The following is a 60346-nucleotide window of genomic DNA, read 5'->3' on the forward strand; positions in this document are numbered from 1 at the left end:
AAGTAAACCCCCATAACCACACTCGAAAAGCATCTCATATATCATGTGCTCTGTTCCATTAGAATATCTGACACATTTGGGCTTCCTGTAGAGCAAACCCTTCACTAAAGCTGCTCTCTGTGTGGTAGTAAATAAGTGGAATAGTCAGATCGAAAAAAATTACTGACTCACTTAAAGATCTCATAAAAAGTAGGATGAAACCAGAAATAACAAGTCACAATCAGTGAACATGTATTTTGTGACCAACTTTTCATTTCATTTGCATTTCATTATTTATGTTATTTGTATTCTTTTCACCAGGTTAGTCTCGTTGAGATGAAAAAACTATTTTCCAAGAGAGACCTGGCCAAAAGAGAAGCACACACACACACACTTTATTGTCCACCATAGATTTGACCCTATTGACCCTAATTTAATGTCCTTTTGTATCTTGTTCCAAGTGGAAGGGCAAGAAAACTGGAATGCTTTTTAAAATGTTTATACCAAACTCTGTACGGGCACAGTCAACAAGATACAGTCCTGTGAGCGTAGCCAATTGTTGTCATTTGTCTGCTGGACAATGTAGGTACACAGGTAAAAAGGGAGCTGTCTCAGTATGGCCTGATCAATGAAGACGTAACCAATGACTATGTCTCCGAAGAGCTAAGGAAGGCCAGCCCACTCTCATATAGAGGGTACAGTGATGAGTGAGGGCTTTGGAATTCATAACAAACCTCCTTTTCCCATGGTACTCCTGAGTTCATAACAAACCTTCGCTCCCCCCTGGTACACCTGAATTCACAACAAACCTCCACTCCCCATGGTACACCTGAATTCAAAACAAACCTCAGCTCCCCATGGTACACCTGAGTTCATAACAAACCTCCTTCCACATAGTACACCTGAATTCACAACAAACCTTCACTCCCCATGATACACCTGAATTCACAACAAACCTCAGCTCCCCATGGTACACCTGAATTCACAACAAACCTCCACTCCCCATGGTACACCTGAATTCACAACAAACCTCCACTCCCCATGGTACACCTGAATTCACAACAAACCTCCGCTCCCCATGGTACACCTGAATTCACAACAAACCTCAGCTCCCCATGGTACACCTGAATTCACAACAAACCTCCACTCCCCATGGTACACCTGAATTCACAACAAACCTCAGCTCCCCATGGTACACCTGAGTTCATAACAAACCTCCTTCCCCATGGTACACCTGAATTCACAACAAACCTTCACTCCCTATGGTACACCTGAATTCACAACAAACCTTCGATCCCCATGGTATACCTGCATTCACAACAAACCTCCGCTCCCCATGGTACACCTGAATTCACAACAAACCTCCTCTCCCCATGGTACACCTGAATTTACAACAAACCTCCGCTCCCCATGGTACACCTGAATTCGTCAAACATTTTCTGTACACAGGTTGAAAAAAGGTATCAGCTAGGACTATAAAAGCAAATAACAAATTATCTTATGTCATGGAATGACAAAACAGCCTAAATGAAAACAAATATAAATACAAGGAAAATGTATATATGTCTATATACAGTAATATTAACCTTATGAGGCATCATGCCAAACAAATTCTCAATAAAAAAATTGGGGAAATCAACAAACATGTGTGAAGTTGGACAAATACAATTTATGGTACCAAAAGGAAATCTTAGCTCGTGCAAAGCAGTAGATCAAAGTAAACAAAGCAACCGAGCAAACAGTCAATGACTCTGTACATCAAATGGACAGTTGAGGGACTTGTCATGGATTTCTGCCTTCACTCAATGCATTACAACAATTATTTTGTGGTTTGTAAAAGTAATGTAGCACTGAGCACATTTTATTTGTAGACAAATGTGTGGTCATATGCACAACCTTAAAAAAAACATAGGTCCCGGGCTGATAAATAATACTAGTAAAGAACAAGATGGCCCGCACAACATTAAAGCTCCCAAATCACCTCTTTATTCACTATGTTTCAATCCGAAACGGATCTTCGAACGGAGCTTAAAGAGTGTGCTCTACATTTTATTTTTCTCTTTATCTCCTTTCTGGCAGAGTGCTGTACTCAGATCTGTCCATGCGCCTTTTATTCAGGGGCTGTGAGAGAAAGAAAGAAAGAAAGAAAGAAAGAAAGAAAGAAAGAAAGAAAGAAAGAAAGAATTGAAAGAAAGAAAGAAAGAAAGAAAGAAAGAAAGAAAGAAAGGTCAGACAGACACAAATGGATTAACCCATCGCCATAACTTAATGAGTTTGACTCGTTATTTTGTTCATGTCAAGATCGTGGCTCAAAGAAGCCAGGAAACACCTACCTGATAGTTGCCAGTGGGGTCTTCGTTTGCACTCGCCTCATTGTTGATGAGCCCCATTTTGCTAGATGCTAGGGGTGAAAGACAGAAATGAAATATTGCATTACATTATTGATTATGGTCTTCATGTGTATTATTTTTTTATGTTTACTGTAAAACATTTCATTTTTAAGAATATCTCAATCAGAAGTGTTCACTTCAAAGTAAGGGCTCGTCAGGTATCATTCAAATTTCAAGTTCACATATCCTATGTTTTTCCCCTTTGTGTGGTCACTGACTTTTCTTTCCGGTGATCAGTGTTGCTTTGGGCTGTGAGGCGATGCTGTAGACAGCTACTCCAATCAGGACAGTGGCCACCAGGTCTCCCACAACCATCCCTACAGCCGCAGTTGTATCCAGCTCGACGCAGTTATCACAGGCTGGGAACACACACACACACACACAAGCACGCCACACATACACGTACGTTATAATGATGTGTGTTAAAATGGCATACACACAAAACAAAACATTGACTTATATTATTGTGAGGAAATGGCAGTACTGTACTTACTCCGAAATTTCACATAGATTTTGACCTTGTCTTCTTCTGAGGCAGGATCTTTCTCGCATACATACTCATTTGTGTTCTCGTCCTTGTATTCCAGTGTTAGAGTAGTCTCATTAGGATATTGAAAATGGAAACCATCAGGACATGATAATTTGATCTTGTCCGAGGAGGATTCTTCCACTTTTATTTTAAGTTCTAAAGAAATAAACACATCAGCATTAGATAAGATAGATTGATAAGCCCTTTCGGGATATTCGTGTTTCTCTCCATCTACTTTTTCCTCATGCTCTGTTTCTGTTATTTAAGCAAATGCATATTAGGTAGACATACAGTCAGGTCTATAATTATTGGCACCCTTGATAAAGATAAACAAAAAAGACTGTATGAAATAAATAAGCTATACTGTATGCTCAAATATTTATGATTATTTAATACTAATACAATTAATACAACTAATACAATTGCTCAGAGAAAGAGATTTTGTTTAACAAGTAATACAAAAGAATATTAAAAAGATAGATTGCGAGGATAATTACACAGCCTTTTTGTAAAATGTTTTATGAGATTGGAAAACACGTTGGCAGATCAGAGACCTAGCGGTGTGGTGCCAGGACAACAATCTCCCTTAACATCAGCAAGAAAAAAGGAGCTGATTCTGAACTATAGGAAACGGAGGGCCAAGCAAGCCCCCATCCAAATAGATGGGGGTACAGTGGAGCAGGTCGAGAGCTTCAAATTCCTTGGTGTCCACATCACTAAGGAATTATCATGGTCCACACACACCAACAGAGTCGTGAAGAGGGCACCACAACGCCTCTTCCCCCTCTGAAAAGATTTGGCATGGGCCCTCTGATCCTAAAAAAAGTTTGATCATTGAGAGCATCTTGACTGGCTGCATCACGGCTTGGTATGGCAACTGCTTGCATCTGACCGCAAAGCGCTACAGAGGGTAGTGTGTACACCCCAGTACATCACTGGGGCCGAGCTCCCTGCCATCCGGGACCTCTGTACCAGGCGGTGTCAGAGAAAGACCCTAAAAATTCTCAAAGACTCCAGTCACCCTAGTCATAGACTATTCTCTCTGCCACCGCACAGCAAGTGGTACATATGGACCAAGTCTGGAACCAACAGGACCCTGAACAGCTTTTACCCCCAAGCCATAAGACAGCTAAAAACACTGAACAAAAATATAAACGCAACATTGAAAGTGTTGGTCCCATGTTTAATGTGCTGTAATAAAAGATCCCAGAAATGTTCCATACGCACAAGCTTATTTATCTCAAATGTTGTGCACATCCCTGTTAGTGAGCATTTCTCCTTTGCCAAGATAATCCATCCACCTGACAGGTTTGGCATATCAAGAAGCCGATTCAACAGCATCATATTTACACAGGTGCACCTTTTGTTGGGGACAATAAAAGGCCACTCTAAAATGTGAAGTTTTGTCACACAACACAATGCCACAGATGTCTCAAGTTTTGAGGGAGCGAGCAATTGGCATGCTGACCACCAGAGCTGTTGCCAGAGAATTTAAATGTTTATTTCTCTACCATAAGCCACCTCCAACAACGTTTTAGAGAATTTGTCAGTATGTTGAACCAGACTCACAACCGCAGACCACGTCTATGGTGTCGTGTGGGTGAGCAGTTTGCTGATGTCAACATTGTGAACAGAGTGCCCCATGGTGGCGGTGGGGTTATGGTATGGGCAGACATAAGCTTCGGACAACGAACACGATTGCATTTTATCAATGACAATTTGAATGTACAGAGATTCCATGACTAGATCCTGAGGCCCATTGTCTTGGCATTCATCTGCCGCAATCACCTCATGTTTCAGCATGATAATGCACGGCCCCATGTCGCAAGGATCTTCAACAATTCCTGGAAGCTGAAAACGTCCCAGTTCTTCCATGGCCTGCATATTCACCAGACATGTCACCCATTGAAGATATTTGGGATGCTGTGGATCGACGTGTACGACACGTCGATCCACACTTTTGACTCATCACATGCACTGCTGTTACTGTTTATTATCTTTCCTGTTGCCTAGTCACTTTATCCCTACCTATATGTACTTATCTTCCTCAATTACCTCGTACCCTGCACATCGACTCGGTACTGGTACCTCGTATATATAGCCAAGTTATCATTGACCTAGTACTGGTGCCCCGTATATATAGCCAAGTTATCATTGACCTAGTACTGGTGCCCCGTATATATAGCCAAGTTATCATTGACCTAGTACTGGTGCCCCGTATATATAGCCAAGTTATCATTGACCTAGTACTGGTGCCCCGTATATATAGCCAAGTTATCATTGACCTAGTACTGGTGCCCCGTATATATAGCCAAGTTATTGTGTATTTATTCCTTGTGTTATTATTTCTCTTTCTTTCTCTCTGCACCGTTGGGAAGGGCTCGTAAGTAAGCATTTCACTGTTAGTCTACACCTGTTGTTTACGAAGCATTAGATAAATACCATTTGATTTGATCCTAGACCATTCCTCCACACAGAATCTTTCCAGATCCTTGATATCCTTCGTCTGCTCTTATGGACGGCCCTTTTCAATTCAAACTACAGGTTTAAAATGGAGTTCAAGTCCAGAGCCTAAGAGGGCCATTGCAAAATGCTGATTCTGCGGTCAATTAACCATTTCTTTGTGGATTTTGATAAGTGCTCGTTTTTATGGTCTTGCTAGAAGATCCTGGCAGAAGCAACCAGGTTTTTGTCTACAATGTCCTGTTACTTACCAGTATAAACAAAATAGCCCCCATAACATCAAAAGATCCACCACCATATTTTACAGTAGGTATGAGATACATTTCTGCATATGCTTCTGTTTTTCAACACCAAACCCACCACTGATGTCCGTGGCCGAAGAGCTCAATTTTCATGCAATCTGACCATAGCACCGGTTCCAATCTAAATGCCAACGTCATGTATCAAACTCCAGGTGGTGCTACGGTCAGATGACAAAATAAAATAAAAATTTCTGAGCAATTGCATTAGTATAAATTAATATAACTTGCCCATATTTTTTTCTGCATATAATATAGCTCAGTTTTTGTATTATTTATTTTATACAGTATTTTCTGCTCATCTCTATCAAGGATGCCAATACTTATGGTGGGTTTTAGTCAGTTCGGTTAGATAGTTTTGAATATTAAATTAAACGAGGAGAAAACCTGATCTATGCCCAGATAATGCCCTAAAATTCATAGTTAGATTGAAAACAGGACCTGGATTATATCTGGTCACTTACTTGAGACTGAATCTTCAGCTACTGTAAAAAGAATGGGGGAAGCATCAGTTAGGGTCACAGTAAAAAGATCCGAAAGCATTTGTGACCTTGACATCAGTGATCTTGTACTTTTTTTTAAATGTCATCCATCTGATTAAATCTAGTCAGGAATAATAATAAAAAGTGATCAGAAAAAAACTGGTGTGTTGAATCATTTGACATTTTTTTTATGCAGTCTGTCAATGTATTTTTTTTTCTTCATAGATATTCTCCCAAAACGTACCAGTCATGGTCCAAATCACCAACAGATGAGCCAAGAGTATGGTCCACTTCATTCTACTTACTCTTCTCTCGATTCTCCTGGGGAAATTAAACTGGTGTATCATTTCATACAAATCAAATCAAATTTATTTATATAGCCCTTCGTACATCAGCTGATATCTCAAAGTGCTGTACAGAAACCCAGCCTAAAACCCCAAACAGCAAGCAATGCAGGTGTAGAAGCACGGAAGCATACACAGCCATTGTAGGAGACACCATTTCTGTCCCTAGTCAGCCATTTTAATTTTACTCAAACTTCTATTTTGTATCATAATAGAAAGACAAATACATCTTTATTTACTGAATTGAGACATATCGCAAAAAAACACCTTTACACAATTATATTGATTTATTGTTGTTTTGTGTCATTTTACACATCCTTAGGCTCCAACAAACCTTTTAAATTGTAAACCTTTCTAATGCCAGTGATGCCAACTCTTTAAGCGTCTCTATCAACTCTTCAGAATAGGAGTTCAAAAATAAAAACATACCTGAATATGGAATCCTTTCCCCTGTATGTTTCCAAAATGTCTTCAAAATGTCACTTTCTCAGTAGGTCTGTCTGTATCTATGTCTATGAGGAGGAAGTGTGTATGATTGGTTTATCTTCCGTTACACCGGGGGCTGTCTCTATCTGGTACCTCTGTAATTTCTCTGGGTTGAGTTATGAGTGAGGTCACAGCTCAAAATATCTTCAACATGCTGCTTTAGCAAGTATTGTCATTTTGATACAACTATGTCCCAATGTGTAATACCATATTATAAAGGGTAAGAAGAATTACATATGGGCCTAAGGTAAATTGCAAAAAATCATTTGAGAGAGTCTAATGGTTTTAGTATGGAATATGATTTTACGAAGTAGTAAAACATCATTATGATCATACTCACATTTCTTTAAGAAAGTTATGTCCCAATGATTCTGTAGAACCTACAATCCCTACTGCTCTGCAAAAGGAGCCGTGTGAGGAAGACAGAGAGATGATCCCACAAAGCAGCTTCCTGCTTGGCTACGGTAGACCACAACACCCTGTAACCTACAACTGGCACCTGGAACACAGTCACACTCTCACCCAGTCACTAAGACACAATGCCTCAAACACTACCCACCCCTACATCAAAAACAACAACAATGCACTAATCAAAGGTAAGACAAAAAACACTTTTCGTGGAAGAATTGCAGTAGACAAAATGTTGATTTTGGGGGTCATAACATCGTCTTTCTGTTCAAATCTACACACAATCACATCTAGCCAGTCAGCAGTGTCAGAACCATAAAATATAGGACAGTATCACTTCCCTCTCAGCAGTGTACAATGAACACAATCTGGGATATATAATTGTCATATGTAAATGTCATTACAATTTCCATCAGAGTAAAGGCTGCATTTCCTCCCACTGGCTCAGCACACTGAAATGGGCCAACACAAGTCTCTGGGCTCCATTACAGCAGAACCAGCCCTTCACTGTCCCCTGATGATGCCCTGACCTGCAAAGCCCCGATGACCTCTGGTGACAACATTAATATGACAAGCCAGACAGACCATCATATGTAAATCAATAGACAGTTGGATCCGTCAGTCTCCATCTTAACTACGGTAAAGATTAGCGCCCCCTGCTGGTTGAATAAAAACAAAAAGCAGAATTCACCGTCCATAGTCAAATCCATAGTCATATTCATCTTTATTAGATTTATTTTATACACATATACATATGAATACAAATATACATATACACATATTTTATACTTGTAGATGAATATCTATTGTTTATGTATATAGCCATAGAAATATGTCAGTTCACATACATTGTCTTGGACATTATGATATACAAAGAACATGAAGCATTCCTTAATCCAACAGGAGTTCATGGTTATGGTACATGATCAACAGACTGTAGTATATGGAGGAGTGGTAGGTGTCAGTCAGTGTAAACCATCTAAAACACGGGTACAGTATACTTTCCACACTGAGTATCGGTTTAGGTGTTCGAGCCATCTAAATTTATTCACTTGATATCACAACTGCACCCTTCTGGTCCCAGATCTGTTTGTGACATCAAGTCACACCAAACAGACAGACAGCACAAACAGATATAGGACCAGGCTACAGACTTATACCTGACAGCTTGAAATACACTAACCAATCAACATAAGACCTGATATTCTGAGTTTCTGATTTTCACGGCATCAAGTTGGAATGTGATTACCTGCTGTAATAGGTTCATCTGGACAACCCCAGAGTGAGATCGCTAACTACAGTATCTTCCTAACAGGTTCCCCTTGCTGGTCTGCGCCTGTAATCATCTCAGCATCTCTATTGGTCCTTGTTGAAGATGGTATCGGCTGATTGGTTGACTGGCAGTCGTTCCACAGGTTCCTTTTGGCCCATTGTACTGTGGTTTGACCACCCAGTGGTGGAACTGCGGCATAGTAGTCAGAGCCAGATCTCATCACTGCTCTTGCTGTTCACCTTATAGATGTAGCCCACCATGGGGTACAGGGCGAAGCCTGGAGGGGGTGTCAACAACAACCTTTAGAACAATGTACGGACATATGTGGTGCACAGTATATACACACAAACGAGAATTATAGGCTCACACACATCCAATGGTATATATAAACACATCCACACGCTCTGTAACACGCCTGAAACTATGTTACACATTATATTAGTGTGGAAAGTGTAGACTGGGCCCACTCATTTCCATTCAACAGGCAAGCTAACCTTAAACATCTGAACCCTGTCTTACCCCTGGCAGCGTAGGCAGCAGACAGATCCTCCTCTTCCTCTCTCATCTTGTCCCCAAGGTGGTGTTTGGCGGTCTCGAGTGCTACAGAGAGACAGCATGGGTGATGAGGAAGTAGAGTAACAGATGGGACAGAGTCATAGAGAAGACCACAGGGACAGATGCCAGTGCCCAGGGCACCAAAATGGCCACTGTTTCCTGTTCTGTAATTGCTTTGCACCATTGATGAGACTTCTGCCTCAGTTCTAATGAGGCATCGGTCTCTCAGCAGTAGTGTCTTACCTTTATGCAGGGTGCTGAGGTCGTTGAGTTGCATGTTGGAAGGTAGAGACATGTTCTCTCTGGGTAGGGATATCTTGTCTACCTTCACACTAGATGATTCCATACTGAAACAAGAGTCATGGCGTGTATTTATTAGTGCACACCGTAGCAAAACGTTTCTTATTGGATAAGTTCAGGTATGCCCATCCCCGTTTTGGCCTGTTTGCGTCTGTTTGTTTCCTAGTGAATACACCCATGTGAAGTATATTATTATACAGACACTTGCCTTGTGTACTGTACTGTAAATACTGTAAATACTTAAAGAGGAGCATGAATACAATACATAGGAAACAGTGGCAACCCGTAATTCTGGGCAGGTGGGGCAGAGGGGCATGCCTGTTTTGCATGTTATTTTGGCATTAATACAGGTCAGATATCAGTTTTCAAACAATGTGAGTTATTTTTTATTTTTTTTGCTTTCTTGAGGAAGGCAGCTCCAAAATGCAAGTGTTTTAGCCCAGCTCAGTGCTTTCTGTGGTGGTGGGGCTAGCCAGCGGAACATACAGAGCGTTGCTCAGTGTTCTGTCACTCATGGGGACACTACGTCACTGCCAAGTGTAAGAGGAGACCTTGAAAATTCTAGCACTTTGGGTGCTGCCATAGTCACATTATAAAAGTGTCCATCCAAGAAGGCTCAAGGTCATTGGCCACAGATAAAATGACGTCAAATCACGTTACATGTACAGTAGCTTTGACTGGACTGATCACGTCAACGCCATACTTTCCCAGTCTGAGCTAGCAGTCATCATCGTGAATCAAGTCGACAATCTACTGGCAAAACCTTTTTAATCCTTGTCATATGAAGAGAAATAATGAAGAGAAATTATGGGTAAAACGTATCGGTGCTCATCGGCCATTGGACATAAATATTACACAACAACAAGTTGGAAATCACAAATTTAACAGGTGGTTTGGAAGGAATCAGTGACCGTGGCTGTGTGGTCCCAAATATGGCATTAAGGGGCTCTTTTCCCGAGTTTAAAATGATAAACATTCAACATTGGCCATGCTGTCAATGAAGCATGATTTGGGTCATGCTCAAAACAACAACTCGGAACTGCGAAAACTTGACTTTAGTGAGTTCAAGACAACCGGGCGGTCGGGAATAAACGAGCTCCGACTGGGAAAATACGTTTTGAAAGGTCATCCAACTTGTTTTGAAAGCACCATAAATCCAGAGAATGCCAGAATTTGATGACAAAATTCCACCTTCCTGTTCAAGTGAGCACAGCACAACAAGGTGAGTCCAAAAATGTATTGTATGCTGCTGCATAAATGATGTAATATGCCAGGGAGATATGTTACTGTACCTAAGAAAGTAATATTAAGTGTATGTTGTGTAGTAAGATTTTAGTAGGCCATATGCCTCACCCTAATCATTTGGCCTATTTACCCTTCTTAATTTTGCCTACTGTTCTGACTGCTCTACTGTAGCCTATAACCTGTTTAAGTGAAATGTATTCATTGTCTGCTTATATGCCCCCTTATTTGTCCTACAGTTCTGACTTGGTGTACAGGGAGAACACTGTAAGAACGGCCCATATTCTGAATTCTGTTGCTGTACATTTCAAAAGTGCTAAACAAATCATTATATTGACTAACGGTTATGTCCGTCCTAGCTCGCTCAATAATGTCTTAATCGAAGTTAAGGATTTCCTTTCATCCGCTTTTCGTCCCCTTATGTCATAGTTTCTCCATCTCAATTGTTAGTAGAAACCACATTTGTTTAAGCAAGTCAGCCATATCAGCTATGTTTATTTAAAAGGTAGTAAATGAGGCTGAATGAACTGTTTCGCTGCCAGACAAGGCTCCACTGATAGCCAGGTGTAGCAGTGGTAAGATGTTGGGACTGCTGTTCGGACAGCTTTACGTAGGCCCTAACAGTTTGTGGGCACCGTATGTCACCATTACAGTGCAATTAATGTATTGTTTAGTGTTGTGCTGTGTAGTGGCTTTGCTGGCATGCATCACACTTTTCTTTCTTTCTTTCCCCACCAAGACTTAGCACATGCTAATATCGCCACTGATAGGTATTACGTTTTAGCAGACACTCTTTTCCCGAGCGACTTACCGTAGAAAGGCACATTTAGACACATACCTATGCTGACAACTGACACAAACAACAGACCGACTAACTAAATAAATGTACGTTACCATTTTTTCGCCATTATAATCTCGACTGGCTCATCTGAAAAAGAGCAGACATTCTTCAGAGACTTAAAGCACTTCATTCACTGTACCATCAAAATACAACAGTTCCTCCCACCCTCCTTGCTCCCCTGTCTCACCGATGATGGCCTTGCCCTTGTTCTTGTGCAGAAGGCAGAGCACCAGAAGGCTGAGGATGAGGAAGGTAACGAAGCCCACAGCGCCCCCTGTCAGGATGCCCAGCACCGGCACCTCCACCCTGGACTGGAGGAACTCTGGAGAATACAGAAACAGGGCCTATGATCTGGGCTGTAGTGGAAAAAAGGGCTATTCACACTACTGAACCGAGCCGAGCTGGGACAAATCAAGCTATGCTCAGCTGGCCTGGTTACGCATCCACCCTTCGCTGAAAAGAAAATATACAAGACAGTTTGTTCGTGTCGGCGGCATGATAGTAAGAAAAGGGTCAAAGTGATATTGACCTGTCAGACCTGCCAGAGCTAGGTTGCTCTGAGCTGCACCGACACTGTTGCTGGCGTTTACGGAGACGTTCCCTGATAGGCTGCTCGGGGCGACCTGCAGCGTGTGATTGGTCAGCCAGGGGTAGCTCCGCGAGTCCAGGATGAGGAAGTCCGAAGTGTTGGCCACCAGCTGACCGGACTGGTCCATCCAGGTGATGTGGGCAGGGGGGTTTGACCGTACCAAGGCAAAGAGGACCAAGGAGAGGCCAGGGTCTGAGGTTTCAGTGTAGTGAGCGTTCACACGCAGAATCTCTGGCTGGACTGTGATAGAAAAGGGGAACAGAATAAAGAGGAAACTGAGCATCACATCAGTTCAATGTACTACTGGGTTTAAATAACCTACAGTGGTGGGATCATATTGGATATTGATATTAGCACTGCGGCCAATGATAATATCTGAGTAAGCAGAAGGACTGGGGTTAATACTGCCTTTGGATATGTAACCTTAATTCAACAAGTAAGTAGACAAGTAAGTGAAACCTTAACAGCCACAACAGATAATCATATTAACACATTCCCCACACAACATCAGCAGATCATTCAACAAGCCTCCTCACACTGCACATTGAGGGTGACGGTGGCGTTGTAGCTCTCTCCACTGTGAGGGCTGGAGGCGGCACATACTAGCTCTCTATCCCACTTCCTGGCTCTCAGAGAGAAGGTGCTGTTGTGCTTGGAGTCCGGTGTCAGCAGCCCAGACTCCTCCCGTGATGTCACCACCAGGCGCCTGGGTGTCCGCTTGTCCGACGGCGGTCTCTGCCGCTCCCCGTTGAGGTACCACGTCAGCAGGGGCGGGGCATGAGGATTCCAACCCTCTGATTGGCAGTTGAACTTGTGGGTGACATTCTCTTTCAGTGTTAGTGCAGCTCGATGCCGTCCATCAATTTTGGGCGCATGTTCGATGGCACCTGGACAGAGAAGTTGATGTAAAAAAATAAAAAGATGTGCCCTTGAAACTCAGTGTCTATTTCAATGTACTTTTCATTGGTATCTCATCAGAATCTTTATCAATATACTGTAACTCATAAAGAACTGAGTAGTATACTCTGTGAGGTGGTATATTTTCCATCTCTTAGTTTTTGTGATCCAGTCTTGTTACTGACCTGTCCATGCCCAGGCCAAGGTGTTTAGCAGCAGGACAGTGGTGCCCGGCACCTGCCTCAGACACACACACTCCATGCTCATCCACAGGACCACCAACACACACCTGCTATCTGCCATGATGTGCACTCGCAAGCACACACACACAGGGATAGAGAGACTGGCAGTAAGTGATTGCTCTCCAGTGACTGAATAGAGGGTTTACACAGATAAGAGAATGAAAAGCAAAACAGAGGTGGACAAAGAAACAGACAGAAACAAGACAGGGAAATAGAAGTGTGTCAGATATGGAGAGAAAGAGAGAGAGAACATGGACATAAGAATAGCATTAGCTCTAGAAAAAAAAAAAAACACTGACAGAAAGAAAGAGACTGGGACAAAGACCGTAAAAACACACAGGAATAAAGAGGATAGATCCCTAAGAGAGACAAAGAGAATGCGGTGAACACAGATAAACAACTAGTGTGAACAGACAACATCAACAGAAGAGCAGTAGCTTCCTGGACAATCCATGAAAAGACGCAGGAGTAGCCAATCAGAAAGGATACAACAGTACGAAAGACAAAGAAATAGCCAAACTGCGACGGGATATAGAGACACAACGAACAGTGATGACGAGAGGTAGAGTAAGAGTTGATTATGCTCTTCACAAATAGACCCTGACTCCACAGAGTATTGAATCAATTGCTGGCTGTCTAACTTTGATTTGTAAGGAGCTGCAGTGCAATACGCTGATATAGACGCCATCTGAGTAAATCTCTAGCAGTAGATTAAAAACACAGGCCTGTTTTAAAGGAGAAGTCCGTGATTTCACACCACATACGTGCAAATCAAATGTGTGAAAAAGCACCAGAAATGACCAACGCCTGATACTATCAATCCCGGATTATCATGGTCACATGATCAATGTGTCAGCGCCTTCCAGTAAAGCGGGCATGCAAGCACGACATCAACACATTAAGGTGACAGCATGAGAATAGCATTCCATAGTACTCCCCAAATAAACAATGGCGCAATCAGTCCAGTAAAGAGAGGGCTGGAAGCTTGTTATCATAACAAGCACAGGCACGATGGATGGAAGAGAGTAATGGGAAAGAGGAGTGAGAGCTAGAGGGATAGACTCTGCGCAACACACTAAATCTGCTGTGCAGGGATGCATGCAGTGTCCTCAAAACGCACACATACCCAAATATACACAGCATTGTCTTTCAAACTCAGATAAACCAACACACACACATAACAGTCCTAACCTTTTTTCCCCCATTCTTTATTTTTCTCTCTCACACACACACAAATCCATGTTAGTGTGTTACCTTGGCACAGTCTGCAGATGGTGGTGGGATGATTCAGCCTGTCGGTCCTCCATACATGCTGGGTAGGGTAGCAGAGGAGAAGAGAGGCAGCACCCCCTGGCTCACTCACTCTGACTGCAGCAAGCAGCATTTAGTGGCTGACGCAGGCAGTCATGCTGTCGCCACACAGACAACGAGAAGGGGAGAGAGGAAAGAGGAGAGGGGGAGCGAGAGGAAAACGGGACAAGCTACGCAATGCATCCGTCATTCAGTGAGCCAGTAGCCACGTATTACAAGGTGTGAGAGAGAGAAAAATTAGGGGATGGCTGGAAGGAGAGTGATGGGGGAGAGGGGGGTCATTCTACTAAGACACAGGGGACTAGCTCTTATCCACTTATCTTGCACATCTTCCAATCGCAGGCCCACAGCATCCCTGCCTGCCCCTCCTCCATTAAATCCTATAAGGCTCCTTAGATCTGTGCTCAGCTACCGTTGCCTGAAAAGCCACTGCAGTGCAGCTATAGACAGACAGACCAAAGAAGCTGATCACCGAGCACTGCAGCCCTGAGGTAGAAGGATGTAGATCAATAGCTTACCCAATGATCCCCATTCATCCCGACAGTGCTCCTGTGTCAGGGACCAGGAGGTCCTTTCCTTAACTCTCACAAATACAACTAGAGGATCAACTACCCAGGAGGATTTCAGGTTTGTGCCTTATCTATCACAGCCTGTGAAATCTGGAGTATATGGCAGGGTTGATCACTTTTTAAATTCAGTCAACTGAGGAAGGACACTGAAAATCCAATTCTAGTGGGAATTTCAGTTTCCTTCCTGAATGGACTAAATTGGAATGGAACACAACCCTGCTGTAGTGCATGAAGATGTTCGTACATGTTTGACAACCATTAACTCTGCTCCTCAACGACAAGCAACTGCTCGTAAGTTGAGGACAATCAGTGTGACATTCAGACTGACAAAAAACAAGCAGTGTGACATTCAGACTGACAAAAAACAAGCAGTGTGACATTCAGACTGACAAAAAAACAAGCAGTGTGACATTCAGACTGACAAAAAACAAGCAGTGTGACATTCAGACTGACAAAAAAACAAGCAGTGTGACATTCAGACTGACAAAAAACAAGCAGTATGGCATTCAGACTGACAAAAAGCAAGCAGTGTGACATTCAGACTGACAAAAAACAAGCAGTATGGCATTCAGACTGACAAAAAACAAGCAGTGTGACATTCAGACTGACAAAAAAAACAAGCAGTGTGACATTCAGACTGACAAAAAACAAGCAGTATGGCATTCAGACTGACAAAAAGCAAGCAGTGTGACATTCAGACTGACAAAAAACAAGCAGTGTGACATTCAGACTGACAAAAAACAAGCAGTGTGACATTCAGACTGACAAAAAACAAGCAGTATGGCATTCAGACTGACAAAAAGCAAGCAGTGTGACATTCAGACTGACAAAAAACAAGCAGTGTGACATTCGGACTGACAAAAAACAAGCAGTGTGACATTCAGACTGACAAAAAACAAGCAGTGTGACATTCAGACTGACAAAAAACAAGCAGTGTGACATTCAGACTGACAAAAAACAAGCAGTGTGACATTCAGACTGACAAAAAACAAGCAGTGTGACATTCAGACTGACAAAAAACAAGCATAAATTCCCAGGTGGTATACAGATTCCTTAAATCTATTGATCACCCAAACACATTGTCTTTTTAAATTATTTATTTATATATATTTATTTAATTCATCTCAGTTTGGTTGGTAATTCTATTTAATCATCGTTGTTGCACTTTAGTATTTTTGTACTCCCAAAAACAAAATAAACAATAGAAAGAAAAAACATAGGATACAGGTGCCGAGCAAAGAGCTGGTTTACAGATGATGAGAGGGAAGTCAGACAGAAACAGACAAGGAAGAAGACAACGAGGTGCTCACTCATCAGCAACACACTCACAGTCCCTTGCTGGACCATGATGCACTAGGAGTCCTGCGGACAAGGTGGGGATAGGGAGGCGGATCATTCTCCCACCCCCTCTGCTCACTATCTGAACTGTACATACTGCGCTGGGGTCAAACTGAAGCAACCGGTCTTTCTCTGGTCAGTTCCTCATTTCTCTCCCTCTGAAGAGATGAAGGACTGAATTCAGTATTGGGGCTGGAGTAGGTCTCACTTGATGATCATGTGACGAAGGGAGGGAACGATATAGAGCAAGAAAGAGATAGAAAAGGGAGGCAGCACATGTGCAGAGTAGTAGTCTCCTCCTTGGATGTGGCCGGAGCTGGGCCAGAGTCGGGAGAAGAGGCAATGTCCAGTGTGTGTTGGCCAATAAGGGGGCGATGAGGTCCGAGACGGAGGGTACCACTGCAGATTGGGGGAGCGAGTGGAGAAGGGGGTCTGTCCATCTCCGCCTCTAAAAATGTCTTACGATGATGATGGTGATGATATGTCAGCTATATTACAGTTCCCCTCCGTTTCAATGACTGCATTCCCAGCACCGAACCACCCCACAACCCATTGCCTGCCAAATCTACCCCCAAAAAAACTGAAAACGATAACAACAACGACGAGATCAATGATTGAAATGATAAAAAGTAACAAATAACCACTCTCCTCTTCAAGTGTCTCGATAATAAAACAATAAGAACAACCTTTTTTTATGACAACAAAGGAGGATTTTCTCCCTGTACTCTTTTGGCTAAAAATCTCAATATTCAGAAAAAAAAGAAAAAAAAAGATATCTGAAGACATCCAAAAATACAAATAATAACAATAACAATATAAAAAATGCCTCCCCAACACCCCCCACCCCAAAAAATGGGATACAGCAATTGTGGTCTATACATGGTGTCGCTGTACAGGGGAGGAAGAGGAAGCATGTCTGTTAAAACTACACACAATGCCACACTGTCACAAAAGGTGGCAGGGGAGTGATGGGGAGTGGAAAAAGAGGGAGAGAGTAGGATGGAATGAAGAATGGGAGGGGGGGGGGGGGCAGAGAAGGGCATAAAACAAGAGAGAACAAGGGGGTGACAAAAGGAGAAGGCAATATGGGAGGGTAAACAGGGAGAGGAATTAAAGATAGCTTGAACCGAAAGTGCAGAATTTCTTAAGTAATCAAAACTAAAATGTTGTCTTCCTTGCAACACAGGACAGTTTTTTTTTCTTTAATAATAATTCTCATTATAATCATAATAACAATAAAACTTATTTTACAGAAAACAGTAATAACAATAATGATCATAATTTCTAGATGAACATTAGCCCGTAAAAATGAATTTAAAAAACAATGAATAAAAAGAACAGAACAGGAAAACAAAATAACAAATGAGAGCTGGTTGTGCTGTGCGATCCTCGATGTCACTGAGCTGTTTTTATTTTTTGCGCCTCTGAGCCTGACCCAATCCCACCCCTGCAAGCCCAATGGAATGGGTCACTCATAGGCTCTGAGATCACAGCCCGCTCCGGAATGGTCCACTGGAATACAGTGGAGGGGAGAGGGAGGAGCGGACAGAACCTCACAGGAATCCCTGCGCACAGACTTGGTGTGAATACTTTGGGTTTGTGGCTGAGTGTGTGCATGTGTAAGTTTATGTTATCTATACGTTTTGCCTGTATGAATGTCTGGGACATTGAGGCGCATGAGTATGTTGCTATGGCAACAGTTAGGAGGAGGAGGGGGGGTAAGGGGGCAGGAGAGCGGGACCGCAAGGGGGTAGGAAGGAAGAAGTGATAGGGGGAAGCAGAGCCCAATCTATCCAATCGGACGGAAGAGCAGAAATGGAGAGAGCCAATGATGGCAATGCTTGCTAGATGGCTGTGCAGAACAGAATGCTGGCATTGAACCCACTCCCCTCGCCCAGCCAATCCCCCCCCACCCACCCCGGGCTGCAGCCTGTAGGCTGCCTGCCCTCCCCCAAGCCCCATGACTGACGGACTGCGCCCCCTCCAGACAGACAATGGCGGTTTGGCGTGATGCTGCTCAACACAGGTGGCTGATGTGGACCTTTATACACAGAAGACGCTCCTAGGAGAGAGAGAACACAGGGGGACAGAGTTAACACTAGGGGAGAATTTCAATTGTCTTTCTTTGGTTCCTTGTGCCCTCTCTCCTTGCCTCCATCTCAAAAAGCATATCTGAGGATCCCCTCCCAGTCCTTCTCTTCCAATGAGCTTAGAGAAGGAAGTAAGGAGAGAGGTGAGGAATCAAGGTAATACCATTGAAATTCCCTCTGGATTTCCCCTAGCTAGGAGCACTAACACTTCTAGTCCTGTTCACCTCTTGACCAACCAATGAGAATCGTATCCTAAATGACCTGCCGGGCTAAATGTAAGTTTAATTAAATGACAACTGATCTAAGAACAGCATTAACATTTTGGGGCGGCAGGTAGCCAAGTGTTCGGAGCACCGAAAGGTTGCTGGATCGAATCCCCGAGCTGACAAGGTAAAAATCTGTTGCTGTGCCCCTGAACAAGGCAGTTAACCCACTGTTCCCCGGTAGCGTGTCAGTGTAAATAAGAATTTGTTACATCGAAAAATGAAATAAACAAACAGTGGCAACAGTATGGACAACCATTGACATGAGTCTGGTAAAGGACATTCACTGACTGTGTAGACTGAGTTCGGGCAACAGAGTCATACTGTGAGGTTGGTCCAAAATGGCTCCCGATTCCCCATATATAGTGCACTACTGGTCAAAAGAAGGGAATAGGGTGCCATTTGAGACGCACACTAAGTGCCTGTGCGTACCTGTGTTAGACCCCGGCCTGCTCCATGCTGTACTGCAGGTCTGGGGGTTTGTAGCTGTGAAGGATGTTGCTGGTGCAGGACGACGGGTAGCAGGCTCCAGCGTGGAGCTCTCCCTCCACGTCACATACTGCCAGGAGAAAACACACACACAAACAGCCTTTCAGAAGGAAGAACTCCTCCATGTTCAGGGCAGGTGGGTGTTGTGGGTGCATGTGCATGGTCCTCCGTGGCTCCGTTGGGCGGCAACTAGCCTAGTGGTTAGAGCGTTGGGCCAGTAACCGAAAGGTCACTGGTTCAAATACCCGAGGCGTCAAGGTGAAAATCTGCCGATGTGCTATTAAGCATGGCACTTAACCCTAATTTGTTCCAGGGGCGCCCTGTAAAACACCACGTCACTGCACCTATCCGGTGTATTTCACAATAATATATCTATTTATAACGGCAGGATTATGGGTTAAATTCCCTTTGGGACCACCAATAGAAAATGCATGCAAGTGTCTGCTAAAACGGCATATATTGTTATACTATATAGTCCTGTGACAGAGATTATTTTAGAGTTCACATTTTACTTAGACCAGACTGAGTCTGCCATGTTTCACTCACTTTACCTCGTTTGGTGTGTGTGTAGGTGACACTGACCTGACTCTTCCCGCTGGTGGAGCTGCTGGCTTCCTGTCAGAGATGATTGGCTGAGGATGTCAGACATGCGGGCGGAGCTCAGAGCCTTGCCAGCCAATAGGCTCATCCCAGACATGGGCTCGGCCTGGTCCTGAGGCGGTACAGAAAGACACGTTAAGTACATAAACGCACGCACACAGACAATTCCAAATTGACCCCGAGTCCCTACCCCTAGGCATGCCACACAGATCTGAAAAGGTAAGTATGAGCAACAAGGTCCATCGTGCCCTCTGATAGTTTACCTAGCCTAAGACCTATCCATTGAAACTATCCAGTCCTTTGAGAGCTACACAAGAGGCTGAGAGATTCTGTAGATTCTACTTCTGTGTGTCCCAAACGGAGCACATTATGGCACCGTGAGAGACTCACATAGGCGTCGTCGCAGGTCTGGATGGTGTGGTGGCGCTGTAGCTGGCCCCGGGGCCGATAGCCGTCCCCCTGGGGGCCCCTGGTGGAGTAGCCCACTCCGTTACGGTCAGGCACGCCCTGCTCCATAACCTGCTGCCCCTGGGTCCTGCAGTCAACATGCTCATTGTCTGGAAGGGGGAAGAGAGGGAGGAGGGATTACTGAATTTGCTAAGTTAACAATGTAGAATATAGCTTGTGTGACCGAAGCAGGAATGTGTAAAAAGCATGTGAGTATCAGCATACAGGGATGTGAAAGCTGTTTGACACCATAGAAATAGAATGTACAGAATCTAAATAGTCCTTCTATTTCTACGGTTGAGCCTGCTTGACCCTTACCTCTGGTTGTGGTGGTGCTCCTGATGTAACCGTGTCTGTGTGTGGGGGAGTTGTAGGGGGGCGTCCCTCCCTGGGGGGGGCCCAGCAGGTCATGGCCGTCCCCACAGCCTTGGGCCTTGGCCAGGAGGCCCTCATGGTAGCCGGGTGGCAGGTCATCCTCCTCCATGCTCTCTGAGTGGGGCAGGCTGGGGGGCTGGACGTCTGGGGGCCTGATCTGGAGGAGGTGGTGGTAGGGGCTTCCCGGCTCCAGAGACTCCCCTTGGCCGAGCTGGCGCAGCAGCAGCATTTCCGTGTAGTCCTGGGGCACGTTGGGGGAAGTGGGGGGTGCCGGCCGAGGGCTCTGCCTCTTCAGCAGGGAGGCCAGGTCCTGGGGGGGCAGGCGGGGGTCGGCGTGGCCCGTCAGGGAGTGGCGGGGAGAGAGGAGACCCTGTAGGGTGGGGGTGACATGCTGCTGGGGCCGGTACTCCAGGGGGGTGGGGGAGAGGAGAGCCTGCTGCAGGGCAGAGGGGCTCCCGTAGCCCCCGCCTCCAGTGCCACCGACCACCCCACCCTGGTAGCCCTCCATCCCTGGCACCTTGAGGGAGGTCCCCTGGAGGTAGGGGTTGTAGCCCCCCACCACCCCCGATGGCCGAGACCCCTCGCCGAACAGATGGGGGTTAAAGGCAGCCTGGTCGTATGTGTTGAACCGTCCGAGGCTGCGACTGGGGAGCGAGGGACCAGGGAAGAGAGGGGAATAGTCAGCTTATATGCTACTTGCAACAAAATGTACCATCCAATGCAAATACTTCTGAGAGGGAAAAAAACAAATACACCATTGAGATGAAGTATTTTGGATTAAGGAAGTATACAAGAAATAAATGGCAGTTATTATTAGTAGTAGTATAAAAATTAAATGAGTCAATATGAACAGTATGAGTGGTGAGAGAAGTATGACAAAACACAAATATGCCTACGTGATTCTGACATGACAATACAATTCTACATCTTAAATACAACAGTTTGACCCACTATTATGGGTGATAATTAGCACAGAAGCCTTCCGGATTAAAGGAGTCATGGTATTGAGTGACAATCGCAAATACACCCAAATTCTGTTGCTTTGCCAGATGTAAATTAAAGGAAAATCAAACGATGAGGTAACCACCGAGCTTGTCACCCCCTCTCAGTGAACGTGGTCTAGGCTTAGCATAGAAATACAACACACAGACTGTTGGGTATAGGAATTCCTAGTTCCTACCAGCTGGAAGGGACACTCCTACCCCGAGCAGTCATCCCACCACCTACGCCCATTTAGTCAGCCAATCTCAGCGGGGGAATCAGCGGCGATGGGACGTCTCCTTATTCAGCCAAGTTGGTTTTTTGGTTTATCAAAACACTTTGGTCACAGTGGTATTTCTCAATGTAAAAACCCACAAGATTTTGTCTGAAATCCACTAACCTATCAGGTGTAAGACCCTGTTGTCCCTGAATAGCAGGGGCGTAAACAACTCATTTCGCCCCGCAGGTCGCATTCGGTCTTCACAGAGGTCCCGAGGGCCGCACTTAATATTGATTACATTTCCTCGCAGTCAAAAAGTGCAAAAGATAACATAACCTCTATGGATTTTCTTAATGCTCCCTGACTGTCTAGCTTTCCTTTTCAAAAGGGCCAGATTGAATGGGCTCACTGGGTCCATTTGCTTGACACCCCTGCTATATAGAGTACTTTTGACCAGGGCACGTGGTCTAAAGGAGTTCAGGATATAGGGAAATTGGCTGCCATTTAGGATGCATCCCATGCTGCCTCTAAATCCCACCTCCCAATAATACAAGCCCAAAAGTATTTACACCATGGGCAACACGGTTTATAAAACATACTTATGAGTGAGTTTTGGGTTTCAGAAACATGGCTTCCTACGGTTGACTGAGGTATGACAGACTGAAATCTACAATAACTGAAGGAGGGTGGGGGGGTAGATGAAATGGAGGTATTTACAGTGTGAGGACATGCGAGAAAGTCCAAAACACAGAGTTGAAGAACATGAAAGTTTAAGAAAAGTGATGGAGGGAAAACTAAAACTAAAATCAAAAAGTGCAAAGGGGAACAGCCATGACGGGTCAGCCACACAGGCAGCGTGAGGGTCACCTGTGGGTCTCTGCATTGTCTGCGCTCAGCTGCTTCCCCAGGACCCGGTGGGAGCCCGGCGTGGAAAGGAAAGCCTGCTGCTGGCGCTGCAGGGCCCCGCCCCCTCCCAGCTCCACCTCTTGCACCTGGATAGTCACCTGCTGCTGGGGCATGGGGACACCCCCCCCACGGGAAGAGGAGCAGGGCTGCTGCTGCTGGGGGGGCAGTGTGACGGGGCGGAGGCCGCAAGGGGGGGGACTCCCGCTGGAGGGCTGGTAGAGGGCGGGGGCTTGCTGGTACTGCACCGTTGATGGTACACCTGGGGGGGGGGGAGAGATCAGTCAGTCAGGAGAGAGCTAATACACCTACAAACAGGTTATTTCAACCATCACTTAGTCTTAATAAGGAATCATTAACAATTGTGTCATATTGACTGATCATTCAGTCCTTTAGTCCAATAAAAAGACAAGTAGGGATAAGGGGTGGAGTTAGAACTCACTGTGCCCCTGCATCATCGCTGTTGGAGGGGGACTCTGATTGGGCTGTCTGAAAAGGTTGTTGCTGGGATGTGTAGGCGGTGGGCTGGAGGGCTGGATATGCAACCTGAGGGAAGGGAGAGAACAGACAGGGATGTAAATAACACTTCAAATCAATAGAGCAGCACAAAAGCCTGGCTTGTTGGTGGAGCTTCTCTGATCTGAACGACATGTGTTTAGCAGACTATTGCCATAGAGCGTGTTCCTTTGAACCTGTGCGCATAAAAATAAATGCTTTTTTTTTAGACACTAATGAGTATCATCAGTCTCTTGCTCAGAGTGTGCGGGTGTTGACAAATCAGGTTGTGTGTGTGTGTGGTGTTTTCACCTCTGGAGCTGGTGGGTAAGGTGACTGGGCTGGCAGTCTCCGTGTCCCAAAGACAGGGCCTGCAGAATGGAGAGAAAGATTTAGCTAATGGGGAAACTATTTAGGAACGCATAATGGCATGTGTTTACGGTGTTTGTGTCACATCGACCAGCATTTCCCAGTGTGTGAGTGTCTTTCAGGCTCAAAGTGACTTGCATCTGCTGGTGTAGAAAGCACTGCTCCAGCTGATACAAACCACGCAGTGTGTGTGTGTGTGTCTCTGTGTATGTGTGTCTTTCTCTGTGTGTGTGTGTGTCTCTGTGTATGTGTGTCTGTGTCTTTCTCTGTGTGTGTGTGTCTGTGTCTTTCTCTGTGTGTTTCTGTGTGTCTCTGTGTGTGTGTCTGTGTCGTTCTCTGTGTATGTGTGTCTCTGTGTGTCTGTGTCTTTCTCTGTGTGTCTCTGTGTGTGTGTCTGTCTTTCTCTGTGTGTCTGTGCAGTTCTCTGTGTATGTGTGCCTGTGTATGTGTGTCTTTCTCTGTGTGTCTCTGTGTGTGTGTCTGTCTTTCTCTGTGTGTCTCTATGTGTGTGTCTGTGTCGTTCTCTGTGTGTGTGTGTGTCACCACGTGCGCGCGCGTGTGTGTGTGTGTGTGTGTGTGCCTGTGTCGGTGTGTGTCACAGTGACCTGTATCTGCTGGTGTAGAATCTGCTGTTCCTGCTGGTACAGGAAATGCTGTTGTTGTGTGTGCTCAAGCAGCCTCTCGTCCTGGGGGCAAGCGTACATCTTCTGCAGCTGCTCACACTCCTGGTACACATACGCGCACAAACACACAACAAACATATTGTTGTTAGAGACCACACAAAGAAAGACAGTGGAACCTGAGATATAATGAATAGCATTACTTGCGGTCACTTTCACACAGAATACCCCATCCGACGATAATATAGAACGCAACAATAAAAGAGATTCAAATCAATTCTTTGTTGCATGTCAGAAAAGGCCATTTCATTCTTATGTATTTTGGATGGGCAATAAAGCTTTTTGATTTAAATTAAATCCATTTCAGGGTCTATGAGGTTTGTATGTAAGGCATGTGGTCTTTCCTTACACTTTTAAAATGGCTGTTAACTCCATAATACAGACCGGTTCTGAAGTCATCAATATAGAATTTTCCCTATTGCCCTGTTGTGTACTGTTACAACGACCTTGGAGATCCCTCCGCCACCCCTCTAGCGCTAGTCTCTCATCACAGCCTCGACATTAAACTGTTAAATCGATTAGCTGATATCTAGCCTGGTCCCAGCACTGTTTGTGCTATCATTTTGGCATGACAAAGAGTTGACATGATAGCACAAACAGATCTGGGACAAGGCTAGCGGACTTGGTTCTGGGTCACGTAATGACTTCAGCTTTGACCGAGGGCAGAAGTGCTGGCGACATCAATGGGCAGCTTGTTTTGTATTGACGCTCACCCCGGTGACCCAAACAGCCTAGTGTTTACTCTCACCATAACACCATCCCAAACTTGAGTCTGTGGGATTACCCCTTAATTACCACCCCAGTGACATCAGCACCCTTAGGCCAATCCCAAATATCCTCAAACCTGCTGAACCTCTTGATGCCCCCACCTTGGATCTGTGTCTATTACACACCGACTCGATTGCTAAAGCAGTTCAGTGTTTCAGTCCAACACTGCACAATCTGTCCTTGTGTATGGAATCAGACTAATTGAAGGTTAAGTGGGAGTAAGTGGATTACATCAAGTGCCTGCACACTGAGGTGCAGAAGGAAGATAGAGTGAAACAGAAGTGTATGGGGTAAGGCAGGACAATGCTTAGGAGCTGCAGTGCTTACCCAAAGAAGTATTGTAGACTGCAGAGCAATGCAAAAAAAAAAAAAAAACACAAGTTTACATATTGAAATATAGTTGAACGGCAGCCTCGGCGCTGTGTAGAGGTGCAGGTGACAGAAGGTCGAAAAAAAGATGGATGGAAGGAAAAAAAAAAAAGATGAAAAAAAAGTACATTGATGACTTGTTCTTTACATGGAAACATATTGAATGAAAAGCAGAAAATTAAAAATGTCCTTGGTTTCGGAGAATGGTAGAATGGTATGGTTTCTGGAAAAAAAGATGGATGGGAGGGAGGGGTCTTTAAGTATACAGACTAAACAAGAAGAAACCTGTGTTTTGGTGTCTCTACACTGGTCGATACAATGGAGCAGGTAGGTACGGGTTAAGGCAGGGCCAGCGGGAGCAGGTGGGTAAGGGGGAAATAAGGACCAGCGGGTTTGAGAGAATGAGAATTACAAGAGGCCTTTCAACTGATGGGACCTCAATGGAGAGCCAGTTCCAATGTTTCATACCACCTGGAACATCCAGAGGCAAAAGTAGAGCACTTGACAAGCTATTTAGCTATGTGCGTATGCCAGTGATTCTATTGTGACAAAGGCATTAATTGAATCACGGTAAGACACGCTCTTTTCCCCGGATGCGTTAACAAAATACTTTCCAGTGAGGCCAGACAGTTTAGTATGACGATAGACGACATCAGGGAGTCCGTCATTAAGACACCGGGACAGTACAAAGTGGAGACATACACACTGACTCTACACTGAATCTTCTCTAAAGAGGCTCAGTATCTAAATCTGTTCCTTCACTGTGTAGGAAAACAAGTGGATGACGTCAAGGGAGGCTTGTGTGGCATTCACACTTGCGCCCCAGGGGTTGTGGGCAGTCTGGGCACCTATGTAGGAGAGGCAGGTAGATACATTGGAGCAGGTACGGGGTAAGGCAGGACTATGCTCAGGAGCAGCAGGTACAGTGGGGCAAAAAAAGTATTTAGTCAGCCACCAATTGTGCAAGTTCTCCCACTTAAAAAGATGAGAGAGGCCTGTAATTTTCATCATAGGTACACTTCAACTATGACAGACAAAATTAGATTTTTTTTTAGAGAAAATCACATTGTAGGATTTTTAATGAATTTATTTGCAAATTATGGTGGAAAATAAGTATTTGGTCAGTAACAAAAGTTTATCTCAGTACTTTGTTATATATCCTTTGTTGGCAATGACAGAGGTCAAACGTTTTCTGTAAGTCTTCACAAGGTTTTCACACACTGTTGCTGCTATTTTGGCCCATTCCTACATGCAGATCTCCTCTAGAGCAGTGATGTTTTGGGGCTGTTGCTGGGCAACACGGACTTTCAACTCCCTCCAAAGATTTTCTATGGGGTTGAGATCTGGAGACTGGCTAGGCCACTCCAGGACGAAGCCACTCCTTCGTTGCCCGGGCGGTGTGTTTGGGATCATTGTCATGCTGAAAGACCCAGCCACGTTTCATCTTCAATGCCCTTGCTGATGGAAGGAGGTTTTCACTCAAAATCTCACGATACATGGCTCCATTCATTCTTTCCTTTACACAGATCCGTCGTCCTGGTCCCTTTGCAGAAAAACAGCCCCAAAGCTTGATGTTTCCACCCCCATGCTTCACAGTAGGTATGGTGTTATTTGGATGCAACTCAGCATTCTTTGTCCTCCAAACACGACGAGTTGAGTTTTTACCAAAAAGTTATATTTTGGTTTCATCTGATCATATGAAATTCTCCCAATCTTCTTCTGGATCATCCAAATGCTCTCTAGCAAACTTCAGACGGGCCTGGACATGTACTGTCTTAAGCAGGGGGACACGTCTGGCACTGCAGGATTTGAGTCCCTGGCGGCGTAGTGTGTTACTGATGGTAGGCTGTGTTACTTTGGTCTTAGCTCTCTGCAGGTCATTCACTAGGTCCCCCGTGTGGTTCTGGGATTTTTGCTCACCGTTCTTGTGATCCTTTTGACCCCATGGGGTGAGATCTTGCATGGAGCCCCAGATCGAGGGAGATTATCAGTGGTCTTGTATGTCTTCCATTTCCTAATAATTGCTCCCACAATTGATTTCTTCAAACCAAGCTGCTTACCTATTGCAGATTCAGTCTTCCCAGCCTGCTGCAGGTCTACAATTTTGTTTCTGGTGTCCTTTGATAGCTCTTTGGTCTTGGCCATAGTGGAGTTTGGAGTGTGACTGTTTGAGGTTGTGGACAGGTGTCTTTTATACTGATAACAAGTTCAAACAGGTGCCATTAATACAGGTAACAAGTGGAGGACAGAGGAGCCTCTTAAAGGAGAAGTTACAGATCTGTGAGAGCCAGAAATCTTGCTTGTTTGTAGGTGACCAAATACTTATTTTCCACCATAATTTGCAAATTAATTCATAAAAAATCCTACAATGTGATTTTCTTGGATTTGTTTTCTCATTTTGTCTGTCATAGTTGAAGTGTACCTATGATGAACATTACAGGCCTCTTTCATCTTTTTAAGTGGGAGAACTTGCACAATTGGTGGCTGACTAAATACTTTTTTGCCCCACTGTAGAGGGACTATGCTCAGGAGCTGCAGGTAGAGGTAAATCAGGACGAGTCTCTCGTGAAAGAAGAAAACATTAAAATGCTTTGTCTTTCGGGAGGCTGTGAGATACAGTGGTTTGAGAAAGTACTCAGAACCCTTGAGTGTTTCTAAAAGAGATTTTAAAAAAAATGCATACCCCATAATGACAAAGCAAAAACAGGTTTTTACAAATGTTTGCAAATGTATTAATTTTTTTTGAAATATTACATTTACATAAGTATTCAGACCCTTTACTCAGTACTTTGTTGAAGCACCTTTGCAGCGATTACAGCCTCGAGTCTTCTTGGGTATGACGCTACAAGCTTGGCATATCTGTATTTGGGCACGTTCTCCCATTCTTCTCTGCAGATCCTCTCAAGCGCTTTCAGGTTGGATGGGGAGCGTTGCTGCACAGCTATTTTCATGTCTCTCCAGAGATGTTCGATCGGGTTCAAGTCAGGGCTCTGGCTGGGTCACTCAAAAACATTCAGAGACTTGTCCCGAAAGACTTTAAACTTGATATCATCAGACCAGAGAATCTAGTTTCACATGGTCTGAGTACTTTAGGTTCCTTTTGGCAAACTCCAAGCAGGCTCTCATGTGCCTTTTACTGAGGAGTGGCTTCCATCTGGCCACTCTACCATAAAGGTCTGATTGGTGGAGTGCTGCAGAGATGGTTGTCATTCTGGAAGGTTCTCCCATCTCCACAGAGGAACAATGGATCTTTGTCAGAATGACTATCAGGTTCTTGGTCACCTCCCTGACCAAGGCAATTCTCCCCCGATTGCTCAGTTTGGCTGGGCGGCCAGCTCTAGGAGAGTCTTGGTGGTTCCAAACCTCTTCCATTTAAGAATGACGGAGGCCACTGTGTTCTTGGGGATCTTCAATGGTGCAGACATTTTTTGTTACCCTTCCCCAGATCTGTGCCTTGACACAGGCCTGTCTCAGAGCTCTACAGACAATTCCTTCGACCTCATGGCTTGGTTTTTGCTCTGACATGCACTGTCAACTTTGGACCCTATATAGACAGGTGTGTGCCTTTCCAAATCAAGTCCAATCAATTGAATTTACCACAGGTGGACTCCAATCAAGTTGTAGAAACATCTCAAGGATGACCAAAGTAAACAGGATGCACCTGAGCTCAATTTCAAGTCTTATAGCAAAGGGACTGAATACTTACGTAAATAAGGTATCTGTTTTCTATTTTTCATAAATTTGTAAAGATATGTGAAAACCTGTTTTCGCTTTGTCATTATGAGGTATAGTGTGTAGATTATCGAGGATTTGTGTTTATTTAATCAATTTTAGAATAAGGCTGTAACATAAAATGTGGGAAAAGTCAAGGCGTCTGAATACTTCCTGAATGCACTGTATGTACCAGGTGGGGGTGCACAGAACCAGGTGGGGGTGTACAGAACCAGGTGGGGGTGTACAGAACCAGGTGGGGGTGTACAGTACCTGTTTGAGCTGCCTGATGAGGCTGCTGTTCTCCAGGTGGATCTTAAAGGCCTGGATGGTGGTGGCCCCATCGGAGAAGCGCCTCACGGGGGAGAAACGCTCCATGGGCAAGTGCAGGGTGTTACAGTCCTTGTAGATGGACCTGGGGAGAAGCGCAGAGCCGCAAACAAACAGACACATAGACAGGAGCCAGACATACATAGAAATGGATACAGAGGTGAAGTCGCATACAGACAGAAAAATGAAAAATCACATTTACATGAGCTCCTCTGGTCTCTCTGCATCATCATAATGTCACTGTAAACAAACAGCTGATCCTAGAACCGTGAGCAGAGGATCCACAGCAACACACAGCAGGACTGCGTCGCGGTGTTGTCATACCCAGTCCAAACCAAGACCTGATCGACAAGGTCATTTGGAGAATCCAATACCTGAAGCGTTCTTCAGTTGCAGTCAAACAAGCAAAAAAATTGTCTATACCGAGAATAGCTAGCTAGAGAAATCAGAGAATAACTAGGCTGACTCAAACTGGCTGTAGAACGAACGGCTTGGAATAATTACAATAAAGATGCTTCTCCTATACTGAGCTGAGCGTGTTCAATCAGTATCAGAAGACCAGCCGCATGTATCAAACGTCTCAGATTGCTGATTTAGGATCAGTTTTGCCCGGGTAAGATCCCAATGAACGAGATTAGATGGGGAGCTGATCCTAGATCAGCACTCCTACTCTGAGACGCTCGATGATATCTGTCCTCAGCCAATGAGATGGCAACTTCCCCACAACCCAGACTGTCCAACGGCTGACCTGCAGCTCAGGAGAACTCGGAGCCCGGCGCAAGGCTCTGATAACTGGTTCTGTTACCTAACCTACCCCTGGATCACTAGAAGTCCTCATGTCGTATGCTTCAAGCTGGTGACTGTGATAGTGTAACCTGCATGGTGCAATAGGGTCCAGGTTCCTGCTCCTGTGTGCTGGCTGGAGCCCATTCATGCCCCCCCCCCCCCCGGTATGGACTTCCAGCTCATTATAGCGTGAGAATATGTGTCTCTGTGAATGTTTCCTAAGTTCCTGTGCCCCTTTCCCTGCCTCGCTGAATGCTGGCGTCGATGCACCCCACCCCAGTGAGGACTTTTGGCTCAGTGAAGGGGGTGTATGTGTGTATTTAGTGCTTATGTCCCTATCTCTAGATACTGTCCCTGCTCCCTCGTTGCTGTGAGTCGGGGCCCATGCATGCCCCCCCTGGGCTGGGGCGTGGTGTTTGTCAGCCTCAGTGTGGGGCCCCTCACCGGCAGTGCTGCTCCGGGGCCCACCCCCTCTGTCGGGAGCCCTGGGGCCTCTGCGAGTCTGCCAGCGGCTCACCGCCGTGCGCCGTGCTCATGAGCGCGTGCGTCGTGTGCCGCTTGGAGCGGTTCGCCAAGTACCTGGGCCGCGGGGAGGGAGACAGGAAGCAGCACTGGTCAGCTCTCCGTCCTCATTGGGGGAGGGGGAAAAAACCCATCCTCCCCCTTCCTTCAGGCAGGACGAATCACACATCAGATAACGCCCACAACCCCCCGTTCCAATTTGAGGATTGGATTGTTTGAGCAAGCTTAGTGTAAGCGAAGCCGTGGCGGGATAATTTGGCGGCATAATTTGAAATGAGAGAGAGATATTTTAAGAGGAGATTTAGAGAGGTAGATTTGGTAGAAGTTGGAGAGGAGTTGATTGAAAGCCAGTTGCGTGATGAGAGGGGCGCACCGGAACAATAGTGGCCAGGTCCCCCGGTGGCAGAAAGCAGTGCTGCAGCCTACTTGCATCTCAACTCCCAGTAACCCAGGAACACCAGCGCTTCTACGGTCACGCTCCAAAGCCCCCCTGTCCCTGTCACCCTCCCAGGCTTACCTCTGCACCGCCTCCTGGTCGGGCTCCCCGTCAGAGCCCTCCTCATCCACCGGAGCCACAGCCGGGATGGGGTGCTGCAAGAGAGAGGGGGAGGGAGAACGGGACAAGGAGAGAGAGAACATGAGGAAAAACAATGTTGGACAGTGACACTCTGAAAACAGGTGGGGGGTGTATAAAACCACCGTCACCTCAGTAGACAGAGCAGGTACATTGGCACTGACAGAGCAGGTACATTGGCACTGACAGAGCAGGTAAATAGGCACTGACAGAGCAGGTAAATAGGCACTGACAGAGCAGGTAAATAGGCACTGACAGAGCAGGTAAATAGGCACTGACAGAGCAGGTACATGGGCACTGACAGAGCAGGTACATGGGCACTGACAGAGCAGGTACACAGATTCTCGATTGTAATCGCAGCAAAAGGTGGCGCTACAAAGTATTAACTTAAGGGGGCTGAATAATTTTACACGCCCAATTTTTCAGTTTTTGATTTGTTAAAAAAGTTTGAAATATCCAATAAATGTCGTTCCACTTCATGATTGTGTCCCACTTGTTGTTGATTCTTCACAAAAAAATACAGTTTTATATCTTTATGTTTGAAGCCTGAAATGTGGCAAAAGGTCGCAAAGTTCAAGGGGGCCGAATACTTTCGCAAGGCACTGTACATGGGCACTGACAGAGCAGGTACATGGGCACTGACAGAGCAGGTACATTGGCACTGACAGAGCAGGTAAATAGGCACTGACAGAGCAGGTAAATAGGCACTGGCAGAGCAGGTACATAGGCACTGGCAGAGCAGGTACATAGGCACTGGCAGAGCAGGTACATAGGCACTGGCAGAGCAGGTACATGGGCACTGACAGAGCAGGTACATGGGCACTGACAGAGCAGGTACATGGGCACTGACAGAGCAGGTACATGGGCACTGACAGAGCAGGTACATGGGCACTGACAGAGCAGGTACATGGGCACTGACAGAGCAGGTACATGGGCACTGACAGAGCAGGTACATGGGCACTGACAGAGCAGGTACATGGGCACTGACAGAGCAGGTACATGGGCACTGACAGAGCAGGTACATGGGCACTGACAGAGCAGGTACATGGGCACTGACAGAGCAGGTACATGGGCACTGACAGAGCAGGTACATGGGCACTGACAGAGCAGGTACATGGGCACTGACAGAGCAGGTAAATAGGCACTGACAGAGCAGGTACATAGGCACTGACAGAGCAGGTTAATAGGCACTGACAGAGCAGGTTAATAGGCACTGACAGAGCAGGTTAATAGGCACTGACAGAGCAGGTTAATAGGCACTGACAGTGCAGGTACATAGGCACTGACAGAGCAGGTTAATAGGCACTGACAGAGCACATGGCATAGTAGACTGGACTAGACAAAAACTTAAGTGACCTGAGACATTTGAAAGTACACTTTAAAAAAAAATATATATATATATATATATATTTTTAACACAAGTAGTTGAATACTGGGATGTATTTGGAAATACACTGGGAAAGTACTGGCATGTATTTGAAAATACTCAAATAGACAGTATATTTTCAAATACAAATAAATACTCCCATGCATTTGAACCCAGTATTTAAAATAATCGATTTGCAAATAAGTATTTGAAAATATTTTCAAATAGTTGGCATTTAAAAAAAATGTATTTTTATGGTATCCAATTGTTAGTAGTTACTATCTTGTCTCATCGCTACAACTCCCGTACGGGATCGGGAGAGACGAAGGTCGAGAGCCATGCGTACTCCGAAACACAACCCAACCAAGCCGCACTGCTTCTTAACACAGCGCGCTTTATACACAGAAAATAAGTATTTAAATAACAAATACACATGCATTTGAATCCAGTTCTGGCTCTTAAACACACACACACACACACACACACACACACTCTAACATTGGGAGGGCAGGGACTCACAGGGTTGGCGACCAGAGGGGACTGTCCCCGTGGCCTCTTCAGTAGCTGGGCGTGCAGCTGGATGTTGGCCCCACCATCCGAGGCCCTGCGGCCCAGGGGCCCCATGCCATTCAGCAGCTGCAGGGTGGGCGGCTGCAGCAGGGACTGCTCCTGGAGGGACAGAGAGCAAGAGGAACATCAGTTTGGCCCATACATATATCAATATACATAGACTATGTAACTATACTCTGTCACACCACACACACTTTCTGATCCCTCACCTTGTATTCCAGCTGCTGTGTGGGCTGCAGGTGTGGGTTCTGGGTGGGCATCAGTGTGTGCATGTGGCCCATGGTGGGGGGCATGGGGAAGGGGGGCTGGGGGGCCACACGGGGGAACCCAGGGGGCAGCTTCTGCAGGTCCTCCTGCATCTCCGTCCTGATAGAGAACACAGTCAGCAAGGAGATGAAAGCAAACATGTACACACACACACGCACGCACACACACACGCGCATGCACGCACACACACGCAAGTACACACACGTACGTACACACACACACAATGATAAAAGACGGCCAGACAAACAGCCAGACAGACGACAAGACAGACCGACGGCCAGACAAACGGCCAGACCGGTGGACAGACAGGAGAGACAAGGTGAATACAGTACCTGGGGTCTGGGACGCCCACAGTGTGACGCCTCATGGACAGGTAGCGAGCCATGGCCTCTGGAGACGGCTCCTCTGCGTCATCACTGTCCAGGGCCATGTTTCCGTCCGGCTACACAGCAAAGGACAAACAATATCTGTATGTGTAACAATGCATTCCTTTCTGTATGTGGTATGCCAGTGTGTATCTGAGTAATTCAGAGTTGGATGTATGTGAATCACAGGGTTATATTAGTGTAGGATCCCACAAAACAACACAATTGCTGTGCAGTCTAGATAACAAGTTCTTCAATTCCTACTTAAAAAGGCCAGTGCAGTTTTATATATTTCCTCACTATGAGGTTGGAATAATACTGTGAAATTGTGGACATTTCTGCCTGTTTAGGTGGAATGGAGTTCTGGCCTGCCTGGTAAATTAGCTAATAGAACAATAAGATAGAGAGTCCCAAACGTCACTGCCAACAACAGCTAGTTTAGACTACAGTCCTAGCAAAAGCTATTTTTGTTTCTTTTTGACCGTTTAATTGAAAACAAATCGCAGTACGGTACTTAAATTGTTTTACCCAGAAATGTTTTTGTATCGAGATAAAAAAAAAAAAAAACGTTTTGGACTTTAAAGAAGTGTATAATAATCTTACAGCGACCATAGCAAACAGGCCACCATGTCAGTGTCACTAGAGCAGCTATGCAGGATGATGCAGGATTGTGAAATGGATGTGGGTGGACTCACTAACCTCAACGATCTGGTTCTCTGGGTTGATCAGCTGGACGTGAGGGACATTCATGCTAACGGGATTACCCTGCTGATCCGTCTGCAGGAAAAAGACACGCGCACACACAAACACGTACACACACACAGCTAAGGTCACTCCATGATCAAACCTGATTGGCTAGTAATCTGCTCTGGCCTGCTGATAGGGGGATGTGGGTCACTCTGTTCACCTCAACATAATGGATGGTGTGAGCATGGTGAAGTTAATTACACTTTGGATGGTGTATCAATACACCTGGTCACTACAAAGATACAGGCGTCCTTCCTAACTCAGTTGTCGGAGAGGAAGGAAACCTCTCAGGGATTTCACCGTGAGACCAATGGTGACTTTACAACAGTTACTGAAAACTGAGGATGGATCAACAACATTGTAGTTACTCCAAAATACTAACCTAACTGACAGAGTGAAAAGAAGGAACCCTGTACAGAATAACAATATTTCAAAGCATGTATTGTATTTGCAACAAGGCACTAAAGTAATACTGCAAAACATGTGGCAAAGCAATTCACATTTTGTCTTGAATACAAAGTGTTATGTTTAGGGCAAATCCAATACAACACATTACTAAGTATCACTCTTCATATTTTCATGCATAGTGTAGGCCGCATCATGTTATGGGCATGCTTGTATTCGTAAAGAAGTGGGAATAAAAAATATTTTTTTAAAGAAATTTTTTTTTAAAAAGAATGGAGCTAACTAAGCACAGGGAAAATCCTAGAGTAAAACCGGGTTCAGTCTGCTTTCTACCAGACACTACGAATTTACCTTCAGGCAGGATAATAACCTAAAACACAAGGCCAAATCTACACTGGAGTTGCTTACCAAGAAGACAGTGAATGTTCCTGAGTGGCCGAGTTACAGTTTTGACAGATCTGCTTGAAAACCTATGGTAAGACCTAAAAATTGTTGTCTAGCCATGATCATTAGCCAATGTGACAGAGCTTGAGGAATTTTTTTAAAGAATAAATTGGCAAATGTTGCACTATCCAGGTGTCAGGTGTGGAAAGCTCTTAATGATTTACCCAGAAAGACTCACAACTGCCAAAGGTCATTTTAACATGTATTGACTCAGGTGGATTGAATAGTTTTTTTTCCAATATACACTGCTCAAAAAAATAGGTAACACTAAAATAACACATCCTAGATCTGAATGAATGAAATATTCTTATTAAATACTTTTTTCTTTACATAGTTGAATGTGCTGACAACAAAATCACACAAAAATTATCAATGGAAATCTAATTTATCAACCCATGGAGGTCTGGATTTGGAGTCACACTCAAAATTAAAGTGGAAAACCACACTACAGGCTGATCCAACTTTGATGTAATGTCCTTAAAACAAGTCAAAATGAGGCTCAGTAGTGTGTGTGTGGCCTCCACGTGCCTGTATGACCTTTGATTTCACAGAAGTGTGAATGACTTGGAGCTACATTGTGTTGTTTAAGTGTTCCCTTTATTTTTTTGAGCAGTGTATTTAACTAGGCAAGTCAGTTAAGAACAAATTATTATTTACAATGACGGCCTAGGAACAGTGGGTTAACGGCCTTGTTCAGGTGCAGAACATCAGATTTTTACCTATCTAATCAATGTTATTTATGATTATTGTATTTATTTTGACCAATGTTAGAATTTTGTGTAAATCATTGACAAAAATTACAATTAAATCCATTTGAATTTCACTTTGTAACAACAAAATGTGGAAAAAGTCAAGGGGTGTGAATACTTTCTGAATACATACATTTTACGTACGGGTGGTCCCAGGAATCAAACCCACTATCCTGGTGTTGCAACTGCCATGCTCTACCAACTGAGCTACATAGGACCACTAAAGTCCCTCTAGGATTGCAATTATAATTTTTTTAATTCAACAATGGCCCGCATATTATGCGAGGGCTTGCACACTTTACCAATCACTGCACTATTTCCACATAAAACAGTCAAATCATCTGAATATTTTGGCATAAAACTGACCCATCACCGCAATACAAAAAGAGGGCTTGCAATTTAAACCAATCACCGCAGTACAAAGAGAGGGCTTGCGATTTAAACCAATCACCGCAGTACAAAAAGAGGGCTTGCAATTTAAACCAATCACCGCAGTACAAAAAGAGGGCTTGCAATTTAAACCAATCACCGCAGTACAAAAAGAGGGCTTGCAATTTAAACCAATCACCGCAGTACAAAGAGAGGGCTTGCAATTTAAACCAATCACCGTAGTACAAAGAGAGGGCTTGCAATTTAAACCAATCACCGCAGTACAAAAAGAGGGCTTGCAATTTAAACCAATCACCGCAGTACAAAAAGAGGGCTTGCAATTTAAACCAATCACCGCAGTACAAAAAGAGGGCTTGCAATTTAAACCAATCACCGCAGTACAAAAAGAGGGCTTGCAATTTAAACCAATCCCGCATAATCAAGCTACACGTCAAACTTTTCCTCATCAAATCGTACAAAATCATTGCATGTTGCCATCCAAAATGTCAGAATTGCCGCAGCAAAATCAAGCATTTTTGCCTGCAAATATCACAAAAAAAACATTAAAAATCTTGTTACTGTAAAGCACTAATCTCTAAACGACTAAATTAATAAACTACTAACCTCTTCCATAGTTTAAACAAGTGTGAGCTCTGAACTCAGTGTACTAAGTAGTCACATTCGGTTCTGCCTTTTAAAGATTGATATGGGAGTGAAAATTCAATCCTGTCAAGTCTTGTACATTTTTCCCTGTACTGTTCTGATCCCGCACCAATTCTATAACCCCGGAACTTTCCTGTCCTGATAAAAATCACTCCCATCCCGCGCAAATTTTTACGTGCAGAAATAGCTTCCGTTAGCTACTCGTCGCTCAAGAGACAGTTGCCTGCACAAACAGCTGATAATAACAACCACATTATGAGATGTTGGCAATGAAGGCAGCCCTTCTACTTACCCAGAGTCGGTTTAATTCACGGATATGGACTTTGGGCCTCAATTTCAAAACCTTTGCCCTAAACCAGATTAAATGGCCGGAGGTCTTTGGCGCCCATATCTGCCACCCTATCGTAGTACCGGCAATCCTCCTCTTCACCTCAGATGGAACAGGTTTGGTTAAATAGGCAAACAATTGGGCTTGACCGGTAACGTTGTCGGTAGTAAAGCAGCTAATGCCGCTTGTTCCGTTCTCCGGTTAGCATTTGATTAAACTGCAGTATTTTTATTTATTTATTTACCTTTAACTAGGCAAGTCAGTTAAAAACGTATTAACAATGATGCCTACATGGGCCAAACCAGGACGAGGCTGGGCCAATTGTGCGCTGCCCTATGGGACTCCCAATCACGGCCGGTTGTGATACAGCCGGTACTAGTGCTGCAGTGACGCCTCAAGCACTGAGATGCAGTGCCTTAGACCGCTGCGCCAATTTGGGAGCCCAAGCCTTCTGCTCAGTTCCTTTGTTGTCAAAGACAACTATCAAATTTCGCTAAAACATCGCTCTTTCCTTTGAATGGCTCTGATGTTAGTGATGTGTCCTTGGCTGCAACGAGACGTTTCCATTCCTCTCTTGTAGGCTTCATCATTCACTGAAGTACAAAGGGATCTGAGGTAAAGTAGTGACTACCGGAGAAATGCACGAGAGTGAACCGACGGAAGGGGGAGGGGAGAAATACAAAAATATTATTTATCTTTTTCTAAAGTGAACTACATTAGGCCAGTTTGCTCCACAAGTTATATACCTCTAACCCCCAAAAAGACACCTAATTGTATAACTAAACCATGATATGGTATCCGTTCCATATAATCTTAGTAACCAATCAAATCAGATTCCTTAGAATCTGTAGATCCGAGGGGCAAAGGTTACCTGTACAGCGTTGAGAGGGTAGCCAATGGGGCGGGGCGTGGGCGGGGCCACGCGCAGGGTCTTGTGTTTCTTCAGGCGGTCAGAGAGCAGGCTGTAGATGGCGCTGTAGTGATCGTATGCATCAGTGTGCAGAGACTGGAGAGAACGGGCGAGAGAGGGGTGAAACAAGACAACTGTTAGCCAATGGCATTTCATATGCACAAAAGGGTTTGTCTACTGCAACAATCGTGTGTCTAGTGTGTGTGTGTGTGTGTGTGTGTGTTGGTCCCACTTGGAGTGTGCGCTCGCGGTCCAGTCCCATCTCAGACATGGCCATCAGCACCTGCTCGTTGATGAGCTCTGTCTCCCGCTCAGACTTCACCTGCTCACATTCCACTATCAACTGAGAGAGAGAGAGAGACAGAAATTCCATTAAAACGTTGGGTCCATCCTTCATTGAAATCAAAGACAATGGGTCAGAGCAGTCTTGCCAGATCATCCAAAAGCAGCTCGATGGACCCAGAGTTCAGGAACTCACCCTCTCAAACTCTGGGTCGGGGTCTCCCTGCTTCATCCACTTGTTCTTACAGATCTGCTCCATGGAGAGGCGCCTACTGGGCTCCAGCACCAGCATGTGTCGGATCAGGTACTCACAGTCTGTCAGAGAGAACACGGCGTCAGAAGAGCAACACAACTCACAGCAGCCAGTCAGACGCCGTAGAAGACACCATTGTTTCAACTTGCAAGGTACTAGTGCTGGCATCGGGTCTCACCTGTGGACATGAAGAAGGGGATGCGGAACTTCCCGCTCAGCACCCGGGCCCTCAGGTTCTGGAGGGTGCTGCCGTCAAATGGCAAGGCACCACACACCAGAACATATAGCACCACGCCCAAACTCTACACACAGAGAGAGAGAGATAGAGAGAGGATGAGGAGGAGTAATCCCTCATAGGTGAGACTCTCCACCCTATTCCAAAAGTGGGCATAGACACACTCCCTGTTGGATTTGAAAGCACTGGATTGGGGTGTGAGGAATGTCGACCAATGTTAAATCTATGCCGGGAAGTGTGAACTGGGACGTAGCCACGGTCCAGTGTAGGCTATGAGGAGTAGCTGTGGTCGTTTCTTATAGGAACTAGGATTACTAAGACTAGGACACTGACCCAGATGTCCACTTTGGGTCCGTCGTACTCCTTCCCTTCAAAGAGCTCTGGGGCAGCATAGGGAGGACTCCCACACCAGGTCTTTAGTAGCTGGCCTCTGGAGAACAGGTTACTGAAGCCAAAGTCTACCATGGACAGAGGAGGGAAGTTCAAAAAAAGAGAGGAGGGAAAAAAAGAGGAGATAAGCGGGGGAATCAACCTTCTCTTCCCGTGATCTACCCCAACACACTCCTAGAAATCAAGTGAAAAACTATACCGGCAATCTTGATGTTGAGGTTGTGGTCCAGGAGCAGGTTTTCGGCCTTCAGGTCTCGGTGGACAATGTTGCGGCAGTGGCAGAAGTGGACGGCCGCCACGATCTGCTTGAACTTCCGCCGCGCGTCCTTCTCCGCCATCCTGCCGTGGGCCACCAGGTGGTCTGAACACAGACAGGCGAGAGGCCAAAGTTCAAATTCAGTTAATTTGCCTTTTACAGGGGTTTTGCTTTGCATTTCCCCGAGATCCACCACTTCACATCACATTGAAACAATGACGACGTCAAACGCAAGATCACAGACAAACAGATCGTCACTAGTCAGAGCCATTGACATAGGTAGTAAACCATACAATTGTGCACAAGTGGAGCATACAAAAAGACAATGGCTCACTACAAAAGACAAACTTACCAAAAATCTCCCCACCACTGGCATATTCTGTAACCAGGTAGATCATCCTCTCGGTCTCCATTACCTGATGAGAGAGACAGACATTTGCATTGACAATATAACCGCTTCAGTCAACATCACTAAACATACGGCATCAGCAGTGTGGATCCGGTTTAGGGTGAAGTTGCCTGTAGACACTGATCTTGGGTCAGATTTGCATTCTCCATACAAACGGTTAAGGTTATGGTTGTGGGAAGGGATCCTAGATCTGTACTTAGAGCAAACTCCACCCCAGAGCTGTGATCTACTGACCTGGTAGAGACGAATGATGTGAGGGTGCCTCAGCATCTTCATGATCTGCACCTCCCTGAAGATCTTCTTCAGGTTCTCATCGTCCAGCTGGGTCTTGTCCACTATTTTGATGGCCACCTGAACAGAGACAGAAAGACAATGGAGTGGGAGTTAGTACAAGATATCTATTGAACCATTTCAAGCGAACCAAAACCATTTGAGCAAAATGACTCATCAATGAGTGACCATACCCAACTCATCAACAGGAGGTCAAAGTCAGAGCACTGATCAGGGACACAGTGGCACCCTATTCCCTATTGACTGCACTGTATAGGTAGTAGGGTGCCATTTGGAACTCAGCCAAGGCTAGCTTTATCAAGTAGAAATTTGCTTCCTGCAACACAAAACCAAAAAAGTTCTGGGACTGTAAAGTCCATGGAGAATAAGAACACCTCCTCCCAGCTGCCCACTGCACTGAGGATAGGAAACTCTGTCACCACCGATAAATCCACTATAATTGAGAATTTCAATAAGCATTTTTCTACGGCTGGCCATGCTTTCCACCTGGCTACCCCTACCCCGGTCAACAGCACTGTACCCCCAACAGCAACTCGCCCAAACATTCCCCATTTCTCCTTCTCCCAAATCCAGTCAGCTAATGTTCTGAAAGAGCTGCAAAATCTTAACCCCTATAAATCAGCCGGGCTAGACAATCCGGACCTTTTCTTTCTAAAAAATGATCTGCCGAAATTGTTGCAACCCCTATTACTAGCCTGTTCAACCTCTTTTGTGTCGTCTGAGATGCCCAAAGATTGGAAAGCAGCTGCGGTCATCCCCCTCTTCAAAGGGGGGGACACTCTTGACCCAAACTGCTACGGACCTATATCTATCCTACCCTGCCTTTCTAAGGTCTTCGAAAGCCAAGTCAACAAACAGATTACCGACCATTTCGAATCCCACCGCACCTTCTCCGCTATGCAATCTGGTTTCAGAGCTGGTCATGGGTGCACCTCAGCCATGCTCAAGGTCCTAAACAATATCTTAACCACCATCGATAAGAAACAATACTGTGCAGCCGTATTCATTGACCTGGCCAAGGCTTTCGACTCTGTCAATTACCACATCCTCATCGGCAGACTCGATAGCCTTGGTTTCTCAAATGATTGCCTCGCCTGGTTCACCAACTACTTCTCTGATAGAGTTCAGTGTGTCAAATCGGAGGGCCTGTTGCCCGGGGCTCTGGCAGTCTCTATGGGGGTGCCACAGGGTTCAATTCTTGGGCCAACTCTCTTCTCTGTATACATCAATGATGTCGTTCTTGCTGCTGGTGAGTCTCTGATCCACCTCTACGCAAATTACATCATTCCGTATACTTCTGGCCCTTCTTTGGACACTGTGTTAACAACCCTCCAGATGAGCTTCAATGCCATACAACTCTCCTTCCGTGGCCTCCAACTGCTCTTAAATACAAGTAAAACCAAATGCATTCTCTTCAACCGATCGCTGCCTGCACCTGCCCGCCCGTCCAGCATCACTACTCTGGACGGTTCCGACTTAGAATATGTGGACAACTACAAATACCTAGGTGTCTGGTTAGACTGTAAACTCTCCTTCCAGACTCACATTAAACATCTCCAATCCAAAGTTAAATCTAGAATTGGCTTCCTATTTCGCAACAAAGCATCCTTCACGCATGCTGCCAAACATACCATCATAAAACCACTAGCCGACCCTGCCGCCTCATCTTGGCCAGGTCGCAATTGCAAATGAGAACTTGTTCTCAACTTGCCTACCTGGTTAAATAAAGGTGAATTACAAATAAAATCAAATTAATTCATATCAGATAATCAGACACTTCCTTTGGCTTAGATAAAGAACCACCAACATGGAGACAAAGAAAGCAAATATTCCCACCTCTCTCATCTCACACCATCCGCAAAAGCCAGGGAATTTGCCTTATAGGTTCGAGGAATTAACCTAACATGTTGATCATATAATAAATAAGACATGGATTTTATAAATAGCCTAGCGCCTGTCAAAGACCCAACGAGGGGCGCACGCCTACAACTAAGCTGAGCCCCCGCAGCTAACCTGACACTGACAGAGACCTTAGGGGAGGGGTTAACTAACATAATGGCACTGAAATAACAGGTCAGCGTATACAATCCAGGGGTGTCAAACTCAAGTCCTTGAGGGCTACAGCACCTTCAGAAAGTATTCACGCCCCTCGACCTTTTTCCACATTTTGTTTTGTTACAGCCTGAATTTAAATTGAATTAAATACCCCACAATGTCAAAGTGGAATTATGTTTTTCAAAATTAATAAAAAATGAAAATGTCTTGAGTCAATAAGTATTGCACCACTTTGTTCTGGCAAGCCTGAATAAGTGAAGGAATAATAATGTCCTTAGCGATGCACATAATAAGTTGCATGGACTCACTCTTTGTGCAACATGATTTTTTAATGACTACCTCATCTCTGTATCCCACACATACAGATAATTGTAAGGTCCCTCAGGCGAGCAGTGGATTTCAAACACAGATTCAACCACAAAGACCAGGGAGGTTTTCCAACGCCTCACAAAGAATGGCACCTAATTGGTAGATGGGTAAAAAAAAATAAAAAAAATCTTGAAAGCAGACATTGAATATCCCTTTGAGCATGGTGAAGTTATTAATTACACTTTCGATGTTGTACCAATACACCCAGTTACCACAAAGATACAGGCATCCTTCCCAAATCAGTTGCCGGAGAGGATTTCAGGGATTTCACCATGAGATCAATGGTGACTTTCAAACAGTTTGAGTTGAATGTCTGTGATAGGAGAAAACTGACAATGGATCAACGACATTGTAGTTAGTCCACAATACGAACCTAAATGGGAGTGAAAAGAAAGAAGCCTGTACAGAATAACAAATATTCCAAAACATGCGTCCTGTTTGCAATTAGGCATATGAGGGTGCAGTCAGATACCCAGTGGGTTGGGCGATTCGTTTCTCATCAATCATTTTGAAAAAATTTTATACCTAACTGGAAATCAACCAATTCCCCATCGTTAACACAATGGAAAGGTCAAATGCTTTATTATCTAAATGTTGAAAGTGCGCGTGGGCAACAGAGAGAAACAACATGGTGCAGTTTGAGGCCATGTGGCAGAGAGTGTTACTGGCACTGGAGATGGTGCTGTGATCAGGTGGTTCTGGGCAGAGTTGATGTTGTGGATGTTTGTGTGCATCTGTTATGTTGTCGTTTGTATGTTTTGTATTGGTTTTTAAAAACAACACACACACACGTAATACTGCAAAAAAACACAGCAATTACATTTTTGGCCTGAATACAATGCATGATGTTTGGGGCAAATCCAATACAACACATTACTCTGTACCACTCTCCATATTTTCAAGCATAGTTGTGGCTGCATCATGTTATGGGTATGCTTGTAATCGTTAAGAACGGCAGAGTTTTTCAGGATAAAAAATAAACAGATGGAGCTAAGCACAGGACAAATCCTAGAGGAAAACCTGGCTCAGTCTGCTTTCCACCAGACAATGGGAACACAAGGCCACATCTACAACGGAGTTGCTTACCAAGATGACAGTGAATGTTTGTCTAGGAATGATCAATAATCAACTTGACAGAGCTTGAATAATTTTGAAAAGAATAACAGACAAATATTGTAGAATCCAGGTGTGCAAAGCTCTTAGACTTACCAAGAAAGACTCACAGCTGTAATCGCTGTGTATTATCTCAGGGGTGTGAATAGTTATGTAAATGTATTTCATTTTCAATACATTTGAAAACAATTCTAAAAACTTATTTTCACTTTGTAATTAAAGGGTATTGTGTGTAGATGATGAGTGAGAATGTTTTTATCCATTTTGAATTCAGGCTGTAACACAACAAAATGTGGAATAAGTCAAGGGGTATGAATACTTTTTGAAGGCACTGTGTGTTTTTGCTTGTTTTTGTTATTTCCTTTTGTGTCTAATGAAGACCTAGACAACCAGGTGAGGGGTTCCTAACTAATCAATTACCTTAAATGTATCGATCAAGTACAAGGGAGTTGGGAAACCTCGCAAACACACGACCCTCCAGCAATTGAGTTTGACACCTTGCTGATCTAATCAATTCTGACGGTGCTATCTTTTACCACTAACTGTGACGTGTCAGCTCGACGTCAGGTTTGAGGCTAATGAATAAATTAATAAATTAGCCTAACAGCGTAATGCGATGGTCTGTCGAGAATGAGACGAAAACCTGCTCTCTAAACATCCTTGTGAGCTGGCTTCACATTCTGGGAATAGTGGTAATATCTGATGCTACTCTTCCCCCTCTATGTTCTTGGCCGAGATAATAGAATGGGGCCATCTGAGAGCAAGCTGCGGGCCCATTTCCGGCTAGTGGACAGGAAAAGGAAGAGCCAGGCACATGGTGTTCTAGCACCCCTCCACCCCATTGTGGGTACGAGGTCCAGCATCTGGAGCAGGGACACACTTGAAAAACACACACACAATACACACATTGAACACCACATCACACACAGAACGAACACCACACACACACAAACACAAATTAACACCACACAGAATGACCACCACACGACACACACAGTGAACACCACACTACACACACAGTGAACACCACACACAGAATGACCACCACACTACACACACACACACACACAGAATAACCACCACACCACACACACACACACATACATACATTCATACACAGAGAGAGAATGAACACCACACTACACACAGAATGAACACCACACTACACACAGAATGAACACCACACACACAAACTGGTATTACACAGTAAAAACAGAAAAGCCCAAATGAGGGAGAAAGGTCATGGGGCATTGAGTTCACACTCCCGGTCTCACGCCGCAAACCCAAATACTTTGGGAACATCAAGTCCCTCTCCATGCAAATGGACTCAAAATAAGGAAATCGGTCCGAAATCAAAACTGGAAGAGAGAGCTACGCTGGCCTATAAAAGCTGGCGCCTGCAGGATGTTTGAGAGAACATCATTTGGCCTGATAAGCTGAGCACCAATAGAGGAGTTTGGACACACTATCATAATGACTAGCGCAACTCATTTCCTCACACACGCAATTCAGTTCAATAGCCAGTTGTAGTTGGAACTACTGGCTGGTTTATAATGTACAGTTATAGTTACAGTAATCTACTTGGGAGGGGTGACGTGTCTGGCCTGCATTACTTTGGGAATTTTCCATTGAAAGATATGGATACAGAAGAGAGCCGGTTAAGCTGAAGTGTCACATAGCCCCCGCGATCACAAGACTGTTGACCTAACCATAGCACCACGCCACTGCTGAGACATAGCAACCAGGAACAAAATGAACAGGAGAAAGAAATAGGTTTACCACGCCAGCAGATTATTTGGGGCAAGGCGCTCTAAACAACACGACTGTGCTGCTGACAATTACACCAACGGAATGTGGACAAGAGGACTTTTCAAGTTTCATATACAAACGACGACTGTCATCATGAAATTCCTTTCAGGCTTTATATAACAGCGGATGACCGTGGAGAGCTCAGAGAGTCGAATATGAAAAACAAAAAATGTCAATCTGGATATCGACGGAATACAAATGAAGTTTAAAAAGTTACAATAGAACAAAGGAGGTTAACACAAACTAAATGAAACAGACTGGTTTTGTGGATTTAGCCTGGCCTATAATGATATCATGTGGGATACACGTCACATGTCAGTTTGCAAACAATGCAAAGAAATAGACACTACCGTTCAAAAGTTCTGGGTCACTTAGAAATGTCCTCGTTTTCCAGGAAAACATACATGAAATGAGTTGCAAAATGAATAGGAAATATAGTCAAGACGTTGACAAGGTTATAAATAATGATTTTTAATTGAAATAATAATTGTGTCCTTCAAACTTTGCTCTCGTCAAAGAATCCTCCATTTGCAACAATTACAGCCTTGCAGACCTTTGGCATTCTAGTTGTCAATTTGTTGAGGTAATCTGAAGAGATGTCACCCCATGCTTCCTGAAGCACCTTCTACAAGTTGGATTGGCTTGATGGGCACTTACGTACCATACGGTCAAGCTGCTCCCACAACAGCTCAATAGGGTTGAGATCCGGTGGCTGTGCTGGCCACTCCATTATAGACATACCAGCTGACTGCTTCTTCCCTAAATAGTTATTGCATAGTTTGGAGCTGTGCTTTGGGTTATTGTCTTGTTGTAGGAGGAAATTGGCTCCAATTAAGTGCCGTTCACAGGGTATGGCATGGCGCTGCAAAATGGAGTGATGGCTTTCCTTCAAGATCCCTTTTACCCTGTACACATCTCCCACTTTACCACCACCAAAACACTCCCAGACCATCACATTGCCTCCACCATGCTTCACAAATGGCGTCAGGCGTCTCATGAATGTTCTTCTTTGTAATCCGAACACCTCAAATTTAGAGATTTGTCTGTCCATAACAGTTTTTTCCAATCTTCCTCTGTCCAGTGTTTGTGTTCTTTTGTCCATCTTAATCTTTTATTTTTATTGGCCAGTCTGGGATACGGCTTTTTCTTTGCAGCTCTGAGGCCAGCATCCCAGAGTCGCCTCTTCTCTGTTGACGTTGAGACTGCTGTTTTTCGGGTACTATTTAATGAAGCTGCCAGTTGAGGACTTGTGAAGCGTCTGTTTCTCAAACTAGACAAACTAATGTACTTGTCCTCTTGCTCAGTTGTGCACCGGGGCCTCCAACTCCTCATTCTATTCTGGTTAGGGCCAGTTTGCGCTGTTCTGTGAAGGGAGTAGTACACAGCATTGTATGAGATCTTCCGTTTCTTGGCAATTTCTCGCATGGAATAGCCTTAATTTCTCTGAACAAGAATAGACTGACGAGTTTCAGAAGAAAAGTCTTTGTTTCTGGCCATTTTGAGCCTGCATTCGAATCCACAAGTGCTGATGCACCAGATACTCAACTAGTCTAAAGAAGGCCGGTTTAATTGCTTCTTTAATTAGCACAACAGTTTTCAGGGTTATCTAATGATCAATTAGCCTTTTAAAATGACACTTGGATTAGCTAACACAACGTGCCATTGGAACACAGGAGAGATGGTTGCTGATAATGGGCCTCTGTACGCCTACGTAGATATTCCATTAAAAATCTGCCGTTTCCAGCTACAATTGTAATTTACAACATTAACAATGTCTACACTGTATTTCTGATCAATTCGGTATTATTTTAATGGACAAAAACAAGGAAATTTCTAAGTGAGCCCAAACTTTTGAACGGTTGTGTATATATATATAATTAAGTTAATAAAGCCGCATGCAAACAGGCAGCTCCAAAATGCAGGCGTTTCAGCCTAGCTCAGTGCTTTCTGTGGTTGTGGGGCAGGCTAGCTGAAAATAGGAGCATTGCACCGTGATTGGCTCAGGGATACTACGTCACCCGCCTTTAAGGGTAGACATCAAGAATTTGAGCCCTTTGGGTTCTGCTATAGACTTAGATTATTAGTGCCCATCCAAGAAGGCTCAAGGTCATTGGCCACAGATAAAATTACATCAAATCACATTTATCTACAGTAGCTTTGATTGGACTGATCATGTCAACATCTACCTTTCAAAGTCTTAGCTAGCAGTCCTCATCAGTTGTCATCAAGTCGACAATCTACTGGCAAATCCTTTTAAATCCTTGTCAAATTAAGAGAAATAACGAGGATAAATTATAGATAAAACATATCGGTGCTCATTGGCCATGAAGATTACCCAACAAGTTGGAAATCGCAAATTCAACAATGAGTCGTATGGAAGGAATCTGCAAGTGTTGCAAAGAAACCACTAACATTCGCCTGCTATTCAATGGAATGGCTGTGATTTTCTTTTCCAAGAGTTCCCACCATAAATTCAGAGAAAGCCAGACTTTGAAGTTTGATGACAAAATTTGCCCACAAAGGACTGCTGTGCCACCTTCACAAGGTGAGTCCAAAAATGTATTGTATGCTGCTGCATAAATGATGTAATATGACAGGGAGATATGTTACTGTAGCTAAGAAAGTAATATTAAGTGTATGTTGTGTAGTAAGCCGTTAGTAGCCCATGTGCCTCACCCTAATCATTTGGTCTATTTTCACCAACGCGGTATTGTAAACACATACGTGGCCTTGTGTGTACTTGTTTGGCTACTGTATTGTACAGCTTTGACAGTGCTACTGATAGTAGGTGGTAGAGGTCGACCGATTATGATTTTTCAACGTCGATACCGATTATTGGAGGACCAAAAAAAGCCGATACCGATTATAAATCGGCCAATTATTTTTATTTATTTGTAATAATGACAACAATACTGAATGAACACTTCTATTTTAACTTAATATAATACATAAATAAAATCAATTTAGCATCAAATAAATAATGAAACAAGTTCAATTTGGTTTAAATAATGCAAAAACAAAGTGTTGGAGAAGAAAGCAAAGGGCAATATGTGCCATGTAAAAAAGCTAACGTTTAAGTTCCTTGCTCAGAACATGAGAACATATGAAAGCTGGTGGTTCCTTTTAACATGAGTCTTCAATATCCCCAGGTAAGAAGTTTTAGGTTGTAGTTATTATAGGACTATTTCTCTCTATACCATTTGTTTTTCATATACCTTTGACTATTGGATGTTCTTATAGACACTTTAGTATTGCCAGTGTAACAGTATAGCTTCCGTCCCCCTCCTCGCCCCTACCTGGGCTCGAACTAGGAACACATCGAAAACAGCCACCCTCGAAGCATCGTTATCCATTGCTCCACAAATTCCACGGCCCTTGCAGAGCAAGGGGAACAACTACTTCAAGGTCTCAGAGCGAGTGCCGTCCCCGATTGAAACACTATTAGCGCGCACCCCGCTAACTAGCTAGCCATTTCACATCGGTTACACCAGCCTAATCTCGGGAGTTGATAGGCTTGAAGTCATAAACAGGTCAATGCTTGAAGCACACAAAAGTGCTGTTTGAATGAATGCTTACGAGCCTGCTGCTGCCTACCACCGCTCAGTCAGACTGCTCTATCAAATCATAGACTTAATTATAACATAATGACACACAGAAATATGAGCCTTAGGTCATTAATATGGTCAAATCCGGAAACTATCATTTCGAAAACAAAACATTTATTCTTTCAGTGGAATGTGGAACCGTTACGTATTTTATCTAACGGATGGCATCCCTAAGTCTAAATATTGCTGTTACATTGTACAACCTTCAATGTTGGCATAATTATGTACAATTCTGGCAAATTAATCTTTGTTAGGAATAAATGGTCTTCACACAGTTCGCCAAGGCGGCCCAAACTGCTGCATATACCCTGACTGCTTGCACGGAACGCAAGAGAAGTGACACAATTTCCATAGTTAAAAGAAAGTCGTGTTAGCAGGCAATATTAACTAAATATGCAGGTTAAAAAATATATGCTTGTGTATTGATTTTAAAGAAAGGCATTGATGTTTATGGTTAGGTACATATTGGTGCAACGAGTGCTTTTTTCACGAATGTGCTTGTTAAATCATCACCCGTTTGGTGAAGTAGGCTGTGATTCGATGAGAAATTAACAGGCACCGCATCGATTATAAGCAACGCAGGACATGCTAGATAAACTACTAATATAATCAACCATGTGTAGTTAACTAGTTATTATGTTAAGGTTGATTGTTTTTTATAAGATAAGTTTAATGCTAGCTAGCAACTTACCTTGGCTTCTTGTTGCACTCGCGTAACAGGTAGTCAGCCTGCCACGCAGGCTCCTCGTGGAGGGCAGGTGGTTAGAGCGTTGGACTAGTAAACGGAAGGTTGCAGGATCGAATCCCCGAGCTGACAAGGTAAAAATCTGTCTTTCTGCCCCTGAACAAGGCAGTTAACCTCCCCACCTAGGCCGTCATTGAAAATAAGAATGTGTTCTTAACTGACTTGCTTAGTTAAATAAAGGTTAAAAAATAAAAAAATAAAAACAGCCACAATCGGTGTCCAAAAATGCAGATTACCGATTGTTATGAAAACTTGAAATCGTCCCTAATTAAATCTGCCAGTCCGAATAATCGGTCGACCTCGTAGGTGGTGGTGCTTGGCTTGCACATGCAAATTCAGCACACACTCTGCACTACAACAAGACCTGCAGCAGTAATGAATAAGTAGTGTATCTATAGGCTTGTGTTGATGTTATTATTATCTTGGGCCTTTTTTAATATCAAGGAATATTTCACTTTCTCTGTTCATAGGAGTAACAACGAACTTATACATGAGGCAGAAATAATGCAGTGCAACCCGAGTTTCGCCATCATATGGAAGACGGTGTCCCTTTTTGGTCAGTGTCAGTGGAGGACAGGGAGAGCGGAGGGATGTTGAGGCGGACCCTCAGTCTGCTGCTCTCCCCATCAGCTAAGACTGACCATCAGATGCAGGCACCATCAGCCCAATAAAATAAAAAGCAAATTATTTAACTGTACGCTCACTCAGCTGTGCTTCACAAGTAATACAACAACGGAGCTATAACCGGTGTGATCATATAACCTACCTCAAATTTTTAAATAGAATTGTAAAAAAAAATGTCCAGAACAACAATGCATTGGCAGGGCAATTCAAGCAAAGCCAATATGAGGTGATAATGTATTGGGCCTATAGCTTACTGCACAAACCTCATTGCTACAGTGGGTAGAATGGCGCCAGAGAGAGGGGATGGCTGACGTTTTACGTGCTCCTAACCAACTGTTATTTTGTTAGGTTTTTATATAACTTATATTTTAACATCGAAGTGGCTGTAGTGGAGCGGGTAGAGAGTTAAGTTCCTTGGTGTCCACATCACCAACAAACTATCATGGTCCAAACACACCAAGACAGTTGTGAAGAGGGCACGACAACACCTTTAACACCTCAGAAGACTGAAAAGATTTGGCATTGGTCCCCAGATCCTCAAAATGTTTTACAGCTGCACAAGAGAGCATCCTGACCGGTTGCATCACCGCCTGGTATGGCAACTGCTCGGCATATGACCGTAAGGCGCTACAGAGGGCAGTGCGTACAGCCCAGTACATCACTGGGGCCAAGCTTCCTGCCATCAATGACCTATATAAGGGGCAGTGTCAGAGGAAAGCCAAAAAAATGTCAAAGACGCCAATCACCCAAGTCATAGACTGTTCTCTCTGCTACCGCACGGCAAGTGGTGCCGGAGAGCTAAGTCTAGGTCCAAAAGGCTCCTTAACAGCTTCTACCACCAAGCCCATAAGACTGCTGAACAATTAATCAAGTGGCCACCGGACTATTTACATTGACTGACCCCCACGCCCGCTGTTTTTTATCTATGCATAGTCACTTCACCCCTACCTACGTGTACAAATTACCTCGACTAACCTGTCCCCTTGCACATCGACTCGGTACCCCCTGTATATAGCCTTGTTATTGTTATTTTGTGTTTTAATACATTTTAGGTTAAGGCTGTAACGCAAACAAAATGTGGAAAAGGTCAAAGGGTCTGAATAAATACAATTTTATTGCATTGACACGGACTACTCAGCCCGTACTCTACACAGAACTGTGCGGCATAAACAATCAGAGCTGCAGTAGGCCTATATGCAAATAGACCATTGCCATATATGGATCTGTGCCACTTACTTTGAACTGGACTGTGCTTACAGCATGAGCGGTCATGAGTAGATGCGCTTGTTTTGAGATGAAAGTGAGAGCTGCATGTAGCCACGTGTGCACATTTTGTTCATACCCTTTGCTAGTTTCTCTTTAATAATGGAATGGGAATAATAATGCCTTTTATTTTGTAAAGTGGATTCTTGCATCAAACACCTCCTTGTCTGAAGGACAAGCAGATAAACAGGTTAATGTCAAGCCCTGCATGTTTTTGTTGTTGTTGTTGTTTTGTTTTTTTTACAAAAGTCCCATGGAATGTAGGCCTACATTGAACATCACACATTGGCTGCAACTGTAGGCTGAATGATAGCTGTTCTATTTCCGTGTTAAAATGTTATGGGATGAATTTTCTCCATTGTTTTTGATGGTAGGCCTACGTTATGATCAAATAGCCACAGTCACTGTTAAAACTAACTTCAAGCAAGTAGAGCCTCAGTGTTCACAGAAAATGCACGCTGGAAGTTGCACAGAATTTTCAATGTTCAAGTTTGCGCTCGGTAGACTAGAAATTTGCTCAGTGCTGAAAGACATTTGAAGGAACATTGGCTAACAGGCGAGAGCGTTTTAAAAGACAGCCGTGAACATTCCATCTCAGCTGTCTGCAATTAGAATAGTCTAAGTTATTTAATCTTTACTGCAGTCAGTCAGTGAGGCCCAAAGCCGCATGGGCTCAGGAGCAATGCTAACCGACAGAGACCAGCACTGTGTCCTCATCTGAGAGGAGACCAAGACTCCCCCTCCCCCTACACACATAAACATATATTTATTTTTTCAACCTTTATTTAACTAGGCAAGTCAGTTAAGAACAAATTCTTATTTACAATGACGGCCTGCACCGGCCAAACCCGGACTACGCTGGGCCAATTGTGCGCCGGCCTATGGGAGTCACAATCACGGCTGGTTGTGATACAGCCTGGATATTCAGTGGGGCAAAAACGTATTTAGTCAGTAACCAATTGTGCAAGTTCTCCCACTTAAAAATATGAGAGAGGCCTATAATTTTCATCAAAGGTACACTTCAACTATGACAGACAAAATGAGGGGGGAAAAATGCCCCACTGTATACACAGACACACACAGAGACACTCAAAACACACATTCATACAAACATAGCCTACACACACACACACTGTGCATCTTAACATATGACAGTCAGGATGAGTGGGATTGAGGACAGGTTTGGTTTGGGTACACAGAGTGCTACCAAGCGTATGTATGCGAGTGACCGTGTTGCATGCGAGTGACCATGTTGCATGCGAGTGACCGTGTTGCATGCGAGTGGCCGTGTTGCATGCGAGTGACCATGTTGCATGCGAGTGACCGTGTTGCATGCGAGTGGCCGTGTTGCATGCGAGTGACCGTGTTGCATGCGCGTACTTGTATTCTGCTGTGTGAGAGCAAGAGATGATCAGTTTGACATTGTTCTAGTATGGGGGGGGAAATGATCATCTTTGCCAATACTGACATCAAAAACATTCACATTTCCGGCTAAAGGTCAGTTGAAATGGCGTTATCACAACCACTTAACAAGAACTGGTTAAGCTATAAACCGGTTATAATAACTTTATTATTTCGATCAGCTTTTCCCGCTGGGTTCCCTGTTGTAGAGGGTTTCCCTTCTATTCAGGTGTGCCATAAGCATCACATGATCACACAAATAAGCCTGCATCATTTATTCAACCCATGTTGTTCGTTGCCTCTGCTTGATCCTTTCAGCGGCAACACGACGCAGCGCTGCACGCAGGAGGTCCTCACCCCCGCTGCTCAACGTTCTGTCACCATCATGAAGACTGGGTCACCACACAGGGTGAAAGTTCAATTGCTCTGCAGACTCGGTGCAAGGTTACCAGTAACGAGAGTCTCAGACTTTAACCTGGGGGGGGGATCAGTGTGGCGGCGGCTGTGGCCTCGTTGTATCGACACGTGCTAGCTACCAACAAGCGGTCACCCTGCCCTTCAACCGCACAGCGGAGCCACAGGCTTTACGCACAACTCCAGGGAGAGAAAGACTGTTCTGTGTGTGCGTGTGTGCCACGCATGTGGGTGACTCAGCTCATAAGGTCCAAGTTCAGATATTCCTGCATGCGTCTGAACTGTAGAGCGTGTGTGTGTGTGCTCCAAAGTAACAGCCTACTCATATACATGCGCATCAGGAGTGCAGGTGCTATTTTAACTGTGAATAGGTCTCATTCATCAATGAGGCAGCCAATACCCTAAATGGACAAACTCAGTCTTTCTAAAAAATCAAAGCAAGCGAGCAGATAAGTAAAGAGGCGTAAAACACTAACAGACACAACCCAGAGGATAATCTGGATCAAAAAATGGGTAGTTCCAGTTCTGGATGCTGATTGGCTGAGTCCGCGTCCCAGTTGTGGGTATAATCATGATAGCCTATTCACGATATACCACAGTCTCTAGTTCCTTATATCTTCAATGGCCACGGTCACATAGGCCAAAACCTCCATCTGATTACACCACCCACTTAAACCTCCATCAGAAAATATGGGGCACCTCCATTTAAAAATGAGAAGAGTTTTTCTATAGACAGTTTGCATTGGATCTTGAGATCAACCAATGAGTGTGGTACCCTGGTGGCAGCTGAGCTCCATACATGGAGAGGGGTCATGACGAGCATCAAGTCTCTGTTGTCCTCCATCTCTATGGATACCAACAAGATTCCAATGGAATTACCTTTCCCGGGGAGCGTGACGTTGATAGCACACTAACGTTAAGTGACTCTAATGTGTACGTCAACGTTGCCAACTGACTCGAGGGGGTGCCGGACTGGCACATGCGGACAGGCAATGCCGTGGGGCTATTAGTCAAGAGGCTAAATATAGCTGATGAGACAGTGTTATACCGCATGGACCCAGACCATACAGTCAGTAAGACCTGAATGTAGGTGAAAGTCACCATTAAGGGGACTCCTACTAGGAATCTTTCTTTGGTAAAAGGGGGTAAGTTTGGACAATGGTATGGACTCAGTGACTATCAAAAAAGAAAAACCTAATGTTTAATTAAATAGCTGAAGGAATAGTCTACTGCAGGGGTACTCAAGGACTATTTGAGAACGTCCGGTCATACAAATGTCCTAGGTGGCAAAGATCGGGATGATTATTGTCAATTATCGGCGTAATAACAAACCCACACCTTGCAACCCCAAACGGTTCATCGCGCATTTGATAGAGGAAAGAAAATTGTGCAGTTTTAAAGCTAATTTCCCACTAATTTCTACACATTTTGCATGGGTCAGGGATTTTTGCTGATTTAAGCTAATTTCCTGCAATTCTACACATTTTCCCATGTCTTATGTGTGTTTATATGATTACCAGGGGTCGAAGGCCGACGTATTTCTATTTACTTTGACCCTGTTCTGGGTTCGGGTCGCCAGTTGAGTATGGCCGGTCTACTGTATATGTGTGAGAATGTTTTTTCACTATAATCTAGCTAGTCTACTACCAAAGAGCCTAGTCAGATATGAAGTCATATAGCTACACACAATAAATAAGTAGTATGAAATTGCCTGTCAAAAACGACTGGTTTTTGGATTTTAAAAAAATGACAAGTTAGACCTAGGCCAGATTCCACTAGAGCTAGTACTGAACGCACAACAACAAGAACTATGGGACATGAAGGTAGGTAAAGCAGCAACACCACCTTTATTCATACAAATTAAATCACAGCGTGACACGTGCGTTAGGCCTGTTATCTAACGTTGCCTGGACATCGTGGCTACTGCTCCTCCTCCTCCTCAATGCAAATCTAAACTGAGGAGGAGGCAGTAGGGGAGGAAGTCTGGATAGACACAGTGTAACGTGAGGAGACGGTGCGATGCACCGCAGACAAGCCAGAGCACGCCGGCTGTCATCTTTAACCATACCTGTCTGACTGTAGTGGAGCCAAGAGGAGGTGCCAAGTCTTTTGATAAGGAGGGGTAGGGAGGGAGGGAGCTAGGCAGTTGGCAGACATATTTAGGTTTATAAACACTTTTTTTTTTTTTATTCAGGGGTGTGTGTGTTTTGTTGTTGACCTCGTCCCGAGCGTGTCAGGTCTGGCCTAGCGGCTCTTGGAGTGTCCCTCTTCCAGAGCTGTGATGCCTTGCTTAGTCTAACACCCCGGCTCAACAATCCCCTTCTCCCTGGCTGATGTTGTAGACCGAAGCACTGAGCTAGAGCTCCGGTCTTTCACACCACTGATTAGGCATGACTAATACTGGCGGAGAAGGTGTGCAGTTAGAAGACTAGTCCAAATACGCTGAAAAGGCTCACTTCTATGTAGGCTAACTGACTGCTAGGGAGGGTGTCATGTCAATGTTTGTGAGCAACATACATGTTGAATTGTTTGAATTCAGTAGAAATTAGTTGATGTAGCTAGAAGAGGCTCCTTTTTTTTGTTTATAATTCCATTATCATGCAATTGCTCTTGAATCAGGATGTCAGCAGCTCTTCGGTTGCATAACATGCTCTTGTTTGGACTTTGAATTTCATAAACATGACCAGAAATATCAGCATTTGTAACCTTGAGTTGGTGAGAAGGCAGCACCAATGCACTGGTTTCATGTGCTTGGGCATCTATTTTCAAAAACATTATCTAGTCCCATTTAAATTGTACAAAGAAACAAGGTGAACCTGAAGCATGTTGACTGTCAAATGTCAAGAAATATATCCTGCTTCATAAGATGCAATGGGAGTGGTAAAAAACAGGGGACAAAACATGCTTTGGGTGGGTGGTACATTCAATGACAAACCCAAAACAATAATATTTGGACGAGCTACTTCCTCTAAACATTACATGCAAACCACACCGGCGATGTTGCATGCGCGAGCGTCGCAAAATAAATGTACACATACACGTTACTCAATCATTTCACCCACACCATTCTTGCGCATCTGCGTTGCCAAGTGTTAAAATAGAACTTGGTTATTTTTTTAGACACTCCACAAAGCTGCAAGTCCCCTCCTTATCGGATATGAGGAAAATACAAACCCACGTGGATGCTTGAAAGACAAACAAGGAGAGATGAATTAAAGATAACAAGGTTTCCCTTTAAATCTGTGGCTTAACCGTTGTAGTAGAAAAACACCAGATTTTATATGACTCCGGGTCAAAATTCTACAAAGAACCACATGCATGTCAGGGAAAATAACAACCCAATGTTCATCACCCAGGAAAAACTAGCTAGCTAGCTAAATCTCCATGAATATTTAATGTGTGTTTTGACCTGCCCCCTGTGATTCAGTGTGGCATATTTAATTACACATTTACTAAATGAAAGAATTAAAATGTCAATCTCGCAATTACAATGACCTTTGCCTAGAAAGGGTCATTTTCAAATTGCACTAATGCAATCCATTCTACCAATCCAGCAGAATGCAAAATATAATGGCCTGTGTGGAGTCCCCCTGCGCAAAAGTATTACTCAACAAAAAAACTTGCCCTAACAATCGAGAGATTGTAGTTTTTAGTGGTCAGTGTTTTATCAATGAATCGTTATGTAACTTTGAGGCACTAATATGTGGTTCCCTACAAATACATTTTTTCACAAGTTTTGTAGATTAGTTTAAGCTGCTTAGGCTATAGCCTAATATGTTTTGGAACATGTTCCAGGTCACCATGTGAGTTAATCTATCAGAACAGTCAGTCTCCATCACACAACACACATAGACGTAGTGAAGTTTTCTGTCTTATACACACTTTACAATCATGATTCCCTTACAGGTAGCCTTCTGTTTATCCCTCTCTAATGACTTTGGCCTCAGTTCGATCCCATGAGCGTGTTGCAGATCCACAGTCTTATTAGTAGGAGTTGTCACAGGTTTAGTGGCACTAGCACAGGTTTAAAAGCATGGCCAGAGTGGGTAGGCTATCGTTTGCCCTGCTCTACTCCTTGGTCACCTAGGTCGTTATTGAGAGAGAAAAAATAAAACCGCTTCACAATAAGACACCTGGGAAAATAAAACTGAATGGTAATTTGTGTAAAGGCAAAACGTGGATTAAAAAAAAGTAGCCTACTGTTCATGCTAAGGTCTCTCAACAATAAGGATGAATGAGATGTAGGTAAAAATTGGGACTACTATGATTGTTTTTTTGTTTCAATGTTGAAAAAAAAGATCTGTAGTCTCCAGTGCCTATCTGCCAGCAATGCATCTGCCTACAGACGCCCACACTATGCAACAGCATACGCACACTCAAAGGGATATCAATAAGCTATGACATATCTGAGGCAGCCAATAGCCCCTGCCTATACCCAAATGAAAATGCCACATAACCTGGCACAAACTAAAATACCAGTTCTTGAAAACACCCCCCTTATTGTAAATAAATACACCATGAGAAAATGTTAAACATTCAAACTTTTTCAGTGAGAAAATACATTGTTAAGTCAACACATTTTTAGGGATGAGATCTGGCCAGACAGCAATACGTTAACAGCCTGTCAAACCAGCTTGTTTTTTCAGTTAGTTACTTTGTCAACGATTGCCAAAGGAACATTCACTTCAAAATCTAACAAATATATATATATATATATATATATATATATATATATATATGCTTGCTAATGATACGTATAAACTACTGATGACATAGATTACACGATTCTTGTGATCCTACCTAGCTAATACATAATGCCCAAAATAGCTGGTCAGCTAGCTAGCTGATCGCAAACCACAAATAGAACAAATGTAACGTTAGTTAACTACCGCAGCCAAATAGCAAACGTTACCCTCGAAGTCCCCCTCTCCTCTTTCATCCCAGCGGTACCCTTCTCTCCGTCGACAAGTGACCCCCGCTGTCCTTGTTACATTAGAACTGATTTTATCATGGTAAAAACTCATCGGAAAAACTACAATCCGAATGGTTGCTTATGATGCCCCATGTTTACACCCCCGCACTGAGCACTGCGACCAAAAGCGGACAAGACGTTGTAACGTTACTCGCTCCCGAGCCCGAAGGCCCAATCTTCAGCCTAGATGAGAGTGACAGCGATTACACAGTCAAATGAGTACAAATCGTTGACAACCTATAATTGATCCCGTTCAAAAACCCTTTATTAATCATCGTACCTTTGCTTTGGTGATGATGTGTGTTGCCAATTTAACAACGGCGAAATTCCCCTTCCCGATGGTCCGCTCGATTTCGTAGTAGCCCACTCGGGCTGGGGGGGGCCTGCTGGCCGAGGGGTGGCCGGGGTTGGTGATGCACCCCGCAGCCGGGGTAGGTCGATTGGAGTGGCTGATCCCAGAGGATGGCTGTGCTCGGTTCTGGGCGCCCATGCCTGCGTGGGCCGGTCGGGTAGAGTGCGTAATCCCGGCCGCAGCGGACCCAGCTGCACCTCCGCTTGACACGGCCGCCATCTTCTCGCCTCTCTGCGGGAACAACAACCAGCCTTGCGCAGCGCGCATCGCGGGCACGCCCCCGCCCTGCGTCATATTACGTAGACAGCCCCTTCGCAGCGCCCTCTCTAGGTTGTAACTATAGCAACTATCAGCGTAACAATGACTTCATCCACAGAAACGGTTGCCTTGGCAACAGAACTGCGCATTATCGCGCTAGCGCAAGTCTGTGTGTGTTTCTTAACCGGGAACTGCCATGCAGTTTCACATGTCTGTCGAGTGTACATCACATGATTGGATGGATTCAACATCTCTGGTTCAACTCATTCTAAATACTTTATTGCCTGCAAAATGTCACGCATCACCTCGTTCAGTCGTTCCATCTGAAAAAAGTACAGTTATTATATTCTGGTCTATTCCATTCTATTCTATTATTTTACAACTGGTGACCTATACCTACAAAACACACACACACACACACACACACACACACACACACACACATCCCATTGGAAGTTATTTTTTAATCTGCATTGTTGGGATGGGCTTGTAACGCAAACATTTCACTATAAATTCTACACCTTTGTATTCGGCCCATGTGACAAATACAATTTGATT

The 60346-nt window shown here is 44.3% G+C and overlaps 3 protein-coding genes across 9 annotated transcripts; all 3 read right to left on the minus strand.

Annotated features, from left to right (window-relative positions):
• Positions 1–224: 224 nt before the first annotated feature.
• On the minus strand, positions 225–7028 carry LOC139382455 (T-cell surface glycoprotein CD3 gamma chain-like). 2 transcript variants are annotated; one of them, XM_071126514.1, is made up of 8 exons: positions 6916–7028; positions 6387–6463; positions 6125–6145; positions 2863–3054; positions 2588–2728; positions 2313–2380; positions 846–2100; positions 225–808 (listed from the first exon to the last, which is right to left on the minus strand). In XM_071126514.1, the coding sequence occupies exons 2-7, from the start codon at positions 6436–6438 to the stop codon at positions 2041–2043; spliced, it is 534 nt and encodes a 177-aa protein (XP_070982615.1). In that variant the 5' UTR covers positions 6439–6463; positions 6916–7028; the 3' UTR covers positions 225–808; positions 846–2040. The 2 variants fall into 2 exon arrangements, with proteins under 2 accessions (XP_070982615.1, XP_070982616.1); XM_071126515.1 differs by lacking the exon at positions 225–808 and having other exon boundaries at positions 846–1213; positions 1251–2100; positions 6916–7002.
• A 1063-nt stretch (positions 7029–8091) lies between these two features.
• LOC139383117 (transmembrane protein 25-like) lies at positions 8092–14649 on the minus strand. Of its 3 annotated transcripts, XM_071127438.1 has the most exons (9): positions 14574–14649; positions 13263–13373; positions 12717–13067; positions 12121–12420; positions 11779–11913; positions 11645–11678; positions 9452–9555; positions 9173–9253; positions 8092–8930 (listed from the first exon to the last, which is right to left on the minus strand). In XM_071127438.1, exons 2-9 carry the CDS (start codon positions 13342–13344, stop codon positions 8857–8859), a joined length of 1161 nt encoding a protein of 386 aa, XP_070983539.1. In that variant the 5' UTR covers positions 13345–13373; positions 14574–14649; the 3' UTR covers positions 8092–8856. The 3 variants fall into 3 exon arrangements, with proteins under 3 accessions (XP_070983539.1, XP_070983538.1, XP_070983537.1); XM_071127437.1 differs by lacking the exon at positions 14574–14649 and having other exon boundaries at positions 12130–12420; positions 13263–13444; XM_071127436.1 differs by lacking the exon at positions 14574–14649 and having other exon boundaries at positions 13263–13444.
• A 1629-nt stretch (positions 14650–16278) lies between these two features.
• LOC139382315 (serine/threonine-protein kinase SIK3 homolog) lies at positions 16279–59797 on the minus strand. Of its 4 annotated transcripts, none has more exons than XM_071126224.1 (25): positions 59459–59797; positions 40752–40868; positions 40461–40524; positions 40052–40213; positions 39796–39920; positions 39406–39529; positions 39171–39289; positions 38925–39035; positions 38654–38788; positions 34777–34854; positions 34045–34154; positions 33655–33811; positions 33395–33544; positions 31453–31526; positions 30858–30992; positions 29571–29712; positions 24375–24494; positions 23713–23771; positions 23348–23451; positions 22870–23167; positions 20745–21445; positions 20370–20536; positions 19962–20091; positions 19323–19449; positions 16279–18599 (listed from the first exon to the last, which is right to left on the minus strand). In XM_071126224.1, exons 1-24 carry the CDS (start codon positions 59795–59797, stop codon positions 19328–19330), a joined length of 3843 nt encoding a protein of 1280 aa, XP_070982325.1. In that variant the 3' UTR covers positions 16279–18599; positions 19323–19327. The 4 variants fall into 4 exon arrangements, with proteins under 4 accessions (XP_070982325.1, XP_070982326.1, XP_070982328.1 ...); XM_071126225.1 differs by having other exon boundaries at positions 24375–24501; positions 29569–29712; positions 59459–59781; XM_071126227.1 differs by lacking the exon at positions 30858–30992 and having other exon boundaries at positions 59459–59781.
• Between the last annotated feature and the right edge of the window lie 549 nt (positions 59798–60346).

The sequence above is a fragment of the Oncorhynchus clarkii genome, chromosome 24 (genome assembly GCF_045791955.1).
Source record: "Oncorhynchus clarkii lewisi isolate Uvic-CL-2024 chromosome 24, UVic_Ocla_1.0, whole genome shotgun sequence".
In the NCBI taxonomy this organism is placed as follows: Eukaryota; Metazoa; Chordata; class Actinopteri; order Salmoniformes; family Salmonidae; genus Oncorhynchus; species Oncorhynchus clarkii.

Excerpts from the sequence above, each read along its gene's own strand:
- LOC139382455 (XM_071126514.1), bottom strand. The coding sequence starts at position 6,438 with ATGAAGTGGACCATACTCTTGGCTCATCTGTTGGTGATTTGGACCATG. Across the intron at positions 6,146-6,386 it reads GGTGATTTGGACCATGACTG|TAGCTGAAGATTCAGTCTCA; the intron begins GTACGTTTTGGG and ends TTCTTTTTACAG. Across the intron at positions 2,101-2,312 it reads ACCCCACTGGCAACTATCAG|CCCCTGAATAAAAGGCGCAT; the intron begins GTAGGTGTTTCC and ends TTTCTCTCACAG.
- LOC139382315 (XM_071126224.1), bottom strand. The coding sequence starts at position 59,797 with ATGCGCGCTGCGCAAGGCTGGTTGTTGTTCCCGCAGAGAGGCGAGAAG. Across the intron at positions 29,713-30,857 it reads GCCCCGGAGCAGCACTGCCG|GTCCATCTACAAGGACTGTA; the intron begins GTGAGGGGCCCC and ends GCTTCTCCCCAG. Across the intron at positions 20,537-20,744 it reads GAGCACCACCACAACCAGAG|ACAATGAGCATGTTGACTGC; the intron begins GTAAGGGTCAAG and ends TCCCCCTTCCAG.
- LOC139383117 (XM_071127436.1), bottom strand. The coding sequence starts at position 13,380 with ATGGCAGATAGCAGGTGTGTGTTGGTGGTCCTGTGGATGAGCATGGAG. Across the intron at positions 13,068-13,262 it reads CTTGGCCTGGGCATGGACAG|GTGCCATCGAACATGCGCCC; the intron begins GTCAGTAACAAG and ends TTCTCTGTCCAG. Across the intron at positions 8,931-9,172 it reads TGCTGCCTACGCTGCCAGGG|GCTTCGCCCTGTACCCCATG; the intron begins GTAAGACAGGGT and ends CACCCCCTCCAG.